Source organism: Haliotis cracherodii, unplaced genomic scaffold (assembly GCF_022045235.1).
Source record: "Haliotis cracherodii isolate W230 unplaced genomic scaffold, xgHalCrac1.p SCAF_12, whole genome shotgun sequence".
Lineage (NCBI taxonomy): Eukaryota > Metazoa > Mollusca > Gastropoda > Lepetellida > Haliotidae > Haliotis > Haliotis cracherodii.
In genome coordinates, this window is record NW_027266267.1 from 36,337,015 (window position 1) to 36,409,103 (window position 72,089).

The 72,089-nt window shown below is 41.5% G+C and overlaps 4 protein-coding genes across 10 annotated transcripts in view; 2 read left to right on the forward strand and 2 right to left on the reverse strand.

Annotated features, from left to right (window-relative positions):
• Positions 1-15,724: 15,724 nt before the first annotated feature.
• On the forward strand, positions 15,725-46,466 carry LOC139458388 (uncharacterized). 7 transcript variants are annotated; one of them, XR_011652665.1, is made up of 10 exons: positions 15,726-16,273; positions 19,756-20,139; positions 21,885-22,241; positions 23,699-23,743; positions 25,777-25,893; positions 26,677-26,704; positions 27,592-27,626; positions 30,926-30,986; positions 35,933-35,959; positions 45,377-45,439. XR_011652665.1 is itself a non-coding variant. In XM_071239808.1 (9 exons), the coding sequence occupies exons 1-8, from the start codon at positions 16,216-16,218 to the stop codon at positions 30,940-30,942; spliced, it is 1,041 nt and encodes a 346-aa protein (XP_071095909.1). In that variant the 5' UTR covers positions 15,725-16,215; the 3' UTR covers positions 30,943-30,986; positions 35,933-37,282. The 7 variants fall into 7 exon arrangements, 6 of the variants coding, with proteins under 6 accessions (XP_071095909.1, XP_071095906.1, XP_071095907.1 ...); XM_071239808.1 differs by lacking the exon at positions 45,377-45,439 and having other exon boundaries at positions 15,725-16,273; positions 35,933-37,282; XM_071239805.1 differs by lacking the exon at positions 35,933-35,959 and having other exon boundaries at positions 45,377-45,466.
• Positions 46,467-47,273: 807 nt separating this feature from the next.
• Positions 47,274-47,915, reverse strand: LOC139457342 (golgin subfamily A member 6-like protein 4). The gene has a single exon (XM_071238749.1). It carries the CDS (start codon positions 47,913-47,915, stop codon positions 47,274-47,276), a length of 642 nt encoding a protein of 213 aa, XP_071094850.1.
• Positions 47,916-54,216: 6,301 nt separating this feature from the next.
• LOC139457343 (spore coat protein G-like) lies at positions 54,217-56,234 on the forward strand. Its single transcript, XM_071238750.1, has 2 exons — positions 54,217-54,241; positions 55,447-56,234. The coding sequence occupies exons 1-2, from the start codon at positions 54,217-54,219 to the stop codon at positions 56,232-56,234; spliced, it is 813 nt and encodes a 270-aa protein (XP_071094851.1).
• A 4,360-nt stretch (positions 56,235-60,594) lies between these two features.
• Positions 60,595-72,089, reverse strand: part of LOC139458392 (sortilin-related receptor-like) — a 99,110-nt gene continuing 87,615 nt past the window's right edge. Inside the window, exons 38-43 of the mRNA XM_071239810.1 lie at positions 71,964-72,073; positions 70,717-70,903; positions 67,887-67,996; positions 65,908-66,085; positions 62,810-63,037; positions 60,595-62,056 (exon numbers count right to left, since the gene is read on the reverse strand). Coding sequence (XP_071095911.1) covers positions 61,992-62,056; positions 62,810-63,037; positions 65,908-66,085; positions 67,887-67,996; positions 70,717-70,903; positions 71,964-72,073 — 878 coding nt within the window. The 3' untranslated portion in view covers positions 60,595-61,991. The remainder of the gene's footprint in view (positions 62,057-62,809; positions 63,038-65,907; positions 66,086-67,886; positions 67,997-70,716; positions 70,904-71,963; positions 72,074-72,089) is intronic.

Genomic DNA, 72,089 nt, shown 5'->3' on the forward strand with positions numbered 1-72,089 from the left:
TGTGTGTGTTTGTGTGTGTGGCTGCTTGTACTAGTCCGGACTAATGCCGATTTATAGTGCTAGCTCACTGAGATACCATGCACAGTTTAACATGAATACCCCACTCAGACTCCGAGCCGACCAGTCCTTGTTTTAGCCCTTTAATGCCGAGCGCCAGACAGGGTAACAACAAGTACCGTCTTTTAACGTCTTTTGGTATTGGTTTGGTATTGAACCCCGGATCTTCCGCTCTCCGGGCGGACGCTCTACCACTAGACCACGGAGGCGGTGCATATTAAAGTGAGACAGACGTGCCCATGCATCAGGTAATACTCATAACCATGCAAGTCTTCTCGCTCAGGTGATAACGATCTGCATATGTCAAGGATACATGTCGCAAATTATGACTTGAAATCCCGTGTGGACATAAGCAGGTTGAGGGAATTGCGACAGATATTCATGTTGCAAGCGATAATGATTGACCTAAATTCATCAGGGTTGGACCGGAGGTCATACTTAAAGGTCATGTATCGAAATTTAGGCATAACTAAAATTAAATTGCACATGCTGATATTTGACGAGTGTGACATTTTTACGTTCTTATTTATAGGGGCGGTGTGGTAGCGCAGTGGTTAAAGCGTTCGCTCGTCGCGCCGAAGATGCAGGTTCGATTCCCACATGGGTAGATTGTGTGAAGCCCATTTTTGGTGTCCTCCGCCGTGAAATTGCTGGAATATTGCTAAACACGGCGTAAAACAATACCCACTCACTCTACATAGGGGCGGTGGGGTAGCGCAGTGGTTAAAGCGTTCGTTCGTCGTACCTAAAACCCCGGTTCGATTCCTCCCACATTAAGCTGACACGCCGTGATTTAACTGGAATACTGTTAAAAGCGGCGTTAAACCCATCTCACTCACTCACTTTTAGAAGTAGATATAATTATAAAAGTGGATGTAATATTTTCGTAGTGTATAAGCATTTTAGTGATAGATGAAAGAGTTTTATAAGCAGCTGTAAACATTTATTTTATTTTATCTTTAAAGATCATTTATTTCTGCTTCAAACGTTCGTTCCTCAATACAACATTTCAAGCGCGACGCTGTATACCTACATACATATATATTTAATAGTTTCTTGTTGTAAGTCTTTCAACGGGCTGTTAACATAACGACGCTGTGACTGATCCATTGATTAGCAAGTCGTGCAACTTTAATCATGACGGCTCTCTCCAAGTCGATATTTCAACTCTTGATATGGTACAACCTACATTTATAGCGTGCCCTCTTTATACTCGAGGCTCACAACGAGTGGGCGCCTGAACAACAAATATATTTATTTTTGTTTATACTAATATAATACAATTCCATAACCGTAAATAGTTTTATGCTTTAATCAATGAGGATGTTTTTTTACATGTATTTAAGAATTTTAAATAAACACAAAGTTTTATCAAAATGAAATATTTAAATGGATGTGTTGACACTGGTATGGGGCCCCACGAGCGGTCGGGGTACACATTCCCACGTGACTGATTTGAAAAAAAACGTTTCAGCAACGTATTTTGGAAAACAGTGATATTACAGCGTATGAGCTTTGCAGTTAGAGCTGGCAAATCCAAATAGCTTCGTCCAGTGCTTCACGGATATTCAATTGTCAAACTACAGACTGTACGACTCACGTGACCCGTAGACATTCCTGGCATAGCAGTGCGATGACAGCGACCGGACACGCAGGTGCACGTTTGTGTTGACTGGGCTCCTGTCTACGAATAAGTAAAAGCGTTGATGTTGTGCGAACAGTGGAACCAGTTTAGTGTGTGTGTCACTGTTATATATCCGGGTATAGCAAGCGATGCGTTGAGCAACATGAATGATTCTATTCAAATAGCTTGACTCGCGTCACAAGAAAAAGTACCATGCTTAGGCAGTCGTGCGTATACACAGTTTTAAACTGCTTATACCTAGCTCAACTGGCTGGGACACGTCAAGCGTGAACACGTTTAAGCTTTTCAATGAATATTGTTTTACGCCGAGACTACAGTCTTATGACAAACAGTAAATATTTGATTGTGTTTACAGGGGTTTGGTCATAACGTGTTGGTTATGCATAATTTTATCAGTTATTCTTTTACTGGAAGGGGTGGGTCACTTGTAATATGACGTATAGCAAGGTGCGAGGCGCTGGTAACGATGGAGGGACCACGGACTTGTTATATAGATCGGTGGAGGGACAAACATTGATGTTTTGGGGGAGGGTCGTGTTTGGGGGATGGGAACTGAGATTGGGGTGCTATTGAAACGTTGTTGGTTTCCGGTGCCATGACTCACCGATCTCACTCACCCACCAACTCACTCAAACACCAACTCACTCAATTACTCACTCACTCACCGACCCACCCACTCACTCACCCTCTCTGTCTCCTATCTCTCACTACCTCACTCACTCACTCACTATCACTCACCCATCCACTTGCCCATCATTCCACTCACTCACTCACTCCTATCTCTCACACACTCACTCACTCACTCGAACGAACGAACCCAGGCCTATATGTTCCGTCAAACACATGCGGATTGATCTGTGGATAAAGTTTATCACACATAACTCATGTTTTTCTCAGTTTTGGATATAATCATCCGAATACCGGAACTACTTTTGCTACCAGTGCTAACCAGTACATACGCAAGTGCAGCGGTGTTTCTCCGCGCGTCTGAATGACAACTCGTTGTTTATGGGACATATGAAAACAATGCTCACCCTAGTCAAAACAAATCTAGAACATCCGACAATTGTGTACAGTCCAAGCGGCCATATTTGATTTTCGACGTGCGTCGCGGTTTCCCGACCTCAAGAGGCAAATATTTTCCTCCGCAGGCGGCCAGAAAACAAACAGTGCTTGTTTGTGTATTAATGGTTGATCCAACATTTATAGCTGCTTGAACAAACTCGTTATACATGAAAACTGCTCGTCTGTTTACTAATATTTGGATGTTACTTCCGACATCTTGAATTTAATGAAGACATACACTTCCGCTTAGCAGGAGATATCTTATTAGAGAAATCTCAGAATTCAGTTTTGAGTACTCGTGAAGGATCGATAAATCCCGGTTTTTTGTTGTTTTGTGCCGCACTCAGCTATATTCCAGCTATATGACGGGCCTGGACCAGACAATCCAGTGATTGATATCATGAGCATCGTACGATGGGATACGATGACATGCATCAACCAAGTCAGCGAGCCTGACCACCCGATCCCGTTAGTCGCCTTTTCCGACAAGCATGCTCGCCCCTTACGACAAGCGGGGCGGTCGGGTAGCCTAGTGGTTAAAGCGTTCGCTCGTCACGCCGAAGACCCGGGTTCGATTCCCGACATGGGTACGATGTGTGAAGCCCATTTCTGGTGTCCCCCGCCGTGATATTGCTGGAATATTGCCTAAAGCGGTGTTAAACCATACTCACTCACTCACTCTTACGACAAGCATGGGTTGCTAAAGACCTATGCTGTGCCGGATCTTCACGGGTCGCTTAATCCCGTTATAACTGTAGTTCGTAAAAAAGCATTTGCTTGTTTTTAACCAGTTATTACATTCCTGTGCGCGGCCGACTTGACAAGTCATAACCATACAAAAAAGTTGGTGATAAAACCAGTCCTTTCACGGGTCTTATAGTTACGGTGGAACTTTGCCTTGGTGTGGCTTTTCAAGTGAACTTGACAAATTCGAAAAAAAAGAACCTGTTTGGCTGCAGGCGTTTGAATACTGGGCAATGAATACTGGGGTCATTCGTCACCACTCGCCCCTTTCCGTAACCTTGTCCCGGAATAACACGAGTTGGTCACGAATGTACTGGGGCCAGTGGTACGCACGCAGTCATTTGACAAGCAATCTTCAGTACATTATTTCAAAGCGTTGTACAAACATTAACAAATGGACTTTTTAGAAGCCACTATTTTAACTTCCAAGGCGACGAAAGGACACGTCGTTACATTTCTACCGCCTGAATGTGATTGCTTTCAATTAAAACTGTTGGAGCGCAGTCCTCAGAATAAGTCAACTGTTTGGGGCGTTATATCAAACATACCACTGGCCAGGGCAAAGTGCGGGACACTGTTTGGACAGGAGGACAGGTTGGGAATTTTGTCTATTTAATCGTATTTTGTAGCGAAAAGCCAAATGGAATAGGCACAAGTGATACACATACGGGATTTGTATTGAGGGAGTAGGCGAATGAGTATGGTTTTATGCCGCTTTAAACAATATCGCCTCAATATCACGGCGGGGGACACCAGAAATGGGCTTAACTTATTGTATCCATGTGGGGATTCGAACCCGGACTACTCGTCCACACCACCTCTACTTTGAGAACTAAATAAACTAAACTAAGCTATGACCTTATATATTTTGGACGTTCAAAGTCCTGTAGCCGATAGCAAGACATCGTACCCTTGGATCTTAGATAAGGTGAGGTGAGGTGAAATTGGGTTTAACGTCGCATCCAAGATTATTGCACTTATATTGCGACGTGCATGCACATGTGTGTGTGTGTCGTGTGTGTGTGTGTGTGTGTGTGTGTCGTGTGTGTGTGTGTGTGTCGTGTGTGTGTGTGTCGTGTGTGTGTGTGTCGTGTGTGTGTGTCGTGTGTGTGTGTGTGTGTGGCTGCTTGTACTAGTGCAGGGGCGGTCGGGGTGCATAGTGGTTAAGGCGTTCGCTCGTCAAGCCGAAGACCCGGTTTCGATTCCCATTTCTGGTGTCCCCCGCCGTGATATTGCTGGAATATTGCTAAAAGCGGCGTAAAACCATACTCACTCACTCACTCAATTGTACTAGTGCGGACTGATGCTGATTTATAGTGCTAGCCCACTGAGATACCATGCCGCAGTTTAACACGAATACCCCACTCAGACACAGTATACTGACTCCGAGCCGACCAGTCCTTGTTTTAGCCCCTTAATGCCGAGCGCCAGACAGGGTAACAACAAGTACCATCTTTGAACGTCTTTTGGTATGACGCGGCCGGGGATCGAACCCCGGACGGATCTTAGATAAGGGTTTCGTTTAATGGTTTGTGTGGTCCAGGCTCAATCATCTACAACGATCACGTTGACCGATATAACGAACCTTTTTTTTAGTCCCGGTCATTTGTTGTATATATGCTGTATATCTGCTTATAACGAACTACGGTTATTACGAACTAAAATTAGTGGTCCCTAAGAGTTCTTTATAACCGTAGTTTACTGTAGTTGGAATGTTGTTAAATGCGGCATAAAACAATACTTACTCGCTCATCTTTGTTTGCCGGAATTAATTCGAGTACACTGTAGGAGAGACAAATATGTTTAAAACAATCGGTAGGATCCATTTACACTCGAAATATTATGTGATAAGCGGACTGGCAAGTAAATATTTTTTGAATGTGTGTCCCCTGTCGGCTACCCAGCAAACGGATATATCAAACAGACCATGCCCTATACATCTTACATTGGACAACAATATGATACTTATGTCCCGCTAAGTACTGACCCGGAGATCCAGGTCAAGTGTTTGTGATAAATACGATGCCACGTTGTCAAGATAGGGGTCGGGGAGAGGCAAAGAGCTGATCCGGTTGAGGCCCAGTCTAACCCTCTAACACTCTAAACATGTATCACTTTACAGGGCACGGGTGGCCCAGTCGTCTAAGGCGCCGCGATTCGCTATGCAGACCTGCGTCCCTTGGGCACGACAGAAACCTAGGATTGTGGGTTCGAATCCCGGTTCGCCCCGATTATGTTTCTAGGTCATCATACCCGTGCTCATGGGTTTCACCGAAGTGGTAAACGTCTGAGACCTGCATCACTTCGGGATTTCCTCCCACATTAAGCTGACACGCCGCGATATAACTGTAATACTGTTAAAAGCGGCGTTAAACCCAACTCAATCAGTCTATCACTTTACAGGGACTTAAAGGATATTTTGAGTATAATATTCAAGTAGTGTACATTTGTGCGGGTGGGTCTCAGACTAACCGACCACTGGCCGTGTCTTTCCCTACTGTTATATAGATTTGATACCTCTGACTATGGTTTGAAACCCCTTCACTAACTCTGCGTGCTAACATGGAGCTGGTTGGTTCGAAACTCATATTGCTGTGATTATTATCCTTGACCTGTATCATAATCAAAAGGCTGATGTAACGCGCCTCTTTTCAGTGGCCGAAGCGTGTAGAGTTATGTCCCTTTTTTCCCAGGATCCACTGAGCGTGAGTTCGAATACCAGATTCTAAGGTCTTGAACTTTGGTTTGCCAGCAACACTTACCTCAGCTACAGTGGCATAACGACATTCTAGATAGGCGAAAAGGCCGTTCATGCATAACTTCAGTGTGGCGGGGTGTAGCCATGTAGGTAGCGCGTTTGATTGAACACATGATCGGGTTCTGTTCTCCAGATATGTTAACGTGCTTGGTAGCAATGTACTGACCCCTTTGCAGTTTGAACCTGGTTAAGAGTAGATACCAGCATAGGTCTACAGCAACCCATGCTTGGCGTAAAAGGAGACTTTGCTTGTCGCAAGAGGCGACTATGCTTGTCGTAAGAGGCGACTAACGGGATCGGGTGGTCAGGCTCGCTGACTTGGTTGATGCATGTCATCGTATCCCAATTGCGTGGATCGATGCTCATGATGTGAATCAATTGACTGTCTGGTCCATACTCGATTATTTGCACACGCCGTCATATAACTGGAATACTGATGTGTAACAACAAACAAACAAATAAAAGGGGTGGTGAGATAGCCTAGTGGTTAAAGCGTCTGCTTGGTACGCCGAAGGTCCGGGTTCGATTCTCCACATGGGTACAAAGTGTGAGGCCTATTTGTGGTGTCATCGCTCATGTGCGTGCAACTCCAGTGAGTGAATTTGGTTTTACACCGCTTTTAGCAATATTCCAGCAATAGCACGGCGGGGGACACCAGAAATGGGCTTCACACATTGTACCCATGTCGGGATTCGAACCCGGGTCTTAGGCGTGACGAGCGAACGCTTTAACCACTAGTCTACCCGACCGCCCCCTTGCAACTACAGACTGACATTGACACGATCCACACCGGATGGGATGTTAGCCAAATATTTGTATTAGGCCCAACGCCAACCTTTGATCGAGTCACCTTATGCCATGCAACTAATCTCAGTCTGTCGTGACTGTAGTAATTATGACGTTAAGACAAACAACAAACACGGCTATACGGTATCGTGATGTGTCGCGGCTATAGTCACGGCGTATAACTGTCGTGGCTTGTCACGGCGTATAAATGTCATGGGATATTTACATATGTATATTGTGTTACATTGAAATGAATATTGGTATACCCCGCAATCAACGGTCTGTGAATTATCGAACCTGCGTCTTGTTTGTTTGTTGTTTAACGCCGCACCCATCATTACTCCAGCTTTATGACTTTTGAGTTGTTATGCCATTATATTTTATCAATGAATACTTTACATTAAGTGTTTATTTGTTCTTTAACGCCGCACTCAGCAATATTCCAGCTTTATAATGGCGGTCTGTAATTAATCGAATCTGGACCAGACAATCTAGTGATTGACATCATGAGCATCGATCCACGCAATTGGGATCGATGACATGCATCAACCAAGTCAGCGAGCCACCTGACCACCCGATCCCGTTAGTCGCCTCTTACGACAAGCATGGGTTGCTGAGGACCTTTTCTAACCCGGATCAGCAAGCCTGCACCCGATCCCGTTAGTCGCCTCTTACGACAAGCATGGTTGCCTCTTACGACAAACATTGTCGCCTCTTACGACAAGCATAGTTGCCTCTTACGACAAGCATAGTTGCCTATTACGACAAGCATAGTTGCCTATTACGACAATACAAGCATGGGTTGCTGAAGACCTAATCTACCCTGGGTCTTCACGGGCCTCATCAGTCGGCTCCTTGGGGAAGTTTTCTGACCTCGAGTCCCGCGGAGATTGTGTCAACCAGCGCATGATGCATATATGTATTTTTTTTTATTATTTATTTTTTTATGATTAGAATTATGTTACCGCTGTTACGTCGTATTTTTAATGAAATGCTATACTTACGATATGCATTATTGATAATATTCAGTCAACAGTCATATCCCTATCCTGATTACAATGTGTAACCACACAGTAACATATGCTTGTCTTACGATGTGACCAGATGGATTAGGGTCGGTCGGGTAGCCTAGTGGTTAAAGCGTTCGCTCGTCACGCCGAAGACCTGGGTTCGATTCCCGACATGGGTACAATGTGTGAAGCCCATTTCTGGTGTCCCCCGACGTGATATTGCTGGAATATTGCTAAAAGCGGCGTAAAACCATACTCACTCACTCCCAAATGGATTAAGTGGTCGGCATCTTCCCGAGGCAAGCGCCACCACTAGCCAATATCAAAGCCTAGTTTCTACCCTTGCCAAATCAAGGCTGTTATCTGTATGGTTTCACAAATATGGCGACTACTTTGGACGACGACCTAGTCGATCAGATAACGAAAACATTCGCGATTTCATCTCCCAAACGATAAAGGCAATCGATGGGGGTTTAAAAGATGAAAAAGAAATATACATGTCAACAAAGACAGGCAGCGGTAAATAACTTTCACACGAAGGTGCACCAGTCGTGGATGTTGATTTTGTGAAACATTCTCTGATTGGACAATCGACATGTGCGATAGTCCAATCATATTTAGCACAGGAAAGTGGGCTTGATGTGGTAAGGGAAGAAACAGGACTTTGATATAAAGGCTAGTGGACGCTCTTGCCTCGGGAAGATGGATGGTCGGGGACTTACTTGATTGCGTTTCATTGTACCCGGCGGCGTTGGTCGTTGTTCATTATATCAACCACTGGCCCATTCATGATTATTTACAGACCGCTGTCGTATTTCTGAGTGCCGTGTTAAACAACAACAAAAAAGACTCCTGGCACGACGGGTGCAAGGGATTTATTGGGATGAACCGAAAAAGAATTAGGCCACACCCACTAGATGTCTACTGTTTCCTGATTCGCTGATAATGGGGTGGGCGGGGCTTGTGTTGTATTATTCCGCTGGACGATGTCACTGAATTGGGATCGTTATCTAAAGAATTTCCTGTTGATGATGATTGCTGAAATATATTTTTTAATATTTTTTTAATATTTTTGCATTTATGAAGGTTTTAACGTAAAAACCCATGTGAACACTGTGACTACTTTTTTAACGCTTATACCTCCATATATGCAAACAATATTAAAGTCAGTTCTTAATTAGAAGTCGTTACCGACAGCTTTTCCATATAAGGACCGTCTCCATGGTCTGGTGGTAGAGCGGAATGTCCGGGGTTCGATCCCCGGCCGAGTCATACCAAAAGATGTTAAAAGATGGTACTTGTTGTTACCATGTCTGGCCCTCGGCATAAAGGGTTTAAAACAAGGACTGGTCGGCTCGGAGTCAGTATACTGTGTCTGAGTGGGGTATTCATGTTAAACTGCGGCATGGTATCTCAGTGGGCTAGCACTATAAATCGGCATCAGTCCTGACTAGTACAAGCAGCTACACACACAGACGTGCATGAGTGCAATAATCTTGGACGCGACGTTAAACCCCATTTTACCTCACCTCACCTCACCTATTCCATATAACCAACTTCGTAATAATGTTGTTGCGGCTTTAAAACGACAACCAAACAAACCAACCTACAGAAAAGTAGTTCCGTCAGGTGTGCCAACGCTCCATGACGCCACGGTAACGTCTTACGTAACTTCCTTGTCCGTGTGTGGGTGACAAGCCCCTGGTATAAGGCACAGTCGCCATAACAGTACTGCTCGGGGACAACAATGTCAGCCAGATGACCCTGGGCAAGCCGACCGGGTCAGTCTTCCGTGGGATCCGGCGGAGAGTGTCTCTCTCCGACACGTAACGCTCGTGCGACTTCCTGATATAAGTGACCGACCCTCCGGCGGGGATGAACTGTCCGCGTCCTACGGTACAGAAGGGGATTATTTATAATTCGGTTACCATGGTTATTTATACTTACGTCTTGTCTCTGAAGTTAATTTAACAACCGTTCTTTTCTGTAAAATGAATTATCATTATAAAATATAATAGAAAGGAGCCACAATTCATTTTCAGAAACTGCAGTAAACTAGACTTGCCAAATATTAAAGACTTACATGTTTCAGGTTCTGTATGACAGACAATATGGTTACTAATTTTTGTTACTTTTTCTTTGAAGCATAATCAACATTTATGCAGTCCGAACTTTTATAGGCGAATGCGTGCAATATAACGCTACAACGCTACTTGTGCATATATCTTATAACAAAAGTAACACGACCAGCATTCGCAGATTGCTTCACCTATTGTTTGTATTCATCTAACACCCGTACGATAACTAGTGATCACAGAATGCAGAGTGCAGAGTTGCGTCCCTTGGGTACGCCAGAAACCTATGATTGTTGGTTCGAATCCCGGTTCGCCCCGATTATGTTTCTAGGTTTGTCAGCACCATACCCTTGCTCGTGGGTTTCATCGAAGTGGTAAACGTCTGAGACCTGCATCACTTCGAGCTTTCCTCACACATTCAGCTGACACGCCGCGATATAACTGGAATAATTTTAAAAGTGGTGTTAAACCCAACTCACTCACTATAACTCTCATTGTTTAACCCTGGGACTTACGACAATCATTGCTCAACGATCACTGGATGAAACTTGGTATTTAAAGAATTTTGGACCAAACATGAGAAATACGCATACGATCCAAGTTGACGATGAATTTGTTTATGGTTTTCCTTTAATCTGCAGTACATAAAGTAAGACCCGTGAAGATCCGGGGTAGAATAGGTCTTCAGCAACCCATGCTTCCCGTAAAAAGCGACTTTGCTTGTCGTAAGAGGCGACTAACGGGATCGGGTGGTCAGGCTCGCTGACTTGGTTGATGCATGTCATCGATCCCAATTCCTTGGATCGATGTTCATAATCGCAATCATTGGATTGTCTGGTGCAGACTCGATTATTTACAGACCGCCGTCACTTAAAGTATTTGTTGATTCAAATATAATGGCATAACAACTCAAAATTCGCACTGTCCAATAACACAAATGTCCCCATGTCAACTTTAAACAATAGCGTAGTTGGAGAAATGTGACAGATTGTCCAGGCAACCTCGTGACACTGCAATCTTCGACTATCCCACTGCAGTCAGACACAGACACAATACATTTCGTAACCCACGCGCCCCCTGGCGATGGAATGTGACCGCCCAGGCTGAAATATACATGACATTCCTTTACAAACTCCACCACAGCGTGTCAAATTTAATCGCCTGCATTCAGCCGATAGAGCGATACCGTCCCTGATACGAGTCAACGCCTTTTAGGGATGAATAATCACATAATTAGCCTGATAAGCTGTGACAATGTTATCGTTACAGATAATAGAATTAACTAACACTGAAGCAGGTGTATATTGACCATAATTGGCTTCATTGGAGGAAAAGTGTGATGATTGCAATCGGACAGGGTGAATATTAAACTGACAAGCCGGTATTTGGCCACACAGACAATCTTGATTCTCATCGCCAGTTCCACTTCTAAATTTTAAGGATATTTTCCATTACGAAGTTGTTCTTTTTCACGACACAATAAATAAAACCATTTAGAAAGTGGTCACTTGTGACAGATGTTATATTTGGGATAACACTTTCTCAGTAAAGTACAGATTCTCGTACTTTGAAGGGGCGGTCGGGTAGCCTAGTGGTTAAAACGTAGGCTCGTCACGCCGAAGAACCGGGTTCGATTCCCGACATGGGTACAACGTGTGAATCCCATTTCTGGTGTCCCCTGCCGTGATATTGCTGGAATATTGCTAAAGGTGGCGTAAAACCATACTCACTCACTCTCGTACTTTGAGGGAGTGAGTACCGTCCGGGATTCGTACCCACACTGCCAGAGTGAGGCACCTAATCGCCAGCACACAAAGTCAGCGATCTAACCCACTCAGCCACCGAGGCTTCCACATAAAATGAAAGTCCGACAACTGGTAGTCTAGATCACGTACTTTGTGTACCCCTCTGACAAGTATAAATTGGCACGGCTCCCATGGCCGAAAGCTATGAACACACAATGCCATTTAGTAAGTGTTCAAATGTAACAGATATTATATTTGGGATAACACTTTCTCAGTAAAGTACTCAACCCCAAAAGTTTAAGGACCACCCTATTCTGTCATATTACTATTGTTAGTCTGCCATGGAATCGTGTGTTCTTTAACTTCTTTTCAGTATAGCATGACAGATAAACTATAGTAATATTTTCTAAAATGACTATGTTTGTTCCTTAACTTCTTTTGTGTAGTATATATCTTCGTTTTCTTTTTGTGCAATGTCCGGGTGGCCCAGTCGTCTAAGGCGCCGCGATTCGCTGTGCAGAGTTGCGTCCCTTGGGCACGCCAGAAACCTAGGATTGCGGGTTCGAATCTCGGTTCGCCCCGATTATGTTTCTAGGTTTGTCAGCACCATACCCATGCTCGTGGGTTTCACCGAACTGGTAAACGTCTGAGACCTGCATCACTTCGGGCTTTCCTCCCACATTAAGCAGACACGCCGTGATATAACTGGAATACTGTTAAAAGCGGCGTTAAACCCAACTCACTCACTTTTGTACAATTTCGATTCGTTCCGATTGAAATGAGATATTTGTGTCTTGAGATCTGACAATAAAATCTGATTTTAATGAAATTGTTTTATTGTGGACTAATATTAATCGAGAAAGAATGTAGAATCGAAATATAAAAATAGGATTAAATAGGATTAAAACTGTACCTATCCATTTAAAAAAGGACGAAGAGAAACTTTATCTTTGGTGATCTCATAAGGAAGGGGGAATATAAAACAACATTTTCTTTGTCATATCTGTAAATTTCGATTAACACCACGTGCCGAGGAAATTTATATGATATTTTGGGCAAATACATTCGTATACAGTTTACAATATTTCCGATATATTTAGACAATGTGTATTATATTATGTGAATAACTACTTCCTGTTATGATTTCCGTGTAAATAATTCAGTATTGTGACATTGTATATTATATCTAAGGTTCATATTTGAAGTTAACAGAAGGAACTCTTCTTACCTCATGTCTGTATAAGCGGAATTTTACAGGATGGTAGAATAATGTGTCCCATCAAAGTGAGCTAGTTTGTTATATGGGTATCATAGTCGGGTATATTACACGTAGCTGTGTCTTCTCATCCATCCATCATTTATCCGACATGGGTACAATGTGTGAAGCCCATTTCTGGTGTCCCCCGCCGTGATATTGCTGGAATATTGCTAAAAGCGGCGTAAAACCAAACTCACTCACTCACTCATTATTTATCTGACGTCACATGGTCCTCGGCCCACTTGCACAAAGCGATCTTAGCGCTAAGATGATCGTAACTCCCATACTTTAACATAGGCTTACAATAGTCTTAGCGGTAAGATCGCTTTGTGCAAGTGGGCCCAGTTGTTTAAGACGACACAATTCTCTGAGCAGAGTTACGTCCCTTAGGCTTGCAAGCCTGTGCCATAGGGTTCGAATCCTATTTGGGCCTGGTTATATTTCTAGGTTTGTCTGTACCCGGGCTCCTGGGTTTCACCAAAGGGGTAAACGTCTAAAATCTGCATGACTTCGGGATTCCCTCCCACATCAAGCTGACACACCGCGACTGTTAAGAGCGGCATAAAACAAAACTCACTCACCATTCCGTTATGATAAATATATTCAGTACTCATTTGCTTCCATATGGATGGGGGGCGGTCGGGTAGCCCAGTGGTTAAAGCGTTCGCTCGTCACGCCGAAGACCAGGGTTCGAATCCCGACATGGGTACAATGTGTGAAGCCCATTTCTGGTGTCCCCCGCCGTTATATTGCTGGAATATTGCTAAAAGCGGCGTAAAACCATACTCACTCACTCACTCCATGTGGATGGTGACGCAAGCTTCGGTGGCGAATGAGTCCAGCATATTTCTCTAACTTGAATGGAGATACAATGCACTGCATACACTGGTTTCGGTGCTGAGTGGAATGTGTAGGCAGATAAAATACGTAGAATTATATTTACCACTGACGCAGACACACATAAATAACCACATTAATTGACTTTTTTTTTCAAAATAAAGACGATATAATAAAAAAATGTATTCTAAAGGTCCTGCTCGTGTAATAGGTTGCATGTCATCCCTCAGTGTTCACAGTTTGGGGCAGCGTTTCGGCGAATCCCAGATTCGCCCTGATTGTAATGATAGAAATATTCCAGCAATATCCCAGTAGGAAAATAAATAAATAAATAAATAAATAAAATGACGTAGACATAAATAATAAATAAATAAATAAATAAATAAATAAATAAATAAAATGACGTAGACATAATAAATAAATAAATAAATAAATAACGTAGAAGTGACAGAAAAACAAAGTTCAATGCACGTGTCGTATCGATATAGAATCTCACTGAGCAGGGTGGACGAGCACCTGCACGTCATCAAGTCAATACACACACAGACATGCATGGCTGCCCATGGAATTCCAGGTTAGAGTAGGTCCCCTGCAACCTGTGCTTGTATGGTATATGAGGCGAACAAAAACCTGGTGACTTGCTTGATAATCGCACCCTGGCGGCATGATTTGTTGCTCACAATGTCATTCACTGGACCGTCTGTCAGACAGCTGGAGCATTTGCTGAATGCGGCTTTAACAACAAACAAACAAACAATCCAACATAGACATGTCAGTCTGACCAGTCACGTATTAGGACCGTTATAATATTATCTTGGTGTGACGAAATGCCCAATTTAAGGATATGGACTTTTGTCTATGTTGTTATTTGTTTATTGTATTAAAGGTTTACGGATTAAAAAGTCTTTATTTTAAACCTGCGGAAATACACGACCATTTTAATTATTTGAAGCACCGCCGAAGAGCGTCTGAAAAGGTGATACGTCTAAGCGCTTCAGAATTATGTTCAAGTGAACGTTTTATTTAAGTACCATATCTAAGCTGCATGCGGATTCGTTGTTTTACGCCGCAGCCATCAACATTCCAGTCATATCACGACATTCTGTACCAAACCAGTAATTGATAGCATGAGCAACGTCCCATACCGGTAAACGATGACGCGCACTCAGCCAGGCCACAGAGCCTGGCGACCTGACCATGAGTATATTCGATTATCAATTGTTTCATGTTTCCGTTTTATCCTGAATATTTATACAACAGAATCGAAATGTTGATACTTAAGGGCGGGTTTCAAGCTCCATCTAGGCGCCGGAATATTCTTTGCGGAGTTGCGTACCTTAGTCGTGCCAGAATCCTATGATACTAGTATCGGATCCAGCTTCGCCGTGGTTACGATAATAGCCCAGTGGTTAAAGCGTTCGCTCGTCACACCGAAGACCCGGTTCGATTCCCTACATGGGTACAATGTGCGAAGCCCATTTCTGGTGTCCAACGCCGTGATATTGCTAAAAGCGGCGTAAAACCATACTCACTCATGTGCCCCCGTGACAACAGTATCGTGACACAGCAGCTGTATCCCGTTCGTTGTGTCACAACATTTCAGGGAAATATCTATATTAGATCATATACTATATATACGTCTGGGATAGGCAGTTCCTTGTATCAGGACAACCGGAAAGCGATTTGTCACAGTCATCGACAAAATAGGACTGGGGCACGCCCCGCTGACCAGATATTTACATCCAGGGCTGATTAAACCATCTCACAAATAACTACAGCAATCCGTGTAATTAAAATAGTTTGTCTCAAGCGCGAACAAATACACTCAGAGGGCTGTTTTTGTCTATTTCGCTGCCAAGACAACAAACCCCTCGCTGATAAACAACAGCCGAAATTCAAACAGGATTGTCCAGCGAAGTACCTGTCCAATCTGAGCCTCATCACTACCCAGTGTCACTCCGCGTGAGGACTTAGCGCCTGGGATTTTCCCAAACTGCATTTCTCAATCCGTTTTAATCCTTCTTGCCTGTCAATCAGTGATCATTAACAGTCTAACTGGACTTGGGGGCGAAGCGGACTGTTAATTACCTGAAGGTGATCGCGATTTACCTGGGATATCCCTCCGCCAACAGAGGTCACGGACAGGTGTGCAACGGTGGTGTGCAACAAGGAAGAGAGTCGTATGCTGCGTTTCGAAAGCTAAATATTCGTGACATTGCCGTGACATATGCCGAAATGGCGTCTTGGATATGTTTAAGTGTTTGCATAATTACAGCGTTCGTTTTGGAACCAGGTAAGTCATCACCTGCCATACTAGAGCGTTATACACCTGTAGTTGTATCGAGGATTGCGGACATTTTGAAATAGCTGTGTGACACTAGATACCAACAAGACGTTGGGTTTGAATGCTCTGGGTAATGGCTTCGCATGGTACGCGCGTTTATCGTTTATAGTTCCGAGTTCATGCTTAATGCGATAACGTGTGTGAAAACTGCGTTAAAACGGGAAAATACGATACTTACAGCATACTGACACATGTGAAATAATATTAATATATAATGGTGTTTGTTGTAAGAGAAGGTTACTATTTGAGCAAGTGAAAACAATTTGTGACCTGTCTGATTGTCAAATCTAGTACAACACGCCAGCCCGTGTATTTTAGTCATGGAGGTAATGACATATCACGAAACAACATTTTTTGTGGTATTTCGTTTGAGAAACATTTCGAAATGTCGGTAGCGTTTTGGGAAAATAAAACACTCCCTTTGGGATTCCGTGTCCAAATAGGCTCGCGTTGAGTGCTTCACACAATATATAGTCCTGAATCCGAAGATCCAATGAAAATAATGAAAGTGTTTGTAGTTATCTAAGTCAAACGTTTGACAAGTTTGTCAGCCATACTAAGCAGAGATATAAATACAGATATGTATTCAAATGAATACAGTTATATCAGTTATATGTTATTGCATTTAATCAGCAGTAGAAACTAACATTTTTATTCCGCTAGTCCTTATATTAATAAAATGGGCAAATTTTTACTAGTCCTTATGATACCTTAATTATTGGGCAGTTTGGCAAGGGGTGCAGGCACCTCAGCAAAACGTCACCGATTTCTCTGGCGAAAAACGGCTACTATGTGTCGTGAGAAAACAGCACCTCTATTTTTATTAATGATAAGAACAATTTTTGTAGTAATATATATGGTTTCTTTACATGGTCACAGGTATCACAGCATGTTGTTATTTTCTGACATTCTTCTCTCATGCAACACATCGAAAGGCCATTGTGAATAATTGTGATCTGACAGCACCATGTTAGGCCTCTTAAATACAGTTTCAGTTTAAATTGAGTAAAGGTGCTTTACACTTCAAAGTGTATAGTGTTTTCACATTAAGTTAACTGTGCCTCCCAATCAGTCGGCGAGTAAATTGCAGTAGGGGTCTAATATCTTAGTTGTTTTATTTCACAATTATTTTTGTTTGTAAGAGACGATGTGAGCTTAATTTCTATTATTTTTCTTCAAAGCATGTCATGTTTTCACAATAAGTTGTGTTGCATATAAGCTTAGTACAATTATAGTTAGAGTAGAGGCTAATTTTTTAATGTAAACTTGTTTTAGCATCTCACAATTATTGGTGTTTGCAAGTTACCATATAAGTTCAAAAGCACCTATTTGACCAAGGTAATAACAGTTAAGGAGCCATTTTCGCCAGGCAGTAGTTGCCGTTTTCGCTTGAGTCGAGGTGCCGTTTATGCAATCGGTGCCGTTTTCGCCCGATGACGTTTTGCTGAGGTGCCGTTTTCGCTAAAACCCTTGGCAAGGACTTCAGGACTAGTGCCAATTTCTAACACTGATTTAATGCAATTACAAAATAGAATGTTAAAAAAATAGGCCCATCTCTGAATGTAAGAAAATAAAAACTTTAATAATCCCAATTTCAAACAAAATAGGGGCGGTTGGTTAGCAAGCCTAGTGGCTAAAGCATTCGCTCGTCACATCGAAGACCTGGGAAGCCCATTTCTGGTGTCCCCCGTCGTGATAATTGTTGGAATATTCCTAAAAGCAGAGTAAAACCATACTCACTCACTCACTCAAACAAAATAACACTTTTTTCCAATTTGTCTGCCACCTGGCCACTGGCTGTTTCAAGTGTTTGTTTAGAATCCTGGATAAATCCCTTGTATGCCTGATCTGGTTCATCAGGGCCAGATTTTGAAGTGCTTCATTTTCAAGTAAAGGGGTTGGACTTGATAGTTTATAACCACAGTACCTCGGGGGGTCATTGATTGGAAACTCTGTTGTCGATGTTTGTAGATTCTGCAACCAATTCTTGATCATTCTGCACACAATTCTGCTAACCTTTAACAGTGTTTTAGCTTATTTTTCGTGAATTTTGTAGTTTGAGCCTGGTTGCTGGCATTTTTAAGATAAACTTCTCCACATCTAGTCTGGCTTATTGAAATGTATCTGGAGATCGCTTGTGGAAATATACACACATGAACTTTCATAAGCAATAATACAAAGGTCAAGTTTTACGAAAGGAGATAAATGTCTGTTTGCATGTTTAAAAAAGCTTTCGACCCACATGTTAATATTCTGCAGTGTATTTGACGAATTCTGTTGCAGATAAATGCCAAATGGTATTTTCTGCACGATAGGTACATTTCTCCACTGAAGGGTATTTCTGTAAAATATTCCCTGACTGGAATACAGCGGGGACTATGTCATATCATGTATATAGACGTACTTGTTACAGACATTTCAAGCACTCTTATATCATTGTATATCAGAAGTAATGTTTTAATAATTTGTGTCAAATAACTTGGACTTAGGTTCCAAACTCTCTTTTTTTACAATTTCCATGACAAGTTCCACCTTGGTTAAAAAAGATTAGGGTTTGTTTATATTTAATTATGTCATAAATTCTGCAACAGGGGTGGGGTTATAGCTATGTTAGTGGCAAACTCTTGTTTATACTAATAATATAAACATAACATGCATAACACAGTCCAACCTCCCTTCCCTATATTTTGATGGGTTGTTCTAATTGACTAGGGAAAGACAGGGCACTTGCCATGCTCGACATTATAAACACTAATAAAAATATGTCAAGATCAGCCCCCTACACATTCCACCAATCAAACAGAGTGGGATTTTATAGTGCTTCAAGCACTATTGTGGACTAATTTTGAGGTGAGGTGAAATTGGGTTAAGCTTCGTGTCCAAGATTATTGCACTTGTATCATGTGTATAGCGATGTGCATGCATGTGTGTGTGTGAGAGTGGCTGCTTATACTAGTCCGGACTAATACCGATTAATGGTGCTAGCCCACTGAGATACAATGCCGCAGTTTAACCTGAATATCCCACTCAGACACAGTATACTGACTCCGAGCCGACCAGTCCTTGTTATAGCCCCTTTGTGACGATCGCCAGACAGGGTAACGGCAAGTACCATCATTTAATTGATTTGGGAGGACACAGCCCGGGGTCGAACGTTGGACCTTCCTCTTTTCGGGCAGACGCTCTACCACTAGACCACGGAGGAGGTCACAACTAATTTTGAAGGTTGAATGAAGGGTTGTATAACAAAATTTCATGACCAAAATGTTATTGTGGTCCCTTGAGGAGCTTAAATGATATTTTACTGTGTACCAGATGTATGTGGATATCTAGGGTTTTAATCATGTTGGTTTGTGTCGGCTGTTGGCCCTCCAATTATGTAATGCCGTTGATTGTACTGTAGACAATTGAGTATTTTCTTTCTGTTCCAGCCACAGGGGCAAGACTGACCACATCACCGACACAAATAATTATTGGGGGAAGTAGCCCAACATCTGAGTTGACTGTAAGTTGTAGTCCAAATGCACCTGGGATAACAGTAGTGTATAACATAGGCATTGGCAAGAAATCTTCTACTGGTTCTAATGAGCCTATAATACGAATGGGCATCACAGATACGTCAGTACAAGTGTTGGACACAAGTCTACAACAGCGGATGACAGTCTCAGGTTCTATTACTGGAGCAACAGGAAGCATACAGTTCATCCTGACAGATCTGAGATGCACTGATGCTGCTTCTACATACTATTGCTCCAACCAATACTTGGCAGACATAGGTGGAAGTGATGAGGCAGTCGCCAACATCACGGCTAGAAGTAAGTTTGAAAGGCTTGCATACAAAAGTGTAATAAAACTTTGATGTGAAACCCAATCCACACCATTGTACACCATGAGCAAAATGAGGACAATGAGACCTAGGTCTACAGTTTCATGTCAAAACCTGATGATAACTACATTGATCCCAAATTTCTCCCCTTTGGGACTGTGGTTTACAATTCTTTACTTAAGTCCCATAAACATGATTTGATGTTTTGAATGGGTAATTTAACCTTGGAAACTTTTTCTTGTTGTACATGTTGTAAGCATGGGAAGAGCTGGTTAAATGGATCAGTGGTCAGGTTGATGACTTGATTCATTGCATGTCATCATAACCCATAATCCTGAATACCAATCACAGCTTTGTCTTGCCAGGCTTGATTATTTATTGATAAGTAGACACAATTTATGGATAACAACTCCTGTCTTTTACTGCAATGACACCGTTTAGGTATGGATACTTTTACCGTTGTCAAGCAAGGCAATGCTCTATACCGAAATGTCGCCATTACAGTAAAATAAAGAAGTTGTTGTCACTAAATTGTGTCTACTTGGTCATCTGTCAACTTCTAAGAAATACCTATCAAACAATTAATTATTCATTGGTCCCCAGTGAAAGGTTAAAATAGGTCTTCAACAACCCATTGTTGTTGTAAGCTGTGACTATGCTTGTTTTAAGAGGTGACAATAGGATTGGGTGGTCAGACTTGCTGATTTGGTTGATGCATGTCATCATATCCCAATTGCGTAGATCGATGCTTGGGATGTCAAACACTGGATTGTCTGACCCAGACTACACTCATATAGCTGGACTATTACTGAGTGTGTCGTTAAAACAGATATTTACAGGCAGTTCCAGAGCTACAGATAAGCACCGTATTTGTGTAAAATACCCCCCCCCCAAAATATTCAAAACCCAATTACTTTCGACATATTCAATTAACTTGATTACAGACACACATGCATTAAATAAAAAACTCAAATGTATAAAAACAGCATATGTAAATACCAAATGAAGCTTTTTCTACATGGGAACAATGGAGCTAATTTCCTAAACACAATTACAAGCTAATTTACTTTCCGAGTCCAGCCTATATAAAAATATATTTGGAACAGTTATATCAATGTATATACATCTAAAACATTATTTAATGTTTTTTAAATCTTAAAATGTTCACAAATTTTGGGCAATGTTGGGAAGATGTAATAACGCAATTAACATAGAAACCTTAGAGTAAAAACTCAATTACTCAAGAAGTTATCTGGAGCTCTGCAGTTCTGTTATATTGTTGACAGCAGCTTCCAACAAAATACGCCAGAAACCTATGATTGTGGGTTCAAATCCCGGGTCAGCGTGAGTATGTTTCTAGGTTTGTCAGCACCATACCCGTGCTTCTGGGTTTCACCGAAGTAGTAAACATCAGAGACCAGAATCACTTCAGGCTTTCTTCCCACATTATTCTGACACCCCGTGATGTAACTGGAATACAGTTATAAGCAGCATTTAACTCTCTCTCATACAAGACAAATCATTGCTATTGCTCATCCTTGGTCAAGCATTTGATGTTTGGTTTGACCTTGTGTTCATTTCTGTCGCGCTGAATACCTGGGTTCAATTCCCTACATGGGTAGGTACAATGTGTGAAGCCCTTATCTGGTTTCCCCCATTGTGATATTGCTGGAATATTGCTAAAAGAGGCGTAAAACCATTCACTCACTCACTCTGTTCATTTCTATCTTCCAGCTTACCCGGAACAGATAGAGATGTTCCCTACTCCCGACAGGGTCAGTTATGACAATGGTCAGCTGATCTCATTCAGGTGTACAGGCAGGATTGGGAACCAGTTTACTGAGAATCTCCAGAGCCTGTGGACATGGGAGTGGCGATCTATAGACAACGAGTTCACCTCCTGGACACGATATCCAAACGACCAAAACATCACCTATGACCCTCCTACTCCCGTATCTGGGTCAGGGGGATGCCAGTATACAGGGGCGTCAACACTGGTTCATACAGTCTCGAATCAAGACAATGGGAGACAGTTCAGGTGTTACGTCACTAATGAAGACTACAGTGACAACAAGACAGTTCTTGTTGTTGGTAAGTTGTCTTAAAGAGCATTCCCTAATTCTTTTGTTGAGAAGCTTGCCAGCAAGTTTGGTCATGAATACATTAAGACAGGTATATCATGTGTATATGCAGCAAGCCAACCTATTGTACTATCAATGCATCATAATTATGTTATGGTTTGTCTGTGCAAGATGTCTCTAAAACCGTACGATATTACTTCAGCAAACTTGCCACATAGATTGGTCCAGTGGTGAACTGGTGCCTTTTGCTAGTTTGGGATAATTTATTAATTAATTCTTTCGACTTTCCACGACAACTACTTTGACTTGGACATAAAATGGCAGAAGGGCTTGTTTCTGGAGCAGATCTTGAAAACTGAACAATATTTTTACAGCAAACATGGCACATAGATAGGTCGAGTGGTGAACAGGTGCCTTTTGAAAGTTTGGGAGTTTTTAAAAATATTAGTTCTTTTGATTTACCATGGCAACAAGTTTCAAGTTTATCTACGACAAGTTGCCATTGTTGGGGATATTAAGAACTCTTTCCTCCTTGTTTTCCATGGCCTGAGGGCAATACAACATGTTATTTGGGGATTACGCTTTCTCAATAACGTGCAAATTCTAGTAGTTTTTTTTCCACTTTACCAAAGGCATTGTGAATTCATAACATGTACAATGTTGACAGATTAAGGTATCAATTGTTAACAATAGCTATTACTGTTTTCACCACAAAGCCCCACAGGCGCACAGAAGGGGTGTTTTTAGTGTTTCTGTAAAATTAATTAAAATGTACACAAGAAAATATGGACTTGATGTAGGGCTCAGCCAATGCAGTAATCATGAATTTTTCCATTTGTAGTTCTCAAACAACTGTTTTGAGAGACATGTGAGAACCCATATAGGATAGCTTCATAGATTCATTCCTCATACTCATTACATCACAAGGGTGTGTTATGTCCATTGTTTCTAGCATTACACAGCAACCCGTTAAAGGTGACTATACTTGTTGTAAGAAGAACTAACAGGATCGGGTGGTCAGGCCCGCTGACTTGGCTGATGCATGTCATCGATCCCAATTGCATGGATCGATGCACATGATGTCCATCACTGGATTGTCTGGTCCAGACTCGATTATTTACAGTCTGTTGTCATAAAGCTGGAATATTGCTGAGTGCGACATTAAACAACAAACAAACAAAACACATCAGTAGGGTGTGTTATATCCATTGTTCTAGCATTACACCACCATGGTGATCTGTCCATGATTTCAACAGGTTCTCCTTCTTTGTAACTACGGGGGCTCGTGGGTTTCACCAAAGTGGTGAATGTTTAAGACCTGCATCACTTTGGACTTTCCTCCAACATCAAGCTGACACGCCGCAATATAACTGGAATACTGTTCAAAGCAGCAATAAACCAGACTCAATCACTCACTCATGTTCGGTATTTTTACAAACGGTTAAAACTATTTTCTTATGTTTCCAGGACAACAACCCATAGGAACTCCTGCTCCTGGTGAAAATATCGGTGGTAAGTTCTCCCAGAAAGAATGGATTTCAATATCAGTACCTATAGCTCTACCTGTGTGCAGAATGTGTTTTTAGTGGTTCAAATAGGCTCAAAAGTTCATGGAGTTATGCTTAGTTCATCAGAGATGAGAAAACAGTAGCTATTAGCTGGTAGCATCAATATAAAAGTTTTGTCAACAGTAGACCCTAGTGTCGACATTAGAGCCTGGTGTCAACATTAGACCACAGTGTCAACATTAGACCACAGTGTCAACATTAGACCATAGTGTCAACATTAGACCATAGTGTCCAAATTAGACCATAGTGTCGAGATAAGACCATAGTGTCGACATTAGACCTTGTGTCGACATTAGAGCCTGGTGTCAACATTAGACCACAGTGTCCATATTAGACCATAGTGTCGACATAAGACCCTTTTGTCAACATAATACCCTTTTGTCAGCATTAGACCCTATCGTTGACATTAGACCCTGGTGTTGACATTAGACCACAGTGTCAACATTAGACCCTATTGTCGACATAGACCCTAGTGTCAAGATTAGACCCTATTGTCAACATTAGACCACAGTGAGGACATTAGACCACAGTGTCCACTTTAGACCACAGTGTGGACATTAGACCTTGTGTCCACATTAGAGCCTGGTGTCAACATTAGACCACAGTGTCCACATTAGACCATAGTGTCGACATAAGACCCTTTTGTCGGCATTAGACCCTATTGTCGGCATTATACCCCATTGTCGACATTAGACCCTAGTGTTGACATTACACCATTGTGTCAACATTAGACCACAGTGTCAACATTTGACCCTATTGTCGACATAGAGCCTAGTGTCAAGATTAGACCCTATTGTCAACAGTAGACTCAAGTGTCAACATTTAGACCATAGTGTCAACATTAGACCACAGTGTCCACTTTAGACCACAGTGTCCACATTAGAGCCTGGTGTCAACATTAGACCACAGTGTCCACATTAGAGCCTGGTGTCAACATTAGACCACAGTGTCCGCATTAGAGCCTGGTGTCAACATTAGACCACAGTGTCCACATTAGACCCTAGTGTTGACATTACACCATTGTGTCTTTACCATAATGTCAACATTAGACCACAGTGTCAACAGTAGACCCTATTGTCGACATAGACCCTATTGTTGACATAGACCCTATTGTCAACATTAGACCACAGTGTCAACATTAGACCACAGTGTCAACATTAGACCACCGTGTCAACATTAGACCACCGTGTCAACATTAGACCAGTGTCAATATTAGACCATAGTGTCAACATTAGACCATAGTGTCAACATTAGACCATAGTGTCGATGAGGATGAGATTGTAATGTCCAATCGGCCAACCTCGTCCCATTTCCGTAACGCAGAGAAGACTTGGATGTGCATGTAGGGAATGAGACCATACACTAAACAGCCACTGCCTAAGTTGGCTTAACACGCTTACGGATGCACATCAACCATTCATCAATGTTTTTGTATCATAAGTCTTATATATACATGGTTGTTTTTTTAGAAGTATTTATCCTGAATACCTTCCAAAGATACTTGTATGCGACAACCTTTTGAAAATACAGTTCCTTGTTCTCTGTACTCAAATGTGGGAAAGGTTATGAAGGCTTCTTGTAACAAGTGTCTGAAATAATTGTAAAATCCTCTGCCCATCTTCAAGTTACTTGCCCGCAGTCAGACGTAGTAAATGTTTAAGAATAACGAAAAATAAGAGACAAATCGCTCCTTGATTCAGCTGAAATAATGCAAAAACTTACTTGAGAATCTACAAGATATACGTAAGTAGTCTTAAAATTATCTGCGAGACAGTTGGGAGAAAAAATTTATGTAGCCTGACTGAATAGTTACCAGCCACGGACAGGCAGGCAGGCGGTTATTTTGGACACTGCTCGTAACAAGTTGTTCACACAGTTGTAACTGCCGATGGGACTAGGGTCAGTACACTTTGCGAGAATGGGTAACTGTTTAACATGTCTCTGTTGTGTACATCAGGTGGTTGCCTCTTGTTTCAGATGCTGGAGTGGATGGTGGCATGATTGCCGGTATTGTAGTGGCTATCCTGGTTGTCATCGTCATTATCATCGTTGTCATCATCGTCATTCGCAAGAAGAAAAGTGGTGGCGAACATTGTGAGTACCACTGGATCTCTTCCTAGCTCGGGGCGTTGGGGTAGCCTAGTGGTTAAAAGCGTTCGCTCGTCACGCCGAAGACCCGGGTTCGATTCCCGACATGGGTACGATGTGTGAAGCCTATTTCTGGTGTCCCCCGCCGTGATATTGCTGGAATATGGCTAAAGGTGGCGTAAAACCATACTCCCTCACTCACTCACTTCCTAGCTTGTATTACCCACAGGGTCGGGCTTCGGGTCTCCCCGCACTTTTGTAAAGGCCAACTTAATGAGGATTATCCCTTGATTTGAAAATAGATTGACCTGGGAAGGATACTTGGCCTTTTCACAGTTCTTCAGATAATTTTTCAGCTTCAGGGGTAGATACTCCTTAAGTCTGTAAAAGAGGGGGGCGGTCAGGTAGTCTAGTGGTTAAGGCGTTCGCTCGTCATGCTGAAGAACCAGGTCGATTCCCAACGTGGGTACAATGTGTGAAGCCTATTTCTAGTATCCCCTGCTGTGATATATCTGGAATATTGCTAAAAGCCTCGTAAAACCATACTCACTGTGAAGGAGGATCACTGGATTGTCCGGTCCAGACTTGATTATTTACAGACAACCGTCATATAGCTGGAATATTTGCTGAGTACGGTGTTAAACAACAATCAAGCACACAAACGAGACAAAAAAAATTAGGCCATATGTATATAAAATAAATAAATGTACATCATTTCTTCAATACAGAATAGTTACTGTTATTTCACGTCCTAGTTGTCTAAAATAAGTCTTTCATTTTCATTTTCAGATGAAACAAAAGAAGAAGATGGAAGAGAGTAAGTGTGGATTCTGTAATAATTTGGGACAAAACTAAACATTTAGGTCCTAGCGATATGGGTTAATTTGCATGCACACATTTATTGGCCTACTAACCACCCATTCTTACAGGTCATGGGGGCGGGACGCGATAAGATGCCATGATTTGCTGTGCAGAGTTGTGTCCCTATGATCGAAGGTTCAAGTCCCAGATTATGAGCCTTGGTTTGTCTGCATCCCTTTCCTCCCGACTGATATGACTGGAGTACCTCTCACATCCGCATCCAACCCAAACCACTCTCACCTCCTTTCAGAGTCCATTATATGGAGTTGTGTCCCTTTAGGTCATCAGGATCCAAGGTTAAATAATATCTTGAAAGGGGGTACCACATGTCCTTGGTTTTCTAGTGTATCATGATACGTTAAAAGATGGAACTTGTTGTTACCCTGCCTGGCACTTGGAAATGAGGGGCTAAAACAAGGACTGGTCAGCTTGGAGCCATGGCACTCATTACTGTGTCTGAGTGGGGTATTCATGTTAAACTGCGGAATGGTATCTCAGTGGGCTGGCACTATTCAGGGCTAAAACAAGGACTGGTCGTCAGTATACTGTGTCACTAAACTCTCCTACCAAGACAAGTTTATTCCACAGAAAAAAATAATAGCGAACTGCATAAATAAAGAAAAAATTATTTGTTTAGCCAAGCAAAATTGTCAAGTCAAGAATCTGTAAAACATAACATTACACAGTGTGATCTACCCTACGTGTAGACAGAAAAAGAAAGTCAGGTCAAACTTGTTGATAAGAATGACATTGGAATTGTAAAGTTGAAGCAAAATGGTTAAATGGCTAAAAGCACCTCAGATTCTGTTGGCAAAATATTCTTATGTATTTTTTGTGTTTCAGTAATTTACGTCCTCAGTCGAATCAGCATATGTTAAGTGAGCCCATGTACAAATCCCTTGATAAAGTCACTGCTGATTTGCCTTTCATTCTAGCATGATTGCCCTGCATTAAGTAAGCCTACCACTCTCGCTTCCCGACTACAAACCTGTCGCCTCTCGCTGCTTCTCTCCCTTCAGAACGGGGTCCCCTCAAAGACCCGGGTTAGAATCGGTCTTCAGCAGCCCATGCTTGTCGTAAGAGACGACCATCGGGATCGGGTGGTCAGACTCGCTGTCTTGGTTGATGCATGTCATCGATCCCAATCGAGTAGAATGATGCTCATGATGTCAATCACTGGATTGTCTGGTCCAGACTCGATTATTTACAGACTGCCATCATCTAGTTGGAATATTGCCGAGTGCGGGTAAACAACAAACAAACAAATCAAATATGGGGATTGCTGACAAGAATAGTTTCATATTTATAGGAACCATTGCTCATTTTAAAGATTACTGGTTCTTTGTCAAAGGCCCGATTTTAAAAGCCCCAATGGTTCAACTCACGGAATAATATTCCCCCCAAAGATCCTTCAACCCAGGTATGAATACAGCTGACCCAAGTTGTACATTGTGCAGACGCTGCTGCTGCTGTTTAACACTTGCTGAGTTAACTCACTCACCCCTCGCACTGTCGCTCCTGACATGAATGTTGCTTTATGCAGGCTTACTTATGTACTAATTCTAGGTGAAATCACATGTAATGTGTTGGTACAGTATCGCACAATAGTTACCTGTATCATGGTACACAGTACACAGTATCGCACAATAGTTCCCTGTATCATGGTACACAGTATCGCACAATAGTTACCTGTATCATGGTACACAGTATCACACAATAGTTACCTGTGGACACAGAGACACACACACACACACACACACACACACACACACACACACACACACACACACACACACACACACACACACACACACACACACCACACGGACACACACACCACACGGACACACACACCACACGGACACACACACCACACGGACACACACCACATGGATACTCACCCCACGCACTGTCGCTCCTGACATGAATGTTGCTTTATGCATGCTTACTAATATACTAATTCTAGGTGAAATCACATGTAATGTGTTAGTACAGTATTGCACAACAGTTCCCTGTATCATGGTACACAGTATCGCACAATAGTTCCCTGTATCATGGTACACAGTATCGCACAATAGTTCCCTGTATCATGGTACACAGTATCGCACTACAGTTCCCTGTATCATGGTACACAGTATCGCACAACAGTTCCCTGTATCATGGTACACAGTATCGCACAATAGTTCCCTGTATCATGGTACACAGTATCATACAATAGTTACCTGTATCATGGTACACAGTATCGCACAACAGTTCCCTGTATCATGGTACACAGTATCTCACAACAGTTCCCTGTATCATGGTACACAGTATCGCACAATAGTTCCCTGTATCATGGTACACAGTATCGCACAATAGTTCCCTGTATCATGGTACACAGTATCGCACAACAGTTCCCTGTATCATGGTACACAGTATCGCACAATAGTTACCTGTATCATGGTACACAGTATCGCACAACAGTTCCCTGTATCATGGTACACAGTATCGCACAATAGTTACCTGTATCATGGTACACAGTATCGCACAACAGTTCCCTGTATCATGGTTCACAGTATCGCACAACAGTTCCCTGTATCATGGTACACAGTATCGCACAACAGTTCCCTGTATCATGGTACACAGTACACAGTATCGCACAACAGTTCCCTGTATCATGGTACACAGTATCGCACAACAGTTCCCTGTATCATGGTACACAGTATTGCACAATAGTTACCTGTATCATGGTACACAGTATCGCACAACAGTTCCCTGTATCATGGTACACAGTATCGCACAATAGTTACCTGTATCATGGTACACAGTATCATACAATAGTTACCTGTATCATGGTACACAGTATCGCACAATAGTTACCTGTATCATGGTACACAGTATCATACAATAGTTACCTGTATCATGGTACACAGTATCGCACAACAGTTCCCTGTATCATGGTACACAGTATCGCACAACAGTTCCCTGTATCATGGTACACAGTATCGCACAACAGTTCCCTGTATCATGGTACACAGTATCGCACAACAATTCCCTGTATCATGGTACACAGTATCGCACAACAGTTCCCTGTATCATGGTACACAGTATCGCACAACAGTTCCCTGTATCATGGTACACAGTATCGCAGTGCACTGAACCTTCGGACTTGAATCTGGAGATCCACTGTTGGTTCACTTTGGGCTTAGCCACTACCTCAGCCAACTCTCCCATGGGGATTCCGGGTTAGAACTGGTCTCCAGCAACCTATGCTGGTCATCAGAGGCAACTTAATGGATCGTGTGGTCAGACTCAGGACTCAATGGTCAAAATACCCTGATGGCATGGATTGTTGCTCACAATATCAATCACTGGTCCAGACTTGATTATTTGCAGGCTGCCTTTTAATATGTAGTTGGAATATTGCTGAGTGTGGTTTGTGATGCTTGAACTAAAATGCAGTGTTCAATGCAAGTCTTGTGTTGTTCAGATTGTGAATGAAATTCTCCATCATGTAAGATGAGACTCCACTGACGAGGTTGCGACTCTCATCATTGGTTAGTTATGGCCCCTCACAACCCCCCCTGAAAGCTAGGACCGCCTCCATGGTCTAGTGGTAGAGCATCTGCCCGGAGAGTTGAGAGTGCTGAGTTCGATCCAAGGCCATAGACAATGGAACTTAACCACCCCTCGCCACATACAGTGAAACTGACACGTCCATTTTGCCAATCCTCCAAATGAGTTACCCCTGAATGGATTTTGTTTCATATTTGACATAATTTGTTGGAGGTTATTCCATTTTTCCCTCGTTCAACATTTTCGGGCACAGATATCCCAGGCATATATATATATGCTGCAATTTGATATGAGGAGTTACATCCCTTAGCCCTTCTAGGATCAGCTGACCGTCTCTGTGGTGTAGTCGTAAAGCGTCCACCCGGAGAGCGCAAGGTCTGAGTGGGGTATTCATGTTAAACTGCGGCATGGTATCTCAATGGGCTTGCACTTAAAAAAACAGACATTAGCCGAGACTAGTACAAGCAGCCACACACATGTGTGCAATTTGCGATATAAGTGCATTAATCTTAAATCCTCTTTTCACCTCACTTTTGTTGTTATCTGGCAAATTTCAGATTTCAGAAAAGGGAAAAAATAACTGATATCAGACTCAACATAGGAACTTTGTCTCTTTTCACAGTGAACGACCGGAAATGACCCCCAATGTTGTGTACAGCACGCCGTCCAGCTTAGACCAACGGGTGAGTACTTTCAATAACATAACAAAGTGCTTAGTTTCTGTTCCTTTAACATGATATGTGAAGATAGGAAAACACACCAGGGTATCATTCCGTTTCTCTCATAAAGGTGTTTTTAGAATAATCTTTGAGCCGTGATTTCACTCAATGAAGTAACTGGGGCGGTCAGGTAGCCTTGTGGTTAAAGCGTTTGCTCGTCATGCCGAAGACCCGGGTTCGATTCCTGACATGGGTACAATGTGTGAAGCCCATTTCTGGTGTCCCCCGCCGTGATATTGCTGGCATATTGCTAAAAGCGGCGTAAAGCCATACTCACTCACTCACTCAATGGAGTAACTGTGTATCAATGTGTTATCTGAGTTATCCCGACTTGTCATAGGGTGCCATTTGATCTGTAGCCATGCCTTTATCACATATCGTGAAACCTCAACCTAAACTTATTGGGAACACTACATCGATGTACGGAGCTTATAAGTAGTTCTGGGAGGAGGGGTAGGTAGCTAAGTGGTTATTACATTCGCTCGTCATGCCGAACACACGGGTTAGTTCTCGAAATGGGTATATCGTGTGAAGCACATTTCTGGTGTACGCCGCCATGATATTGCTAGAATATTGCCAAAAGCTGCGTAAAACAATACTCACTCACTAAAAGTAGTTCCCGATAAGTGACTCGATTTGCATATTTATGTAATCCGAATATCAAGTTTATTGGATTGGTTTATTGAATCGATAATTTGGCTGCAACGAATGCACTGTGGCGAATATGATTCATATCACAAATATAGGGTAACGAATATGAATATTAATTCACGAATACTATAACAAGTCAGCAGCTGATGTATTATTTGTTATATTCAGTGAAACAATAACAACAAATTATTTGACATGGTTTGTTAATTATTAATATATTATACATTTATATACTGCACTTATCCAGTAACTAATACTGCTCAAATGCGACAACGACCAGTGACCACAATACCGTCAAATTTGATATTATAAGAGTGTTGTCTTTGAAGAAATCTGTGCATATGATATGTTCTTATCGATGTTTTTTGGTACAGGGTATGTAAATGCACATGATTGCATATTCATGAATATTCAATTCTAGTGGCCACGAATAACAAATTTAATTCATGAATGGATACGGTTTGATTCACCGAATTTGAGTGAATCGTAGCAGCACTTATTGATAACACTATCCATTATATGACAAACACATTTCCCAATTGACTTGATTATATTAACATTAGTGTCAAAACTTTTTATTGTCTGACATTTGATTAGGACTCTGGTCTTCTCAAATTAGAAAATAAATATGCTTGTAAATTGTAAATATTATATTTCAACATTATCTCGTTATGATAAGATGAATAGGGAAAAATCATTATTGTGTTTATTATGTTTCAGCAATTAACAAAATTAATTAAAAAACTTATATACAATTAAATATTTCCATGACTTATTTAAGTAAAATTCTTTTATGCATCATGCGTGACAAATTTTGATGCCTTTTGCAAATATAGCATAAGTAGGAATGGTCTGTGAGACATATAATAATATAGCATAATATTGAAGCCAAATTATTTTTTCTAACTACTAGATACAAATATTTTTGGAAGGAAAATCAGATTTTTATCACAATTAGGTTTTTGGCAACATATTTATGGTTATAGGTCATTACAGGTCATTGCAGGTCAAAGTGACCTGAAGGTCATGGTCACGGTCACAGCAACCTAACAGTCATGGCCACAGTGACCTTGGTTATATTCATAAATGTCATGCTGACCTTTTGTTTTATAGACATAGGTCATGGTCACAATGACCTACTTCCTGGACACAGGTAACAGGTGGCAGAATTCATTGTCATTTTCACTCTCACCTTTTGACCTTGACCTCTAAAGAAGTGAACAAAAACTTTCAAATAATAAGTCCACATAGATATGGCATGGAAATTATGACAATCTTTTAAATTCTGCCACCTCACCTTGTCTTGCAGGAAGACGATGACAAAAAAGATCGAAATGCTAACGCAGAAGGCCTACACTATGCCGACCTTGACCTTGCTAGACTACCTGATAAAGGAGAGCCACCCTACAGACAAAAAGATGGGCCAACCGAATATGCATCCATCCGTCTGTTTTGAAAACATGTTCTGTGATAGAAACATTAGTACACATTGATGTCCGTCTGACCATCAGTTTGTCTACACTGTGTATTATGAAGAGTTATTCCCCTATTGGAATAGAGAAACACTCCAGGACCCACTTGCACAGAATGATCTTGGCACTTAGACTTTTGATACTCCTATACTGACAATATTTGTCATGCTAAGACTCTTAATTAAACTTAGATTTACGACACTTGTAGCTCCTATACTTTAAAATAGATTTACAACAGTTGTAGTACTAAGATTATTGTTATTTCTATACTTTAGCATAGATTTACAACAGTTGTAGTACTAAGATTATTGTTATTTCTATACTTTAACATAGATTTACAACAGTTGCAGTACTAAGATTATTGTTATTTCTATACTTTAACATAGATTTACAACGGTTGCAGTACTAAGATTATTGTTATTTCTATACTTTAACATAGATTTACAACATTTGTAGTACTAAGAGTATTGTTATTTCTATACTTTAGCATAGATTTACAGCAGTTGCAGTACTAAGATTATTGTTATTTCTATACTTTAACATAGATTTACAACGGTTGCAGTACTAAGATTATTGTTATTTCTATACTTAAGCATAGATTTACAACAGTTGCAGTACTAAGATTATTGTTATTTCTATACTTTAACATAGATTTACATGGTTGCAGTACTAAGATTATTGTTATTTCTATACTTTAACATGGATTTACAACAGTTGCAGTACTAAGATTATTGTTATTTCTAAACTTTAACATAGATTTACAACAGTTGTAGTACTAAGATTATTGTTATTTCTATACTTTAACATAGATTTAAATTACAATAGTTGTGACGCTAAGATTATTGTTCAGGTAAATGACTGATGTTACCCTCATTCTTAGTCGACGTACTACTCAACAGCTGACAAGGAAAACATTCCAACTGTTTTCAGTTTTTTAATATGTTTTACATCTGTGAAATATTTTTCAAAAATAATTGTTTTGACTATGTTTGTTTTAGTAAAAGTTTTCCAACATTGAATGAAGTTTATCATAAGTTTCAGACATATGTTTCATACAATGAATGAAATTAGTTTCGAAGCTTGTTCCAAATTAATATTTATAACTACAACTGCTTGGCTTAATAAGCTATTTGTTAGGTTTAAATGGCATATCTTCATATTGATAGCAGTGTAGTAAGGTATGCAAGAATGTGGCACTGGGACAATTGGAATAGAACTACTTTGTACATAGTCTCCTAGTTGATCCAGTACTTTGAGATAGAGGTGGCCCACTCACAACCTATGATTGTTGTATGAGGCGACTACACCAATAGGCTGCCTGTCATCGTACCCTTACGGCCATAGGGGCAGTCGGGTAGCCTAGTTGTTAAAGTGTTCGATCCTCACGCCGAAGACCCAGGTTCGATTCCCGACATGGGTACAATGTGTGAAGCCCATTTCTGGTGTCCCCCGCCGTGATACTGCTGGAATATTGCTAAAAGCTGCGTAAAACCATACTAACTCACTCACTCATGCTCATAATACCAAAATCACTGGTTTGTCTGGTCCAGAGTTGATTATTTACCGGCAGACATCATATATCTGGAATATTGCAGAGTGATATTAAACAACAAACATTTTGATAGTTACCGTATCGGGCCCCACTCTAATAAGCGCCAGTGGCGATATTTGCTGATATATTGGCTAGTGTACAATCCCAATTCCTTCTGATGGATCAATGTTCACAAGACTTACTTATTTGTGTATAATACGCACTCGTGTGTTACATGCACCCTTAATTATGGGCAATTAACTTCTGGAAAAATATATCTGTTGTGTATAATACACACAGACTTTTCTTTTGTATCATTTCAGGCTGTCAGCATAAACCACAAAATTTAGGATCCCTCAACTCTGTTGTTTCTTTTTACCAAAATTATATTCTTATAAGAGCCCCCTATTTCTCCAGAGCGCCCTGAGCGCTTATAACGTCAAATACGGTATGTGTTTTCAAAAGGTATGGATGTTAATTGTTACATGACAATAGAAGTCAGTTTTATTTTGTGATTTAACTCGCTTTACCTCGCCAAAAACCAAAAACTCAACCCGGGTCATAAACTTTTAGGGGGATTTCTCTAAAATTCCAAACTAAGCGCCTTTGACAAATTTGGGTACAATGGTAGATCGATAGTGATGTACGATCTTGTCTACAATGATTGTTTACAATTATGTTTGCCATGATGAGATTGGTAAAGACTTGATTTAATAATATTTTTGTATTTCATTGTTTGTATTCTATTTACGTGAGATCATTGTTATGATATATATACTACAAGAGTTTCTAATATTTTGTATAAAATATTCAGGTTTCTTAAACTTCTCGTGGCATTATGTATCTAGCCATCGTGGCATTATCTCTGCTTCAGTAATGTGAATGATGGTCAGCTGCCATTAATAGGATAGAATTGTGCAATCCATGATTTTCTGAAAATTGGATTTTTAGATTTTCGGGGACTGAGTCAAAATGCTTCACAGCCTAAACTTGTTGTATACAAGGTATCCAAATGTTCTGTTTATAAACGATATGTAAAACCCAATGTTGTCAGCACCATACCCGTGCTCGTGGGTTTCACCAAAGTGGTAAACGTCTGAGACCTGCATCACTTCGGGCTTTCCTCCCACATTAAGCTGACACGCCGTGATATAACTGGAATACTTTTTAAAGCGGCGTTAATCCCAACTCACTCACTCACTCCGACATAGGACACATACATCCAAGTACACAGATGACTATTTCTCTCTAAACAGAAGCCTGTGTATCATAATCGTAAATCTGTAAGTATTCCTGACCCTCGTCTGCTATAGATGTGAACAACAGCAACTGCCTTCAAATGTTGGTATTCTTATATTTTGTGATCAGAATATTTCATTTATCAAATAATTGATACATCTCAATTTGATGGATTTTGTGTCAAATGATTTATCAAGCTTTTGTGTTTACTGCAGCCTTATCTTTTTTAAACGGCAACCTCAGTTACCGTGGTTACACAAATCCTGCGGGTTGGATATTTTTTTTTCAAACAATTTTTGTTGTCCAAAATCAACCGTTTTGGAAATGAATATTGCCTCTTGGTACATTGATTGAGGATATACATAAAACTAGAAATTGAATTGGTCTGCTCTGAACTTGATGTTAAGAGTATTATTTTTCAAATGTCACAATGTACAATGGATGCCAACATTTTGAGTGCTTAAGCAATGCCTACGTGTGCCTCTTTTTGCATTAAGGCTGAATATGTAATGATAGCTTTTGACTCGCTCACTCACTCACTCACCCACTCAATTGCCTTAAAAAAATTGTTGTAGTTCACCATGTACATCGAGGGGCACGGGGGGCCCAGTCGTCTAAGGCGCCGCTGTGCAGAGTTGCGTCCCTTGGGCACGCCAGAAACCTATGATCGTGTGTTAGAATCCCGGTTCGCCCCGATTATGTTTCTAGGTTTGTCAGCACCATACCCGTGCTCGTGGGTTTCACTGAACTGGTAAACGTCTGAGACCTGCATCACTTCGGTCTTTCCTCCCATATTAAGCTGACACGCCGTGATATAACTGGAATATTGTTAAAAGCGGCATTAAACCCAACTCACTCACTCACCATGTACATCGTACATCATATTTTATACGTTTCACATGAATTCATCAGACGTTCCATCCAGAGTTGTCTCCCCTTCTTTATTACACTGTACTCTCACACTTGCATGAATCTTTGCTCGCAGGTCACTCAATACATTTCAGTGCTAAGAATTTGTGGGTTTGGGTTAACGGAACATGCACAATTTCTTTTCATCTGTTATGTGTAGTGTTTGATAAGTGCATATTTCAGAAACTGAAATTTCATCACAAAACAGGGACACTTTTCATGAGAATTAAGTTTTATATATTTTTTATTACAGATCCATGTTATTTTCATCTTGTTCTTGTGAATATTTTTTAAGTTCAATTCTTAAGTGTAAATTAAATTAAGTGTCTTAACATGGATGCTACCTCGAATGATATGCTGCAATCAAACTAGAAGATCATAACTTGTCTTTGTCTCAGGAGTTGAATCAGGAGCCTGAAATATTGTCATACATAAGGCTAAAAAAATAATAGTCTTTGTTCTCAGGCACCACCCAGATCATCATAAAATCTGCTGCACGTTTCTTTTTTATTTCCATTTTCAAAAAAATATAAAATTCTTATACTTATTTGAAATTAGATACAAAAACAATACGTGCAATGAACTTTATGATGTTGTGGGCAGTGCCCGAGAACCAATGCTATTATTTTTTTTAGCCTAATACACTGTTCAACTTCTGATAGGGATAGTGAAAGATAGAGGCGCTTCGTTACTTCAGGATGGTCTGAGGTACAACAATTCGCTGTGCAGAGTTGCATCCCTTGGGCACACCAGAAACCTATGATTGTGGGTTCGAATCCCGGTTCTAGGTTTGTCAGCACCAAACCCATGCTCGTGGGTTTCAACGAAGTGGTAAACGTCTGAGACCTGCATCACTTCGAGCTTTCCTCCCACATTAAGCTGACATGCTGTGATATGACTGGAATACTGTTAAAAGCGGCGTTAAACCCAACTCTCTATTTGTGCGTTAAGTTTATGGAAATCATTGCTTTTGATTATGAAGACGTTTAATTTATTTATAGGTGGTAGGGTGGCCTAGTGGTTAGTGCGTTTGCTCATCCTGCTAGAGGCTCGGGTTTGGTTTCCCACATGCTCATGATGTCAATCACTGGATTGTCTGGTGAAGATTTGGTAATTTACAGACCGCCGTCATATAGCTGGAATATTGCTGTGTGCGGCGTTAAACAAACAAACAAACAAACAAACAAGCCAAAACAATGTATGTGTTATTGCTGGAATATTGCTAAAACGAGCGTAAAACAGAGAAATACCAAACATTTGCATCCAGAAAGGTCATAAGAAGGGCAGGTTTCCCAGGTTAATGAGGGCCAGACTGACAGGTTTTTACCTGGAATAATGGAAATATACCTATCAGAAGTTCTGTCCCTGACATAATAAATCAAAATGTAACTGGCGTGTGCTGTAGTGAGACTTTGTTGTAGTCAGAGACTGCTTCAAGCTAGGTACAAATCTAGAAGGTAGATGTAGATGCTATCTCTTGCAAGTCAAGTTTCAGAATTACTGTATTTAGCTCACCTGACAAGAGTCAAGTGAGCTTATGTCATGGCCTGTGTGTATGGGATAAACACCTTCTCCACAAGAAGCACTGGACCAGTGAATCGGAAACTTTACATGATCTTTCCGCTAAAGATGACATCCAGTTTCTTCAAGAAACTGATTTTCAATATGGCAGGCATAAAGACATTATGCCATATCTCAGGCATTTTTGTTCATAATGTAATAAATTTGGTACATGTAGGACCCCAGTGGTGGAGCATAACGTATATGTTCAGTTTTAGGGGATTGACCTTGATTTGACCTTTGACCTTTGCACTTTGACCTCTCTGAAAGCTGAAACTGCTAATGGCCTGATGCTTTCACAGGGTATTAAGTAACAGTTGTGATTAATGTTGCCATAAAAGAATAGATGAAAAAAAAAATCTGATCCTTCAAGGACAGTGAAAACAATAACAGATGCAATTCATGTCTTGCACGATGAATGTATTTGAGCATTGCAGTTTAGACAGTTTTAGAGCTAAGATCACTTTGTGAAAGGAGACCATGGTCTGTGTAATGCTTTGTTCTGTTGAATCGTTGGGTTCCAAACGAGAGTGCCAGAAGTTTTCTCTCTCTCTCTTTCTCTCTGTTTCTGTCTCTCTTTGCGTCTCTCTGTTTTCTTTCTATTTTTCTATCTTCCCCCTTCCCCCTCCCTATATTTCTCTCTTGTAAATCATTAAGAATTTAGACAGCAATACTCAGTGATTTCTAGAATCATTCTCTATGCCTGTCTTCTAAAGTAGTTCTTTTCACAAATATTCACCCTCCATTCTGAAATTGAAACACTTCTGTTTCGTTTGTGACGAGCCTTGTTTGTTCATGGAGTAATATATTCCCAGGTTACGTGTACATAGATTGTTTCTCCGCCTTATGCCATGTTATACACAGCTTATACCTCCCTTGTACATAACTCACACACGATCCACAGAAACTGTCCATAACACATCTTGGATTAATTTATCCCAGATAATCATGGTAACTGATGGATCTGGTATATAACAATTGTTTGATTTCGTTAATCGCGCCAGACCAACTATATTTTTTATATTTCATTTTTTCTGACCAGTTGCAACCCTCCTCGATTATCCAGCACATCTCCATGTTATTATAAATACCCAACACATATTCACTACCATAGTGTTGGTTGAGTTGAGATCGAAAAACACATGATAAAAATAGACGTCCAATCAAATTATTCATGATTGAAACATTGAGAGCAAACCACATGTGCTTGATTTGACTTCTGCGTGTTGTCTCAGAAGGAACGCCTTCCTCTTCCTCAATACTCCGAAAATGTTTTTTTCGGCTAAAAGTTTGACAGTCTGATTTGGTTAAATACATTGAGCTCTCCCTTGAATGAGGCCACAGTGTTGAATGTAGATGTATGCCGAACGCGTGTTGAGATGTGCTTTTTGATTGGTTGTGATGTCAATCCCATGAGCACTAAGATCTTGTGATTAGAGACTGGCAATGTCATTTCCAAAACTGACCTGTAGAATCGGTCCTGGATATGTATCATTAATGAATGGGGATTTCTCACCCCAAACTGGCTTCCTCAGTAGATGTCGTTTGGGTGACATCAAGCGATGCCTCGTAGGAAATTGGGGGTGGTCGGGTAGCCTAGTGGTTAAAGTGTTTTCTCGTCACGCCAAAGACCCAGGTTCGATTCCTGACATGGGTACTATGTGTGAAGCCCATTTCTGGTGTACCCCGCCGTGATATTGCTGGAATATTGCTAAAAGCGGCGTAAAACCATACTCACTCACTCTCACTCCTAGGAAATTGCATCAGAATGCTTTGCGGACCATTGTGATGTCTTCGGTTTCCATGATGTCACAATGACATCACTCATCTCTTTGCCTACCAAGTTGGTTAGCTGAACACTTTTAGACTTTTGTTGACTCATGTTGATAAATTTGGCTTCAAGAGGAACTTTTCTAGGTTTGTCAGCACCATTCCCATGCTTGTGGGTTTCACCGAAGTGGTAAATGTCTAAGACCTGCATCACGTCCCACAATAAGCTGACACGTCGTAATATAACTGGAATACTGTTCAAAGCGGCGTTAAACACAACTCACTCACTCACTCACTCACTCACTCACTCACTCACTCACAAGACACCCGAGTGAGACTGTATAATACCCTGGATGACCGAGGATGTGTTGCAGTAGGCTGTAACAGAAAAATACAGTTGACTAATGGTCTCTTAAAAAGGAAACAAACATGTTCAATAACAACGTAAAAGATCAAGTTGTAATTGCAAAAATGTTTCCAAAAGTTGTATGAGACAACGTCACTCAGACGTTTCATTTTATGTTGTCTTGTTTACACGGAAAGAATTTGGTCTGGCCTTAATGAACCCAATCTAGTTAGCTTGACGAATGTGCCAAATATACAGAGAAGTGTTTACCAGTTCATTTTAGCTTTCTTGCCAGCTTTGACTTGTCTCAAAACACCCTCCTGTTGTACTTTGATCTAAGAGGGTTCAAATCCCACATTTGAACTTATCTGTTATATCATTGATTTGCCAGCACCAAAACCCTGTTTTTGGATTGAACCAAAGTGGGAACAGTTTGAGTCAGTGTGTTTCTCCCAGATTATGTAAAACCTGTATCTTGTGCAGCTTAGTCGATGTAATGCTAGGATCCCTTGTGGAACATCCCCCCCTCCCAAAACCAATTTGCAAATAAATCACAGCTACGACAGTTTAAATTTATGTTTGGAAGATGTATGGTGTTGCTTAAAAACGTTTGGCCTGGGAGGTTAAATTGAATATTGACTTTGAATATTTATTCTTTATCAGCCTTAAACTGCTTATGATGGTCACAAGGTATTGAAGAAAATGTTTTTTAAGAGATACGTTAGAGATATATTGATATATACCAAGGAATTGAATATACACTTTCCATATATTTTTGTCATTTTGTGGCGATTGTACATATTAATAGCAGTTTGCTATACCCTTGTATACAACATCTGTTTTGTAAATAAATCTGACATATATAATTCTTGTATAAACAGTGTTCTTTCTTGAAATGCTGGAGGTCGGGTAGCCTAGTGGTTAAAGCGTTCCCTCATCACGCCAAAGACCCGGGTTCAATTCCCGACATGGGTATATTGTGTGAAGCCCATTCTTGATTTCCCCGACCGTGATGTTGATGGAATATTGCTAAAAGCGGCATAAAACCAAACTCACTCATTTGAAATGCTATGGTTGTGTTGTAAGTGGAGATAACAGGAGATGAGAAGCTCTTCTTTGTAGGAGAACTTGTATTTGTCTGATAAGTTATGGTTTGTTTTTGGAAGGCACATTTTGTTCTTTTCGGCACAGAGAAGTTCATTAGTTTTTACATTTATCGAGGTGATGGGTAGCCTAGTGGCTGAAGTGTTCACTCGTCACACTGAATGCCTAGGTTCAATTCCCACATGGGTACAATGTGTGAAGCCCATTTCCGGTGTTACTTGTACTTAAGAAATAAATGGGGCGGTCGGGTAGCCTAGTGGTTAAAGCGTTCGCTTGTCACGCCGAAGACCCGGGTTCGATTCCTGACATGGGTACAATGTGTGAAGCCCATTTCTGGTGTCCCCCGCCGTGATATTGCTAGAATATTGCTAAAAGCGGCGTAAAGCCATACTCACTGACACTGACACTAAGACATAAACGACGAGCGGGAGTTGTTTATCGGACAATAAAACACTGCAGGGAGAATAGACCATGAAGGGTGCAGCAGTCGTGTATTTCTTATATGAGATATCAACAATTTGTAAGCCTCTTTAAGAATGTTAATAAGTGTATAATAAAATATATTTAAATAATGATGACTCCCTGAATACAGTCCGATCACAGCAATGTTGGACAAATCTATTTTATGAACCGGGGTTGTTAAGTTTGGTATTTCCTAGATATTCTCACAATTTTCACATGGATTATTTGTACCTTTTCACCCAAAACTGGTTGTCATATCTTTCCCACTTTTGAATGCGACTGTTCACATGGAAATGTCAAACATCACATACATATCTTCCCGCGGAACTGGTCCATTGAATCATGCACAGAGCTTTCTGGTCTAGCTTCGTTCACTCAGCTTTGTGTCGTTGCATGTTGCCCTGTGTTTAACAAAGGCTGTAAACATGTGCATCAACATTGCCAAAATAGCATGGCCATTATGGGAAGTCATTATCTACAAGTAGTATTAGTTGCATGTGTCCAGCCACGTGAAGATCCGGGTAGAGAACAGGTCTTCAGCAACCCATGCTTGCCGTAAGAGGCGACTAATGGGATCAGGTGGTCAGATTCACTGACTTGGTTGATGTATGTCATCGTATCCCAATTGCTAGATCAATACTCATGTCAATCACAGGATTGTATGGTCAATCCAGATTTGATTATTTACAGACTGCCTTCTTATAGCTGGAATATTGTTTAGCATGTTGAGTGTGGCATTAAACAACAAACAAAGTTTCATTTGACCAAGTGGTGTCTACAGGATTTTACAAGCTGAACGGGATCGCATACCATGAGACCGAGATTGTACGGGAACGATCAGCTTGTGAAATCCTGGAGATGAAACATAAATTTAGGGACACGGCTGGCCCAGTTGTAAAAGGCGGTGTAATTTGCTCTGCAGAGTTGTGTCCCTTAGGCATGCCAGACACTTGTGATCGTGGGTTCGAATCCTCCCTGACCATGTTTCTAGGTGCTCGTGGGTATTTCCAAGGTGGTAAGCGTCTGAGACCTGCATCACTTCAGCCTTTCCTCCCACATTAAGCTGACATACCATGATGTAACTGGAATACTGTTCAAAGGGGTGTTAAACCCAACTCACTCACTCACTCACTCAACATCAGTAATTCTGATGAGGATTGGGTGTTCTGGTTCCTTGTCATTGTGCCCTGATGGTGTTGATCACTGTGCCCTGATGGTCTTGATCACTGTGCCCTGATGGTGTTGATCACTGTGCCCTGATGGTCTTGATCACTGTGCCCTGATGGTGTTGATCACTGTGCCCTGATGGTCTTGATCACTGTGCCCTGATGGTGTTGATCACTGTGCCCTGATGGTGTTGATCACTGTGCCCTGATGATGTTGATCACTGTGCCCTGATGGTCTTGATCATTGTGACCTGATGGTCTTGATCATTGCTCTCGTATCAATCACTGCTCTGTCTGGGCCGTGATAGGGCTGGAATATTTCCGAGTGTGACCTTAAACAACATTCATGTAACTTTCTCTATGATCTTTGGTAGATGACTGCTCAACTGACCTTGGTTAATGGACTAAGCAGGGCCCAGTTCCACAAAGCGATCTTAGCACTAAGGTGATCGTAACTCCCATACTTCAACATGGGCTTACGATAGTCATAGTGCTAAGAGCTCTTTCTGGAACTGGAGCCTCTTAACAGTATTATATGCAGAATTTCTGCATTGTTGGTTCCTGGATAATGTAACCTACTGTTTGTTTGTTGTTTAATGCTGCACTCAGCTATATTCCAGCTATATGACAGCGGTCTGTAAGTAATTGAGTCTGGGCCAGACAATCCAGTGATTGACATCATGAGCATTGATCCACGCAAATGGGATATGATGACATGCATCAACCTACTGAATTGTAATTGACCAATGTACTTTGTACAGAGGTTTCAAATGACAATAACCATCTCTGAAACAGCAGGATCAATAATCATAGAGAAGTACTTCTTTCTCATTGTGGGGTGGTAGAGTAGCTTTGTGGTTAAAGCGTTCGCTCGTCACGCCAAAGACCCGGGTTCTATTCCCCATTTGGGTATAATGTGTGAAGCCCATTTCTGGTGACCCCCTGCCATTATGTTGCTGGGTTGTTGCTAAAATCGGTGTAAAACCATACTCACTCACTCTTTGGGGGCATGGGTGGCCCAGTCGTCTAAGGCGCCGCGATTCGATGTGCAGAGTTGCGTCCCTTGGGCACGCCAGAAACCTATGATTGTGGGTTCGAATCCCGGTTCGCCCCGATTATGTTTCTAGGTTTGTCAGCACCATACCCGTGCTCGTGGGTTTCACCGAAGTGGTAAACGTCTGAGACCTGCATCACTTGGGGCTTTCCTCCCACATTGAGCTGACACGCCGTGATATAACTGGAATACTGTTAAAAGCGGCGTTAAACCCAACTCACTCACTCACTCACTCACTCTTTATCGTTGATACAAAACTTAAAATGATAGACCCATCTGATATCTGTAGCTTTCAAAATAAAGTGGTTACCATGGTTACTAATATATTCAAAGCTTGTATGGCAATATATTTCTTACAAAAATCACAATCATATCAGAGTCAGTGTGTACATGTTTTTGCTGAATTAAGTATAAATTTTTATAATTTAGCAAACTGATTTTGATGGTGTTATGTTTTTCTGTAAAACCAAGAACACGGAATGGTTTGTGATACATAATACGCTTAATATGTATGTATCGATACATATTGTTTCAAAACAGCTTCCTCACATTATTTTCCCTTGATGGTCCTGGGTTCGAATCCCAAATGGCCCTGATTGATCGTTGATTTGTCTGCACCAAACCTGTGCTCGTGGGTTTAAGAAAAGTTAAGGATTTTCTCCCACGTTTAACTCACATGCCTCAATATTGCTGATTTCAGGGTTTAAACAATTATTGTACAAACCTTAGATGAATTTATAGTTGGTTTATGAGATTGACCAAAAGAAGACTACTGGTTTCTTACAGTTAGGTAAAATGAAAAAAACATAAGATTTTATCACTGTTGTTTGTAAGAAAAGTGAATAGTGATTATAAAAATCTTTTTTCTAACCCATCAAAATCGGTTATCTTTCGTGTCGTTTGTTTGACCTACATGTTTGTTTTTCATTCATTAGTAGCAGCTATAATCAGGAAATTTAGATTTTAAAATATCTGGACCACCTTCTTTGAATTTTAGGAATATTTTTGTTAGAAAAAAAACAACTTATAAGAAAGAGAAAGCCTGATGCCACGTTAGATTAAATAATGCTCATGAAACCACCCTTTTCAGCCAAGCCGGATGAAGGGCCGTGAGAACGACGCCATGGATGGGCAACATGAGCGAAGCCCTCACAACTACTACAACAACCGCGGCCAGACGAACCCCGCCATGGATGACAACCTGGACGACAGCAGAGCCAGCCGACGCAGCTACGACGACGACGACGACAACACTGACGCCAGACGGACTCCACAGGGATACGGATCAGCTGTTTAGGAAGCTGCAGCAACTACATCATAATTTAACTGCAGCAGCATCCATTCCATGACCTACACAGAGCAGATCATATTCTGTATTTTCAAAACTAACGTCTTCATGCATGTTTAGTGTTTAGAAAATTTGAAATTTTGAAATTTGCTCTCTGTTAGCAAAATACAATGCATCTCACAATGAAGGGACTGGGAGAAAACGTTTATCATAACATTTGGGAATTGCAGTAATGTGAGGAAATAATGTGTCATTCACAAATTATGGACAAATCATGCCCATGTAATGATTATTTGAACTCAATTTTTCATTAATCAACAGGGGGCACTGGTGGCCCATTCGTCTAAGGCCCCGCGATTCGCTGTGCAGAGCTGCGTTCCTTGGGCAGGCCAGAAACCTATGATGTGGGTTCGAATCCCGGTTTGCCCCGATTATGTTTCTAGGTTTGTCAGCACCATACCCGTGCTCGTGGGTCTCACCGAAGTGGTAAACATCTGAGACCTGCATCACTTGGGGCTTTCCTCCCATATTGTGCTGATATGTCGTGATGTAACTGGAATACTGTTTCAAAGCGGCATTAAATCCAATATTCACAAATCACATTGTTTGTGAAAGTGAGACAACATTCACGTCAGCCTACATTTAGTTTCACAGTGAACAACTTGGTTGGTCTTGATATGCTTTCGTAGTGAATGTAGTATCTTTTTGTAAATTTCTATATGCAAATGCATAACTGATCTTTGTAAAAGGTGCATATCCGTCCAAATTCTTTTGCCGCTAGACAGCTGACAGATATGAAACTATTTTTGGTAGTTTGAATGTAGAAATTTGGCTTCATGTGGTGCGACCAATAACAGATAGTTGTGCAACCGAAAACAGTTAGTTGTGCAACCAATAACGGTTGTGCAACCAATAACAGTTAGTTGTGAAACCAATAACGGTTGTGCAACCAATAACAGTTAGTTGTGAAACCAATAACGGTTGTGCAACCAATAACAGTTAGCTGTGCAACATTGGAATGGCAGCAGACTACAAGCAGTTTTTATCAAAATTGGTTCTAGTAGAAATTTAATAATGTGGATGAAAAAATGCATGGTTCTTTCTTCTGCATTAATTGATTATATAATCTGCAGGTGGAATATAGCTGCAGGAGGCTCTATATTGGTGGCACAGTCTGTGCCAAACTCTTTTGGGACTACTAACTTGAAAAGGCTATAAGCAATATTGTCAGCAGAGCATTGTGTGATTGTATAGACAAGTTTACTAAACCAAACCGAAGTTTACTTGACACGGGCTTCGGACCAGTGGATAAAGTCGCAGACTGATAACATTTGAATGACCAACATGTTGTGCTGAGTGTCCCTGTGACAGACCAATATGTTGTGCTGATTGTCCCTGTGACAGACCAACATGTTGTGCTGAGTGTTCCTGTGACAGACCAACATGTTGTGCTGGAAGTTGGGAGCCTGATACAGGAGGATGAACAAAGATTGACAAAATTTGTATCTTTTCTAAGTAAGATTTTGCAATGATACCTTCAGGTAAATATATACAACATGTTCAAATTCGGAACTGAAGTAAAAAATATAACGGGTCACGGATGAATGGGTTCATTGGATACAGGGACAATTAACAAGAATTAGATCAATATGTCTTAGGCATTATTTGTATGTTGGCGATGGAGATGGGCTGGCAAATGTCACTGCCGGTCCCATTGTCCCAATTTGTAGGTCGTGATTAGTGGTCCCGATTGGTAGTCCGATTGGTGGTCCCTCCGTCTGGATTGGTGATCCAAAGGTCCCATTGGGCCAACAGTCTGGATCGGTGGTCCCTCCGTCTGGATTGGTGGGCCCTCCGTCTGGATTGGTGGTCCCTCAGTCTGGATTGGTGGTCCCCCAGTCTGGATTGGTGGTCCCTCAGTCTGGATTGGTGGTCCCGATTGGTGGTCCCTCAGTCTGGATTGGTGGTCCCTCAGTCTGGAGTGGTGGTCCCTCAGTCTGGAGTGGTGGTCTCTCAGTCTGGATTGGTGGTCCCCCAGTCTGGAGTGGTGGTCTCTCAGTCTGGAGTGGTGGTCTCTCAGTCTGGATTGGTGGTCCCCCAGTCTGGATTGGTGGTCCCCCAGTCTGGAGTGGTGGTCCCCCAGTCTGGAGTGGTGGTCTCTCAGTCTGGATTGGTGGTCCCCCAGTCTGGAGTGGTGGTCTCTCAGTCTGGAGTGGTGGTCCCTCAGTCTGGATTGGTGGTCTCTCAGTCTGGATTGGTGGTCCCTCAGTCGGGATTGGTGGTCCAGACTGGCAGTTATATGGTGGCAATTTGTTGCAAAATCTGAATCCTCACCTCTCATTAGTCAATAATCTCGCTCTCGATATTCCTTTGCGTGCTTCTACATATTTAAAGAACACACCGGCGGATGTCACACTTCATATCCTCTCAATGGTAGATAGATGCAAGACAAAATGTATTTTTTCATCTTTTTTTTTTTACAGCTCACTGTAAATATAAGTAATTAAGAGTGATGACATTCCAGTGTTTTGAGATATAGAGGGACTAGCGAGTATGTTAGTGAGACACTCCAGTGTTGTGAGATATAGAGGGACTAGCGAGTATGTTAGTGAGACCGTAGACCCTGTGTTATTTCTGTCTTCTACATGATCAAATCATTCCTCTTTGGCCATTGACATGATCTGGGGGGGCGGGGGGGCTTCATTACGACAAATAATATTTTGTATCGAGGAACGACAGCAGATCTCTCTACTCCCAAAATGCATTTGTCATCTGGCCATATTGGCGATTGTGAACGTGTTGGAGACAGAAAGGCATCAGGAAGGGTAGAAGTGTTAGTGCTGGAGAATAGCCCAGTAAATTACTTACCTTACTTTTCAATTCTAAAATATACCAGTGCTTTTCTTGAGTTTAAAGGAGTTGTAATTATCTGAGGTTTGTTTGATTAGTAAAGGGCTGAACAGTTTCAAGATTTCTCATTTTTTATTCCTGATCTTCTGTTTTGAAAGGTGTTTCTTTACTTTCCATAATTCTGAGTTAGAATTGGTGCCAAACAACCTTTGCCGGTCGCACAAGATGACTACTGTATTTTCTTGAGTATAGTGTGCACCTGAGTATAATGCGCACCTCCATCTAGCGGATTCAGTATTTTGGAAAAAAACCAATTTGAATATTTGCTATTGGGTGTTCAGGGTCGGTGACTTGGTTATTTGCGTGTCATCGTATCCTGACTGGGCAGTCGTTGCTCATAGAGTTGGGGTATTGCTGAGTGCAGCATTAAACAAGATTCACACAGATCATTTGCTGGCTGCTGCTTGTTTGTAAATGCATTGGCGTCAGATAATGGCTTCACTCTCACTATTCGATATACCAGTGACACGGAACCCATTGCCTACAGCAAGCTGAATCAAATTTTCCTTTGCCAGTTTATTTCCAAAATAACAAATGGGAAATTAATTTTCCTTTGCCAGTTTATTTCCAAAATAACCTGAATGAGAAATTAATTTTCCTTTGCCAGTTTATTTCCAAAATAACCTAAATGGGAAATTAATGCACCTTTTATTCAGAAAGATGACATTCTTGAAATTGATCAAAACCTTTGCTTTTCAATAAAAATATTGATTGTATATTTGATACAAAGCCTTGAAAAGAATTGTATATAGTGATTATATTGTGTGTTTGGAGCATGAACAGATTGATTGATTCATTGATTCGTTAATTCATCCATCCAACCTATATCAGAATGTGATTCTGATTTGTGTACCAAATATTTAGACGTCTATATTACATTGTATATAATCATTTTTGTGATGCAAGTTCTATATATTTTTACCATGCTGTTTCATGTTATTGTCATGGAAGTATCGTAGTAATATTTGTATTTCATCTTATGCAATACGAAGATATATTTTTTTGTGATTTGTATTTCCACGTTGAATATTTCCTTTGATCATATTGATGTCTGAGCACATTCCATTCTTGTTACCATAGTTACATTTCTTTATCTGATTTTTTTTTTTTTTTTTTGTCATTTGCTGTAAGGGTTGGACATTTAGCAGTAATATTTCTTTCGAACGTTGGTGTCCCCCACCGTGATATTGCTAAAAGCGGCGTAAAACCATACTCACTCACTCACCCTTTCAAACGCATTAGGCAGTGAATACCCAGATTTTGAAAGCCTTTCAATTATAAGGCAATTCTTGACTATATCTGAGAGTTAAAGTATCTAAATGGAAGAAAATGAGTTTAATATTCAGAACTATTTTTTTGTTTTTCATGTATTTTAGTTGTAAAAAGAATACCAAGTGAATTTCGAGTTATTTATGAATTTCTTTGAAATTAACATTATTTTTGCTAACATGCTAGTGTTAAAAATATGTTTGTTTTTGACATACTTGTTCTGATAGTAGGAAGTTAATGACAAGTTGATGTAGAGACTTGGTGCTTAATGTTTGCTTTTGTTTATCATTTGCCAATAGTTCCCTCGGACCTCAAACTAATCTGATGCTCTGGTAACTCTCTGACCAAGAAAGTTTCTTAGTATTTCACATCGCCATGGTAATGGAGTGGTCAGAAAGACCTGTTGGTAAACAAGCTTTGGCCATAAGAAAGTTTATTTGCGATAACATTGTGACCTTAAAGTGTTTTTTATTTTCTGAATTTTTGTTTATATGCAAAAACCAGATTTACTTTCAACATAAGTATTAACTCTGTGAAGATCTGACAACCGGTTTCAATCAGTCAGTGTTGAGGGTTCTGTTCTAAATTGAGAGAAGCATTCCGACAAGCATATCTGTATCTTGAAAATGAATATATAACTAATTATACACAGAGACACAGACAGACACACACACACACACACACACACACACACACGTACACTGAAGAGATAACTCACATCAGTTAACTGGAATACTGTTCAAAGCTGCGTCAAACTTGTGGCAAAGACATCTTAGTCAGCAAATACAGAGTTAGGTCCCTTAGTCGTATATGGATCCGATTATTGTCGATTTAAGTCCCAGATTTGCCCGAATTATGTGTCTAAAATGTGCATCGCTTCCGGATTTACCCTCACACTGACACCCTGTGATTGGAATTCTGTTCAAAACGCAATGTTACCATTGGTTGTCTATCATCAATCTTCCACCAGACAGCGGGACACCGGGTGTTCGAGGGGGGTGTTTATTTTACTTCCATGGTTTGTGATAGTTACCAGATTCGCTCAGATGTTGGTTGTTAAAATAATTGTTGTACATTGTAAAGAATTTGTGGAAATGAACATGATTTTCATATTAATTATACATATTTTAGGCTATTATCAATCAAAATAATAAAAACTATAATATTTCGTAAATGTTCATATTCTATAGAAATCGACTGGGACTGTTTGCGGTCGAGCGTACGCCTGGAGAGCGGAAGGTCTGGAGTTCGATCCAAAAGTCATACCAAAAGACCTTATAATATGGTACTTGTCGTTACCCTGTCTGGCGCTTGGCATTAAGGGGCTATATATGTTAAACTGCGGCATGGTATCTCAGTGAGTTAGCACTATAAATCGGCATCAGTCCAGACTAGTACAAGCAGCCACACACACACGTCGCTATAAAAGTGCAATAATCTTGGACGCGACGTTAAACCCCATTTCACCTCACCATGTTTCCAGCCTCTATTGGCAACATGGAAGACCTCATTCAGTGGTTTTACACACAGGGCCCAATTGCCTCCCACATTAAGCCGACGCACTGTGATATGACTCAAATACTGTTGGTTGCCATGCTGCTTTGTCCACATGACCTGGTATTGCTGAAATCACAACAAACACTGACGCATAAAAAAATGATAGATCTTTATTCTCACAGGAGTGATTGCTCTTAAAATATACGGTATGTTCGATATGTACATCATAACAGTGACAACTGAAGCGAGGCAAACGTCTACACAAGCAACATTAACGAGCAGCTTAACTTAAACTCGGACTCTACCTGACCCAAGGAAAAATGTGTCGTCATTTTACAAGTTACCATGTCGTGTAACACCGCACTCAGCAATATTCCAGCTATATGACGACGGTCTGGCCCAGTGATTTGTGAAGGCTGATGCGTGTCATTGGGATATGATCACATGCATCAACCACATCAGACCTTGGTACCAGAGACGCATATTTGGAAGAAAGTTTGTCAAGAATATTTCAGTACATTCACCAAACTACTTGACAACAAATACTGTTCAACAGTTAATATCCTATTACAGGCAAATTATAGTGCAAACGCTCAGCACTGTGACAATGGTCTTTCCCCAGCTATTTTCATCATATGAAACCACTGAGAAGAAAGTTGTTAAATTTATACTTATGTGGTTGGGAGATGATGCGGGGTCTGAATGGATGCATCCCGAAACTCATCTTCCAGGATCATCACCACCCCTGATTTGGTTCTAGTAATTTGTTAATCCAAAAACAAATTCCTGGAAAAGTCAAAGCGATCTTGAGGTTACGCCTGTTACCACTCAATTCTCAAACAGACTTATTGGTGGTTGTAGAAAGAAAGAAAAACAAACTTTAAAATACTGAGCTGCGTTCCGCAAAGTTATCACTATGACAATCGTAAGCCTATGGTAAAGGATTAGAGTTACGATCATCTTGGTGCTATGATCACTTATTAGGACAAAGCCCTTCAGTGGTAGCGTGAAGATCGATAATCTGGGCCATGTTCCACAAATCAGTGTTTGATTTTCTCCAGTTCTACCACCAATAAAATATATATATAAACATATAAACACACATTGCACAAAAAGCAAACCGCAAAACAAAAGCTGCCATCCTTGGGCACAGGAGTTCCAGCACTAATCAACATGGAAACTGACATTGGAACAAGGCAGAGTGTGGCTGTGTGTCCATCAAGAGTGGACTCCACTGGGATGTCTCGATAAAGTTTTGAGTGAGTGAGTGAGTGAGTATGGTTTTACGCCGCTTTTAGCAATATTCCAGCAATATCACGGCGGGGGACACCAGAAATGGGCTTCACACATTGTACCCATGTCGGGAATCGAACCCGGGTCTTCGGCGTGACGAGCGAACGCTTTAACCACTAGGCTACCCGACCGCCCCCGATAAAGTTTTGAAAAAAGATACCCGGTGCTGTTGTACAAAGGGTCTTAGTGCCAAGATATTTGTTGTTTGTTTGTTGTTTTACGCCGCACTCAGCAATATTCTAGCTATATGACAGCGGTCAAGATGTATGTTTTGCCATAAACATTTCACAATAAGGATTTATCACGTTAACTTCACGAACAAGACCAAGCATGAATTCTTTCCCCAATTTGGAATTTACTTTGACATGCGGCCGAGTATTAGTCTCTGGGAACGTTGAAATAAATCCTTGAATTGCATCTCGATAACGTGGTATTGCAGAAATAAACGACCATGGCAACAAATGTTTATTAACGAACCCTTCTTGAACTGACTGCCTTGTTCCAAGTCTACTGTAAAACATGCATCACAAAGCTCGCACATCGCAGGACTGGAATGTCGGAATGAACAAAATCAATGAGCACAAAAATACAACTGAGCATACAACACAAGAATCCTGACACTACTAGTCAAGGTAGACCATACTGGAGATTACTGCCAATAGAAAAGTTACCTTAGTCGACAAAACTAGGGCTGGGACGGGTAACTCGGGTACTTGGATCGGGTGGGTACTGAGTAGGACCCGGGTACCCACTACTAGTCAAGGTAGACCATACTGGAGATTACTGCCAATAGAAAAGTTACCTTAGTCGACAAAACTAGGGCTGGGACGGGTACCTCGGGTACTTGGATCGGGTGGGTACTGAGTAGGACCCGGGTACCCACTACTAGTCAAGGTAGACCATACTGGAGATTACTGCCAATAGAAAAGTTACCTTAGTCGACAAAACTAGGGCTGGGACGGGTAACTCGGGTACTTGGATCGGGTGGGTACTGAGTAGGACCCGGGTACCCACAGGACAACCCGGACCCGTGGTAAGTCACGTGATATTGTTTAATGACAAAAGGTATCTAAAACTCTATGTTTAAACTACAAGTCACTAATGTTCTCAGTTCTTCCTGACTACTATGCCCATTCCTTCAGACTTTTATGTGTTTGAATAAAAATATAACTTCAGTCAACGTCAGTGTATACACCAGGCCGTTTCATACATGAATTTAAACACATTTTACCAGAGCTACGGTCAAACTTTTCCCAATTGGACAGTTTTCACCTACCTCTTGCGACCTACAGCAGGTACCCGGGTAGGGTCGGGTAATAGGGGGGTGGGTACCCGGGTAGTAAATTTGGACTTGTCCCAGCCCTAGATAAAACCATGCTAAATGCATGTTGAGAATTTCCATCAGAACCATCCGCTCAACTTTAATTCCATTTTATTTCTAACTTAGCGATTTGGCCATTACATAAATTATTTAATTAACTAAAAGTAAGTTCCTGTAGTCATGGCGATATGGTCCCTACATATACAGAGAACACCCATTAATCTGGACGACAGTTGTCCAACTCAAATCATCTGTATTAGCAAATTTCCAAATTTTGGTTGCAGAGTTATGTCCCTTTATGTATGTGTTTCACTGCATTAAGTGTCCTGAATGCGAAGTTTCCAGGTAAACAATGTCCAGACTGACCAGGTTCCACTGTAGGAGTTGGAAAACAACAGTTGCTACATGTGCAGAAAAACAACAATTGATACATAATCTTATAAATCAATAATTAATAATAAGCACAAGAAAAAAGAAAATACAAAAATTCAAATCTTATGTATTAATAATCAAGTTGTGATCTTGTAAGCATTAATAAAGCAAAATAAAATGAATTATTCAAGTGAGAACAAGAAATTAAAACCTGTTCATTCTGTATCATGAGATGAATAGGTCGTTGAACTTCCTGTCTCATTCCCTAAAATTCTTCAATGCAAGCAAAAATGTCCAAGCTCAAATACTGACGAATCGACAAAAAGGTAGCTTTCATCTAAGAACATGAAAATGTTTTTTAAAAAACAAAGCAAATTAACATTTATATATTCCTGTGTATTAACTTCAGCTGCAAACAAGCTGACAAGACCATCAAGAAAAATGTCATTACAACACTTAATATCCCATATCACACGCATATAATTGTGATACTCCCAGTAGTAATAGGTTCTGTAACAACAATATTTACACAACTGTCAGACGTTTTCCAACTTAATAACGTTCAATGATTTGTTCGAAAAGAAAACTCTGAAGCTATTACATCCTCAAATATTTTGGGCAAATTTTAATACTCCTTCTTCACATTTTGACTACTGATGATGAACAAGATAAAGTCAGTGCATCTGCTTGATAATTCTGTCTGCTTCTCCTTGTACCACTGTCTAACTCCTATATATATATATGCAGGACTCGGATCTGTGACATGTCTCAAATCAGTGACAGCTTGTCTTATTCCTGGCAAGAATGTATATCTCCCCACTTCATCCGTCATATCTCCCCCCCTTCATCCGTCATATCTCCCACCTTCATCTGTCATATCTCCCACCTTCATCCCTCATATCTCCCACCTTCATCCCTCATATCTCCCACCTTCATCCCTCATATCTCCCCCCTTGATATCTCCCCCTTCATCCCTCATATCTCCCCGCTTCATCCCTCATATCTCCCCCCTTCATCCTTCATATCTCCCCCCTTCATCTCTCATATCTCCCCCCTTCATATCTCCCCCTTCATCGCTCCCCCTTCATCCGTCATATCTCCCCCTTATCTGTCATATCTCTCCCTTATCCGTCATATCTCCCCTTCATCCCATATATATCTCCCCCCTATCAGCGATATGCCACATGCCACTGATCTGAGACTCCACCAGGTTCCACTCCGCCATCTCCACATTACGACTGTCGCAAGTCCTATAACAGACACTATGACTGTCACAAGTTCTATAACAGACACTATGATTGTCGCAAGTTCTATAACAGACACTACGACTGTCGCAAGTCCTATAACAGACACTATGACTGTTGCAAGTCCTATAACAGACACTACGACCGTCGCAAGTCCTATAACAGACACTACGACTGTCGCAAGTTCTATAACAGACACTACGACTGTCGCAAGTCCTATAACAGACACTACGACTGTCGCAAGTTCTATAACAGACACTACGACTGTCGCAAGTCCTATAACAGACACTATGACTGTTGCAAGTCCGATAACAGACACTACGACCGTCGCAAGTCCTATAACAGACACTACGACTGTCGCAAGTTCTATAACAGACACTACGACTGTCGCAAGTCCTATAACAGACACTACGACTGTCGCAAGTTCTATAACAGACACTACGACTGTCGCAAGTCCTATAACAGACACTATGACTGTTGCAAGTCCGATAACAGACACTACGACCGTCGCAAGTTCTATAACAGACACTACGACCGTCGCAAGTCCCATAACAGACACTACGACCGTCGCAAGTCCCATAACAGACACAACGACTGTCGCAAGTCCTATAACAGACACTACGACTGTCACAAGTCCTATAACAGACACTACGACTGTCGCAAGTCCTATAACAGACACTACGACCGTCGCAAGTCCTATAACAGACACTACAACTGTCGCAAGTCCTATAACAGACACTCAGTCGTACTGTGAAGATCCCGAGTCACACAGATCTTACAAATATTTCAAATAACTGTCACATGATTCTGTTCTCAAAACCCCTGGAATAACTTAATCAACAGAACTAGAGTTCTGCTTCTACAAAGTCCAGAATCAATTCAAAATTGTCCAGGTTTCTCTACAGCTAAAACAAGGCCCAACTCTCTCAAGACGAACTGATTCCACAATCAGTCTCCATATACAGCTGGGGGTCCTACCGTCTTATATACATGTACAACATTATAAACATGTACCGTATTCAACATATTAAGCGCTCTGATGTAGTAGACGGTCATATTTTTTAAAACAAATTTCACGTGTCTCTTATTAAGACCGCATATAGATCATACTTATAACATCGTCAGTACTTCCACGGTTTGTGTACACTGCGTTCCACCATCACCGAGAATACATAAGCTTCTATAAGCCCTACTCCTTGCTTTGTTTTCTGGAGTGTGTGCAATATTCCAGCAATATCACGGCGGGGGACATCAGAAATGGGCGTCACACATTGTACCCATGTCAGGATTCGAACCCGGGTCTTCGGCGTGACGAGCGAACGCTTTAACCACTAGGCTACCCGACCGCCCCGTTTTCTAGTGTAAGTGAGTTGGGTAAAAGCCGCTTTGAGGGAGTGGTTCAATGCTTCTTTTAGCAATATTCCAGCAATATCACGGTAGGGGACACCAGAAATGGGCTTCACACACTGTACCCATGTCGGGAATCGAACCCAGAGCAAACGTTTTAACCACTAGGCTACCCGACCGCCCGCCTGCTGAGCGCTTGTAGGTCAGAGCGCTTGTAGGTCAGAGCCCTTGCTGGCCACCCTCTTGCTTGAACAATGATTTTGATTGGTTCCTGGGTTACAAATGGCGACCTCATCGCATAGCAGCATTTACCATCCAGGGGTGATGGGGGAACATTGCATACTACACAAAACAAGTTAAAGGACACCCACAATTGGCATTCGTCACCACTCGCCCCTTTCCGTAACCTGCAAGAAGACTCGTCCCCCGATGAATGTTATGAGCGAAAAAACAACAAACCAATCAGAATGCGCGTATGATTTCAAATTCTTCGTCAAAGAATCCCTAAGAAATAATTTTTGATTTTACATATGTCTTGTATCTAAAAATATACCCAAGACACAGTTACATGTGTTCAGTCATACTGTATAATTCCGCACGTCCTGATGTGCTTTAAATTGCATCTGAAATATATATAATATATTGGGAAAATGTGTGAACAATTACGCAACGAGCTGACAATTGTTTTAGGTATGCCCGTTTGCGCCTAGTTTGAACCCGGTCGCAAAAATGGCCATGAGAGTCACGAGTCGCTATTCGGCTTGTCCCGGAATAACACGAGCTGGTCACGAATGCCACAATTGGAAGGCTGTGTGTTGCAATATCTACCTGCCAGGTAAGATAACTAGTCGCATAAAAAAATCAGGTGTTCCTTAACTTCTTATGAGTGGTATATACCGTGCAGTACTGACATAGACATTATCAGGAAGCAATAATAGCGCCTGTGGAACCGGCAGACCAAAGCCAACCTTTTGCAAGCGTTTATACACCCTGAGTGCTTCATACATTGAACACTGTAATAACATTTTAATAATTTGAAAACATCAACATCAAAAGTGAAATGACCCAAATTCAAAATATACAAACTATTTAAATTACAGAGAAATCTTTGAAATTGCTTGTACAAAATGATAAATTTGAAAATCAAACTTATTCGGGACGGTTTGTTTTCATTGGCTTTTCAGAGACACACCTGCAGGTATATTTGTGCTGAGAATAAAAAGTGACATTTATATCTCCTGAATATATTCACGTCTACATAAAGATCAACTGTTCCTTGTTCCATATTTACATATATGTATGTATATATATATATATGTTATAATATTTCAAAAGTATCTACACATGCTTTCATAATTCTTTTCCAAACCGTGTATATTTACTCTAAAATATTCATGTCTTTGTCAGAATGATGAGATCTGATTGGTCCATGTGATCTTGATAAAATACTGTGTAACCCACCTTGGAGGAGAACAAATTTCTCAGCCGGGGAATAAATCTCTTATACCCCGCCACGGGCAAGTCTGGCTGAACATAGATTTCTGAGGCAGAATAAATCCTTTATACCCCGCTTCAAAGCAAAAACCTGCACTCTTTTTCCGAGTCAGTGGCAGTGTCATGATATAGCGCAAGCTAACCTCAGCTCAATCAAACAGCTGTTTTGTATTAATTTTGAATTTGTTTCCAGCTCGTGGTATAAAACCTAACGCGGCACGCATACAACGCCATGTACCCTTCTGCTACAACTTATAGTGGACACATTCCATAAGTAGATGTTCCCCCTGTTTTGTGACAGGGAGACAAATATGAGTATCCCAATCAGAAGTTGAGTGGCATATGTGGAGGACATGAATATTTTAGAGTAAGTACGTCAGACTATGGAGTTCATCCAACACTTGCATTCATCCCGCCACCCAAACCACAATGTCCATCAATACTGTAGCAGTAAAACTGCGGTCACCTCTTGTCCACCGACAAGTATTGCATCATAAGATTGATAACCCATCCGATGATTGTCAGACTCCACCGATCTGGAGCATGGCAATGAAAACCAAACTTTTGTATCATCAAAAATACATTTTCAGATACCACAAGCTTCTCCCTTCTGTTGCATAATGGACTCTCCCGTCTCATTTCCATCACAAGTTCCCCCTCTCCTGGATGATGGACTCTCCCATCTCATTTCCATCACAAGTTCCCCCTCTCCTGGATAATGGACTCTCCCATCTCATTTCCATCACAACTTCATCCTTTCCTGTACAATGGACTCGTCCATCACTTCCACCAAAGCTCCCCTCTTCTGTAAAATAGACCCTCATCTCACCAGCTCCCCCTATCTTGTGTGAAGGACTCTCCCTCCCCCCCTCTTTCTGCACTAAGGACTCTCCCATGTCGAGTTGGCTCAACACAATCACTCCATCCAACAAACAATGTAATATAAACAAGTAGTTACAATAACTTCTGCATCTATGGAAACAATATAATATTTGTCCTATTATATTTTAATTCACATCCAGGTATTAGCAAAAACCATCTACCAATTTTGAAACATATGGTTAATTTATATTCTCCTCAAAGAGGATTGCACCTCCCTGGATAGTCTTTCCGATTCTTGCATCAGAGATTCTGACAAACATTGATAATTAAAAAACAAATAAAATATTCATTTTGAAACGAGCTGCACCTTCATATTGAGTCTGTTCACGAGCTTGTGACGGGGAGGCCTGAATAAACGGTCAAACTAACACGCAATAACACCTTCAAGTCGGCAACATCATGGTTTCAAGGTTATTGGCATCAAATGGACATTCCCCATATTCAACATCATGGATAAGTGGTTATTTGTTCTGATGGGAGACACACAGACAGTACCAACCCTGTACTGGACACACACACACACGATACCAACCCTCTACTAAACACATAGACAGCACGACCCCTACACAAGACAAAAAACACATCTAAGTAAAAAATCACAGGTTGAGATTCTGTTTACGGGACATCTCAAACTCAAACACACCCAAAATATTCCACTCCTATACAAAAGTATAACAAGACCCTATTTTTCTTAAAAGTTGCAAATTCTTCTTTGTTGCAAAAAAATAATGAGTGAAATACACTTAATCTTAAATGATTTCTTTTTTCACTGAAAAAAAAATCATCAAAAGTTTGAGATAGTCCCTATATACATTGGTAACATACAAATGGCCAACTCTGTTTCATAAATGTGACAAGTTTTCAAGCACTTTGATGTAGATAATCCACAGGGGGAGAGAGCACAATACTTTTAAAGTGGGGGCTGAACCAACAAAGAAAATAAATGTGTCCGTCAAAACAAATAAAGTCAATTGGTTTTAGGTGACGGCAGGGAAATCATAAAAATGTCAATAAAAAAAAGATGCCAACTAAAGACAAAGATCTGTACTTCCTGATAACTATTGGTAAAAAAAAGCTATTTCAGAACGATAAAAAAATGTCAAAACTCCTTCCCCAAAATGTGAAAATGGCAAAAGAGATATGCAAACAAAGATTCCCCTTTTTATAAGATACGTCCTTCCTCAGCACTAATTGTGAACTTATTTCAGATCTTTCTTAAAAAATTCCAATACTCACATATTCTTTAAATTCCAAAAGCGACTTTTGAAAATTTAACTTATAATAATAATAATAATAATAATAACAATAATAATAACAATAATAATAATAATAATAATATTATTATTATTATTATTATTATTATTATTATTATTATAATAATAATAAAAAAAAAACATAAAAAATAAATAAAAATAAAAATAATAATTGAGCACTATAAATCAGGACACTTGCTCATGCTATTGCCCACTTGTCCAGGTGACAAAGCAGACTACAAAAACATAACTAGACAGCACCATCAAGACTGAAAGACAATAAGCAGTTGTAAACGAGCAGTGAAAACATGGTGTCGTGTACACAGCTGATATGGTAAGGTTCTCCGACGACATATTGATAGTGAATTAAAACAAAACAACACAAAAACTAGCTATGAAATAATTTACATACCATTTTTTCAAATTACATCGTTCACAGCTCCATGGAACCAAAATTTCAAAAATGTAAAATAAATAAAAAGTTTGAGATTTTTTTCTTCCAGTAAAGTCTGTTAATTTATTTCGGTAACGAATGTGAAAGCCATAGAGGAAGATTGGCACCACTTTTAACCTTGTTTCTTTTATTCTATTTTTTGTATTTTTCCCAATCAGATTATCAGGGATGACTTTACAAAAATATGTTCGTAAAAAGTATCTGTAAAATAAAAAAATGGTTGCAGGTTAAAGGAGTTATTCCACAAATAATGTGGACAGTTTACAAAACAAAAATTAAAAAAGGTCAATGATTTATGAAACAGAGTCCAACTACTACTGTGTTATTGAATTATTTACACAAGTAATGCAACACTGAATATATATCCACAAGTTTTGACATTTCATGGAACAGTTGCAAGCTGGGATCCCCGACAACAGCAAACAGTAGGTTGCATCTTCAAATATACAAAATAGGGGTAAAAAAAAATTAGCTAGTCGTTTCCTGGTCGACAAATCGTCTCAACCCAAATCTGTATCACATTTTAAAGTTCAATTGCTTTGAGATTACGCATTCAAATAAGCGAAAAACCTCACAAAACCCCTGAATTGTTGATGCGATGAACTTTGCATATAACTGATAAGTTATATCCGGAGAGGATTTTATAACATATTTCTTCCACAAACACATCTCAAATGAGCAAACAGAAACGTCCATTAACGACTATCACGTTAGTATCAAGTTGCTTTTTACAAACTCAACTTACAGTCGTGGACAAATCATATGATAACCAAACTATACATATAGCAGATTTGAAGGTCCAAGTTGTTCGTTTTAGCCAGACCTGACAAAATATTCAGAAAAATCGGGTTAATCCGACTTTGGTACTATTTTTTCACATTACTCTCCAACAAGCTTTAACAGATCTATGACCTTGAGAGTATTATTGTATAATGTTGGAAACAGTTGTACTGTACGGTTGATATGCGATGTATCACCCAGTTGAAATGATTCAGCTGCTTCAGCTTGAAGTGGTAAAAATTCAATTGCGTGATGTCATGATTCAGCCTGTCCTGCAATGGCTGCTCGGATGATGGAGAGTTCAGGCAATGACGAGGGGAACGTCGTCCGAGAATCCCTGGATCATAGGAGTGTCCTCATCATCACCTGGGAAGAGGAGAGAAGATGATGAATATGGGATTCAAACCCATGATCATAGTTTCCTGGCATGCCCAGGGGATACAACTCTGTACAGCTAATTGCCTTGGGCTTGTGTCCTCGAAAGATATGTTTGTTTGTTCGCCGCACTCTTTCTTTTTTTTCTTTTCTTTGCTGTTTAATGTAGACTCAGAAATATTCCAGCTATATGACGGTGGTCTGTAAATAATCGAGTCTGGACCAGACAATCCAGAATTGGGATACGATGACATGCATCAACGAAGTCAGCGAGCATGACCACCCAATCCCGTTAGTCACCTCTTACGACAAGCATAGTCACCTTTTACGGCAAGCATGGGTTGCTGAAGACCTTTTCTACCCCGGGATCTTCAAGGGTAGTGTCCTCGAATGAGATCCAGTAAACAATAACCGAGCAAATAATGTAGAAATGTGCATATTGATAATGCGTCAATCCAAACCCTAAAGCGTGCTCAAAGCACTACATTATTACCCCGGTCAATGGATCAATATGCAAACCAAATTTCATTCTCAGCTCCCTGTGGAGTATACAACCATAGATGCCTGTGAAGATCTAGAAGATTTACAGTCAGATTACCATCTCATCCTACCTGGTACCCATTAAATGCTCAGCGAATCCTGGGACGAAGATGACAAGATTAGTCAGACCATACATTGTAATAACATGACCTTTGGCTCTTACGTCCAGCAAGGTTGAATTCAAAATAAATTGTTGACAGTTACCAAGATCGTCTGCTGCCGTGAAGGTTGTAGTCCCCGAACGTGGGTCGTAATGGCTGTTTGCGAAGGCAAGGAAACTGCGTTGTAGTCGCCGATGCCGGACAATGTATACTGTCAGCAAGGTAGACAGGATGAGGACGATGACGCCGATGGGGACGAGGATGGCTACAAGGTTGGTGGTTGTCAGGATACTAGTGCTTGGTTGGGAGTTCGGGGCAGTGATGTTGTACACTGGAAACAGACAATTGTTTACATGTTGAGTCAAAGTTATCAATATCCTAGATATAAGGTCTGGGATGAGTCCAAATTTAATACCAGTGTACCCGATCCTACCCGTGTACCCTATCCTACCTGTGTACCCGACCGTTCGTGTGTACCCTACCCTACCCGTATACCCAACCCTACCCGTGTACCCGACCCTACCTGGGTACCAGACCCTACCTGGGTACCAGACCCTACCCTACCCGTATACCCGACCCTACCCGTGCGCCTGACCCTACCTGCGTACCAGACCCTACCCTACCCGTGAACCCTACCTTACCTGGGTACCCGACCCTACCCCACCCATGTACCCGACCCTACCCGTGTACCCGACCCTACCCATGTACCCGACCCTACCTGGGTACCAGACCCTACCCTACCCGTATACCCGACCCTACCCGTGCGCCTGACCCTACCTGGGTACCAGACCCTACCCTACCCGTGAACCCTACCCTACCTGGGTACCCGACCCTATCCTACCCATGTACCCGACCCTACCCATGTACCCGACCATACCTGGGTACCAGACCCTACCCTACCCGTATACCCGACCCTACCTGGGTACCAGACCCTACCCTACCCGTGTACCAGACCCTACCCGTGTACCATACCCTACCCGTGTACCCGACCCTACCCGTGTACCCGACCCTACCCTACCTGTGTACCCGACCCTACCCGTGTACCCGACCCTACCCTACCTGGGTACCAGGCCCTACCCGTGTACCCGACCCTACCCTACCTGTGTACCCGACCCTACCCTACTCGTGTACCCGACCCTACCCATGTACCCGACCCTACCCATGTACCCGACCCTACCCGTGTACCCGACCCTACCTAGGTACCAGACCCTACCCTACCCGTATACAAGACCCTACCTGGGTACCAGACCCTACCCTACCCTACCTGTATACCCGCCCCTACCTGTGTACCCGCCCCTACCCTTATACCCGACCATACCCGTGCACCCGACCCTACCTGGGTACCAGACCCTACCCTTATACCCGACCCTACCTGTATACCCGCCCCTACCCGTGTACCCGTGTATCCGACCCTACCTGTATACCCGCCCCTACCCGTGTACCCGACCCTACCCATGTACCCGACCCTACCTGGGTACCAGACCCTACCTGGGTACCAGACCCTACCCTACCCGTATACACGACCCTACCTGGGTACCAAACCCTACCCGTGTACCCAACCCTACCTGGGTACCCGACCCTACCCGTGTACCCGACCCTACCCGTGTACCCGACCCTACCTGGGCACCAGACCCTACCTGGGTACCAGACCCTACCCTACCCGTATACACGACCCTACCCTACCCGTATACACGACCCTACCTGGGTACCAAACCCTACCCGTGTATCCGACCCTACCCGTGTACCCGACCCTACCCGTGTATCCGACCCTACCCGTGTATCCGACCCTACCCGTGTATCCGACCCTACCTGGGTACCAAACCCTACCCGTGTATCCGACCCTACCTGGGTACCAGACCCTACCCGTGTATCCGACCCTACCCGTGTATCCGACCCTACCCGTGTACCCGACCCTACCCGTGTACCCGACCCTACGTGGGTACCAGACCCTACCCGTGTATCCGACCCTACCCGTGGACCCGACCCTACGTGGGTACCAGACCCTACCCGTGTACCCGACCCTACCTGGGTACCAGACCCTACCCGTGTATCCGACCCTACCCGTGTATCCGACCCTACCCGTGTACCCGACCCTACCCGTGTACCCGACCCTACGTGGGTACCAGACCCTACCCGTGTATCCGACCCTACCCGTGTATCCGACCCTACCCGTGTACCCGACCCTACCCGTGTACCCGACCCTAAGTGGGTACCAGACCCTACCTACCTTCTGTAGCTCCCAAGAACTAGGTACAAAATGTTGGACTGGGTTTTGTTTTACTGGAGCCTTGAAAAAAATACTTACATAAAACAATCTGATCATGCCTACACTGAAGTTGACTGAAGCTTTATCTTTACTCAAACCATGTTACCATGGAGTTTTCTATTGTTATCATCATCAGAGCTTCAGATAAGCAGCGTATTTCCATAAAATACCCCCTGAAAAATATTATTAAAAAACAATTACTTTCAACTTAGTGGGTGCATTAACCATGCATCAAATGAAAAACTCAAATGTATAAAAACAGCATGCGGAAATACCCAATGAAGCTTTTTCATTATGCGTACAAAGGAGCTAATTTCCGAAACACAATTACAAGCTAATTTACTTTCAGAGTCAAGCTTTTAGAACAGTTATATACATCTAAATCTTAAAATGTACACTAATTTTGGGAAAAACACAATAGAGAGATGAATAGATGAGTGAAAAATATTGGTTACCCAATGAAAAATGTAATAACCACGTTAAAATAGAAACCTTCGCGTAAAAACTCAATTGCTCAAAAAGTTATCTGGAGCTCTGCATCATTAAACAATATAATATGTGACTAACCACTGGTCCGAGCAGTAACCAATATTTTTTTCATTCATCTATTCATCACTCTACTGGGTTTTTACCAAATTGAGTAAGCATTTTGAGATTTCAAAAAAATAATAATCATGTTATAGATGTATAAAATGTTTTTAACTATAGGCTTGACTCCGAAAGTAAAGTTGCTTGTAATTGTGTTTCGGAAATTGTACTCATATTAACAAAAGCTTCATTGGGTATTTCCGCGAGCTGTTTTTTATACATGCATGCATGCATTTCTGTACACAAGATAGTTGAAAGTTATTGGGTTTTGAATACTTTTGGGGGGGGGGATTTTTCGCAAATACACAACTTATCTGTAGTTCTGCGTCTGTGGTGTGACAGTTTACCTGGACAGAAGACAGTCGCCACCTCCCCGATGTAGCCAGACTGGGTGTTGTACTTCACACTGAACTGGTACATGAAGCCCACCTCCACGGTGAACCTCAACTGGGTCAAGCTGGTGTAGTTGGTCATGTGGAAGTCGCTGCCAGTCTCGTTCCGTATGACATCCACCTGGAACCTGGTCTAGTAAGCAAAGCAGAGAAACTTCAGATTTGGTTTGTTTGTTTGTTGTTTAACACCGCACTCAGCAATATTCTAGCCATATGACGACGATCTGTAAAAAATCGAGTCTGGACCAGACAATCCAGTGGTTGATATCATGAGCATCTATCCACGCAATTGGCATAGGATGACATGCATCAACCAAGTCAGCGAGCCTTACCACCAGATCACGTTAGTTGCCTCTTACGACAAACATAGTCGCCTCTTACGGCAAGCATGGGTTGCGGAAGACCTTTTCTACCCCGGATCTTCATGGGTCAGAATATTCAGGAAAAGATTTGAGATTCCACTCTAGTATATATATATATATATGCTACCCTGTGAAGATCCGGGCTACAACTGGTCTTCAGAAATCTATACTTGTCGTAAGAGGCGACGGGGTAAAGCCTCACTCAGCAATATTCCAGCTATATCTAGTGAGTCTATAATAAATTGAGTTGGAACCAGACAACCCAGTGATTGATATTATGAGCTGCAGGGATCCATGGTAACACGCCATCAGCGAGTTAGCAAGCTGGCCACCCAATCTGTTTACTCTCCTCTTACGACCAGCATACTCCCAACCCAATCTGTTTCCTCTCCTCTTACGACCAGCATACTCCCCACCCAATCTGTTTACTCTCCTCCTACGACCAGCTTACTCGCCAACCAATCTGTTCAATCTCCTCTTACGACCAGCATACTCCCCACCCAATCTGTTTACTCTCCTCCTACGACCAGCATACCCGCCCTCCAATCTGTTTACTCTCCTTTTACGACCAGCATACTTGCTAACCAATCTGTTTAATCTTCTCTTATCACCAGCATACTAGCCACCCAATCTATTCAATCTCCTTATGACCAGCACACTTGCCAACCAATCTGTTAATTCTCCTCTTACGACCAGCATACTCGCCACCCAATCTGTTCAATCTCCTCTTACGACCAGCATACTTGCCAACCATTCTGTTTAATCTCCTCTTATGACCAGCATACTCGCCAACCAATCTGTTCAATCTCCTCTTACGACCAGCATACTCGCCACCCAATCTGTTAAATCTCCTCTTAAGACCAGCATACTCGCCACCCAATCTGTTAAATCTCCTCTTAAGACCAGCATACTTGCCAACCATTCTGTTTAATCTCCTCTTATGACCAGCATACTCGCCACCCAATCTGTTAAATCTCCTCTTAAGACCAGCATACTTGCCAACCATTCTGTTTAATCTCCTCTTACGACCAGCATACTTGCCAACCATTCTGTTTAATCTCCTCTTATGACCAGCATACTCGCCAACCATTCTGTTTAATCTCCTCTTATGACCAGCATACTCGCCACCCAATCTGTTAAATCTCCTCTTAAGACCAGCATACTTGCCAACCAATCTGTTTAATCTCCTCTTATGACCAGCATACTTGCCAACCAATCTGTTTAATCTCCTCTTACGACCAGCATACTTGCCACCTAATCTGTTTACTCTCCTCTTACGACCAGCATACTTGCCAACCAATCTGTTCAATCTCCTCTTACGACCACTCTTGCCACCCAATCTGTTCAATCTCCTCTTACGACCAGCATACTCGCCACCCAATCTGTTCAATCTCCTCTTACGACCACTCTTGCCACCCAATCTGTTCAATCTCCTTACACAGGCAGGGTAACAACAAGTATGCCATCTTTCAATGTCATTTTGGATGACCTGGCTGGAGATCGAACCACCAACCTCCCGCTCTATCACCAGACCATGGAGTCAGTTGACAGAAACAAATGTTAGGTACTCACTTGAGAGCTGTTGGTGGGTGGTCGGTCCATACTGGGCCCCCTCCATCTCACCACCACCTGGCCATGGCCCAGGTGCACTGCCTCCAGGTTGATGGGCGCGGCATACGCAGCTGCAACACAACATCGCCGACGTTACACAAACATTGTCTAGACTATATCACCCATATAGGTAGAAAGTTGGAGTGAAATAACTGGCATGACAGACATTATCTAGACTATATCACCCATATAGGTAGAAAGTTGGAGTGAAATAACTGGCATGACACAGCCATTATCTAGACTATATCACCCATATAGGTAGAAAGTTGGAGTGAAATAACTGGCATGACACAGCCATTATCTAGACTATATCACCCATATTGGTAGAAAGTTGGAGTGAAATAACTGGCATGACACAGCCATTATCTAGACTGTCATACCAAAATAGGTAGAAAGTTAGAGTGAAATAACTGGCATGACACAGCCATTATCTAGACTGTTATACCAAAATAGGTGGACAGACTGAGTGAGTGAGTATTGTTTTCTCCGCTTTTAACAATATTCAAGCAATATTCAATAGGTATGAAGACTAAGGGAAATACGACAACACTGCGCAGACATTATCTAGACTTTATTACCCATATAGGTAGAAAAACTGAGGGTAATAATAAAGTTGACCAGGCCTCAAAGTTTATATTTTTACCAAGTAGCCATATGGCTCCAAGTATTTTTTTTCAGTGATAAAATCAAGAAGTCAAGCCAATATTGTAGGTAGCCAAAAGCATTTGAAATAATCTTTATCAAATTACTATTATAATATGTACAAGTTACAGCACTAGTCTTGAAATTGTATCTCAATGGAACTTGAATTTTGTTACTTGTGACTTGAAGATATTGAACAATGATGCAATTTATGTTACTAGATTACTGTAAACAGCTTTATTTCTGCGCTGTTAAAATATTGCGAATACCACACCAAAGACGAAATATATTTGCGAGTTGCCGTGTTGAGATGACCCTCGATTACCAAACAATAGACAGCTTCTCTCCGAAGCTAGTTAAACTGAGTTCGTCACCCAAAAATTGTGACAATGTGGAGATACGAAACGATGGCTTGTTTCCTGTGTGGACAAAATTGCAAAGGACACTGACGCAATCAAGCGAGGTTGGGAGAAGGCAGGATTAGTGTGAGGTAACAGTGACACTAATTGGCCTGTTTACACTGTCATTTGTGATGTATTGTGTGACCATTCTGCATTCATTTGTGTTTTTAACTTATTGAGTAACTTGTGGTTCTGGTTGATCATTTCAACAATTGATGACGAGTTGCAATGAATAAAGTATGTATGTATTATTTATACTTATTTTTGCGTTTTTAATTTTTGCGATTGAGTCTCGTTCGCAAAACTCGCAATAATAAAATGATAGCAAAAAATTCCCTGTTTACAGTATATAGGTATAACCTTGCTTATCCAATGAGCATTGTCAACTAAAATAAAGTACTAATTACAGTAATTTTTATGCATTTTGGATCATTGTCGACTTTAGAAGGAATTATTTGCGAGTACAATTATTAGCAGACATGTTTTCCAATATCAGCTGTTATTTATTTGTGTGTCTACAGAAGTGTAGCAATAGAATTTAGTTGCCACAAGATATTTTTCAAGTTAGTCATTTGGCTACCTCTGAATTTTAGACAGTAGACAAATTGAAATTTGGGTCGCATTGGCTACCGTTTTAGTCCCAACTTGGAGGCCTGTTGACATGAGTGAGTGAGTGAGAATGGTTTTACGCCGCTTTTAGCAATATTCCAGCAATATCATGGCGGGGGAGACCAGAAGTGGGCTTCACACATTGTACCCATGTCGGGAATGGAACCCGGGTCTTCGGCGTGACGAGCGAACGCTTTAACCACTAGGCTACCCGACCGCCCCGTTAACATGATGTCGCACACTGTAAGACTTACGTATGGCTACTCTGACAGCGGGTAAATACTGAGATCTGGATGTGGATGTCGCACACTGTAAGACTTACGTATGGCTACTCTGACAGCGGGTAAATACTGAGATCCAGATGTGGATGTCGCACACTGTAAGACTTACGTATGGCTACTCTGACAGCGGGTAAATACTGAGATCTGGATGTGGATGTCGCACACTGTAAGACTTACGTATGGCTACTCTGACAGCGGGTAAATACTGAGATCCGGATGTGGATGTCGCACACTGTAAGACTTACGTATGGCTACTCTGACAGCGGGTGAATACTGAGATCCGGATGTGGATGTCGCACACTGTAAGACTTACGTATGGCTACTCTGACAGCGGGTGAATACTGGGATCCGGATGTGGATGTCGCACACTGTAAGACTTACGTATGGCTACTCTGACAGCGGGTGAATACTGGGATCCGGATGTGGATGTCGCACACTGTGAGACTTATGTATGGCTACTCTGACAGCGGGTGAATACTGGGATCCGGATGTGGATGTCGCACACTGTAAGACTTACGTATGGCTATTCTGACAGCGGGTAAATACTGAGATCCGGATGTGGATGTCGCACACTGTAAGACTTACGTATGGCTACTCTGACAGCGGGTAAACACTGAGATCCAGATGTGGATGTCGCACACTGTAAGACTTACGTATGGCTACTCTGACAGCGGGTAAATACTGAGATCCAGATGTGGATGTCGCACACTGTAAGACTTACGTATGGCTACTCTGACAGCGGGTAAATACTGAGATCCGGATGTGGATGTCGCACACTGTAAGACTTACATATGGCTACTCTTGACAGCGGGTGAATACTGAGATCCGGATGAAGATGTCGCACACTGTAAGACTTACGTATGGCTACTCTGACAGCTGATGAATACTGGGATCCGGATGTGGTTGTGGCAACACGGAACTCGTACTGGACGCCTCGCTTCAGGTTGATGGCCAGATGGGAGTTCCTGATGCTGGTCGTGGGTTTCCCAAGCATTAGCGTCTCAGTCTTATTCGTGTGTAAATTTTTTTTCTCTATCTGATATGACTGGAATGAGAGAAGGGGTGTGACAACATGTAAGAAATGAAAACGAAGGTTTTTACGTGATGCAATGATGTGTAATCAGAGAGAACAAACGAATGGTTCCGACACACACAAAAACAACTGCCTGGCACAGGGGAAGCGCGAAAACAGGAACATTCTCCATGAAATTAGTTTGGAGTGAGTGAGTGAGTGAGTATGGTTTTACACTGCTGAAATATTCCAGAAAAATCACGGCGGGGGACACCAGATATGGGCTTCACACATTGTACCCATGTCGGGAATCGAACCCGGGTCTTCGGCGTGACAAGCAAACGCTTTAACCACTGGGCTACCCGACCGCCAAAAATTAGTTTGGAAAGACACTGATAAAGAGTGAGTGATTTTCTAACTGGTGATGTTACTGGTGCATTGTGGGCAAACTTGGCACAATACGATACCATATACACTTAATTTGGCATCAATCCACATTTACCCCATACTGACTGTCCATGTTGATCTTGCATGTTGATATCAATAAGCAAGGACAAACTATTTATACAATTATTCATAACTTTCTTGGTATTCTTTCGGATACAAAACCAGCCCTGTCTGGACAACAAGCGCTTGTCATTGCTTAAATATTTCTAGATCAATAAATATCAAGTGTCAGAAATGCCCTCTCCTATTATATATTTAACAAGGCCAGACTCTCTACATGGCACCGCTAATCTTGCATTGTTGTTTCTTAAGTAATATCGCAAATCAGGCATAAAATCTTGAAATCTACCTTGTCTAGGGTGATTATTCTATCGATTCCAATACATGATACCTCCCAGTTCTTTATTGCTATGAAATAATGTCGACCGAAAGTCGTCAACTTGGTCGATAATTGGACCTGACAAACTAGTGGTTGATGTTACCAACCTCCCATGCTGGGTACGATGGCACAATAAATCAAGTACCAGAGTCTTGATTCTGTTGTCGCCACTTACAATGAGAACAGGATGCTTGGGAACTATTAAAACCTGAAATCTCCATTTTGCAAAACGAACACTTGACAGACCGTGGTTGCTTCATCACTCACCAGTGGCACGCCCTTGTAGTAGCATGGTGCTTCCCAGCTGATGTTGACCGCGATCCTCCCATGCTTGTGCACAAAAGAATACCTCAAGTTCTTCGGGGGAGCCTTGTCATCTGTCGGAGGAGGAAG

What these genes read in the sequence shown, in the direction of transcription:
- LOC139458388 (XM_071239802.1), top strand. Translation starts at nt 16,216, where the DNA reads ATGGCGTCTTGGATATGTTTAAGTGTTTGCATAATTACAGCGTTCGTT. An exon ending in CAAGACAGTTCTTGTTGTTG is followed by an intron (nt 22,242 to 23,698) that starts GTAAGTTGTCTT and finishes TTATGTTTCCAG; the next exon opens with GACAACAACCCATAGGAACT. An exon ending in CGTCCAGCTTAGACCAACGG is followed by an intron (nt 30,987 to 35,932) that starts GTGAGTACTTTC and finishes CTCTCTAAACAG; the next exon opens with AAGCCTGTGTATCATAATCG.
- LOC139457342 (XM_071238749.1), bottom strand. Translation starts at nt 47,915, where the DNA reads ATGAGAGGTGAGGATTCAGATTTTGCAACAAATTGCCACCATATAACT.
- LOC139457343 (XM_071238750.1), top strand. Translation starts at nt 54,217, where the DNA reads ATGTCCAGACTGACCAGGTTCCACT. An exon ending in CAGACTGACCAGGTTCCACT is followed by an intron (nt 54,242 to 55,446) that starts GTAGGAGTTGGA and finishes AGACTCCACCAG; the next exon opens with GTTCCACTCCGCCATCTCCA.